This window comes from Rhinopithecus roxellana, chromosome 14 (assembly GCF_007565055.1).
Source record: "Rhinopithecus roxellana isolate Shanxi Qingling chromosome 14, ASM756505v1, whole genome shotgun sequence".
Taxonomy (NCBI): Eukaryota; Metazoa; Chordata; class Mammalia; order Primates; family Cercopithecidae; genus Rhinopithecus; species Rhinopithecus roxellana.
This window is the reverse complement of record NC_044562.1, coordinates 12725696-12797784: the sequence shown is the minus strand read 5'-3', so window position 1 is coordinate 12797784 and position 72089 is coordinate 12725696.

The following is a 72089-nucleotide window of genomic DNA, read 5'->3' as shown; positions in this document are numbered from 1 at the left end:
ATGTCGTTTAGAGATAGGCACAAGAATTAGCATTGTAATGAGAGTAAGTATAAGAAGCAGGAGTTTTTCCTAGAGGAGGCAAGGATTTCTACTTGGACAACCCCACGAGTGCTAGCAGTGGTCAGTAGAAATGTGAGGCTGGAGCACTTCATGTTTCGAGTCCCCAGCATGATGACCGTCCGCCTCCCAATGCAAGCTTGACCATCTGCACCACCAGAAGACAAAAGCCAGCCAGAACACTCTCTGTGGAGCCAAGCCAAGCACTTAGACAAAAACTTGAGATGGAAGGAGAATCCCATCCAGTTCTATTAGTCACTCACAGCAAAATTCATCCAGGTGGATATCAGCCCAGTGAGAACTGTACACTCACCAGTCTGTGAGGCTGGCTCAACCAACAAGCTTACAGAGTCTGTGCCGGCATTCTACCTTGTAAGTCTCCTGCGACAAACAACAATTTCATTGAGGACAACACAAAACAGAAACATAAATGAAAGCAAAGAGGGATGAAAAAGAATGGCTTAATTTCACCAAAGATGCCAATCAAATGGGCAGCCATATCAAAACCCAGGTACCAATCTGAGAATAAAACCTAGGAGGTCAAGGTAGAGAGAGCAGAGTCCAGACCAGGTACTCACTGACCATGTCAGCAGTGACTCAACAAGCCCACAAGCAGCAAGGGACAGGGGCCTCAAGTACCATGCCTGGGTGAAGGATGCTGCCCTCTGGGACATGATGGCAGCTTTGGCAGCACCTGAACTGCCTTTGAGGTCATTCCTCTCTTCCTGGAAAGATAACACATGTTTGCAGCTGAGTAGCTCTATTAGCCCGTTTCCTGTTTGTAGAACCCCAGAAGCCTGACAGCCTTTCTTCGTTTCATCCCATCTCTGTCCCTTCAGTCCAAGCTGGCAGCATTTCTGCTGAGATGGTTGACTGGATCCACAAGCGGCACACTGAGTCTCTCTGGCAAACGGTTGTCCAGCCACACTTTTGGCCCTGTTTCCAGAGCACACTATCTGGATACGGTGAGAATCTTCTGAAACATCAAGTGCTGATTTCTTTTTACTAAGCAGTCTCTTCTTCGATTCACCTGTCTCCTCTTGCATTTTACCAAAAGCAGCAAGAAGAAGCCAGACCACGTCTTCAACACTGTGCTTAGAAATATCCTCAGCTAAATATCCCATTTCATTCCTTATGAGTTCTACTTTTCAAATAAATAGAACACAGTTCAGTCAAGTTATCTGCGCTTTGTAACAAAGGTCTTCTTTCCTGCAGCTTCGTGTAACACGTTTCTCGTTTCCATCTGAGGCCTCACTGGAAGCACCTTTGACAATCATATTCCTACAACAGTCTCCCACAGGCAATCTAGGCTTTTTCTGTCAAATGTCTCAGAACTCTTCTAACCTCTACCCACTGCCAAATTGCAAAGCCACTTCCACATTTTTAGCTATTTGTTACAGAAGCATCCCACTTCCTGTTACCAAAATCTGTATTAGTTTGCTAGGGCTGCCATAACAAACTACCACAGACTGGGTGGTTTAAGCAACAGAAATATATTGTCTCACAGTTCTGGGGGCTGGAAGTCCAAGATCACTGTGTGGGCAGGTTTGCTTCCTTCTGCGTGCTGTGAGGCAGAACCTGTTCCATGCTTGTCTCCCAGCTTCTGGTGTTTTTCTGACCATCTTTGGTGCTCCTTGGCTTGTACATGCATCACCCCGATCTCTGCCTTCGTCTTCATGTGGTGCACTGTGTATGTGTGTCAACGTCCACATTTATCCTTTCATGAAAACACCAGTAACATTGGCTTAGGGCTCCACCCTACTCCAGTATGACCTCATCCTGACTAATTGCACTTGCAATGAGCCTGTTTCCAAGTAAGGTTGCATTATGACACACTGGCAGTTAGCAGTTCCACACATGAACTTGGAGGCACGCAATTCAGCCTATAACAAACTGTTTTCATATATGTTTTGTATTTTTAAAATCTCTCCTTATTTCCATAAAAATGAATAATTTCTTAAGTCTTCTTTGATAGAATCTGATTGCATGCAATAAACTTTCTACTTTAATTAATATCAGATTTATTTTTCAATTAAAGCTTAGCTTTAAATTAACATGTAAAGAAAAACTTAGGTACACGGTAATCTCTGTGATTCAACAAAAATGTAATTCTGTCATTCAAAAGTACTAGAAAGCAATATAGCTAGCTAGAAAGGCTACATTCATAGTTTTTTTATATAGTTATAACTAAAAGGTAGTTATATTTGAATCCAAGTGACAGTCAGAAGAGAAGTGGGTAGGGATCGGGATCACATGGACATGCAGCGCGCTTCAGAGAAAATCAGCAAGCAGATAGAAGAGCAGGGCACTAGGGAAAGATTCTTAATGAGTTGAGAATTGCCCAGGAGAAGCAAAGGCAAATGCAGGTCTTCTCATTTTAAATCCACTGTGCTTCTACCATGCAATGCCTTTTGTCTTTGCTGATTCAAAATGAAATTTACCCAAAGTACAGCCTCAGCCACACACAGTAGGGGAAGGTCTGTGAGTCTGACCCTGGTCTTCTCCCCTGCTCACCCAGGTGGTCTTTGAAAAGTAAAAACATCTCTGAAAAGAAAGGATGGCATTATATGATACAGAGACCTCCACAGGGTCCCTCTATCGTGTGAATTAAATCTATATCTGAATAAACTTTTCTTCATTCACAAAAACTGCTACTCCTAATTTTAATTGAAAGATGAGCACCCTGAAAATGTGAATGAAAATAATCTCAGCCTTTACCTCCTTTCAAAGAAAATGCATAGTGTTAATAAGATATTTGCATGATATTTTATGGTTTAGTGTATATATGCATCTAAATTATATTTACATTTCAAAGTGTTTTACTCCCTGTGAAGTTCAGATTCTTTCTCTCCGTTTGAAGAATGGCAGATTTGAGACACAGAAAAAAGAAATTCAACTTGCCAAACTTCCTAAACGGTCTAATTGGAACTAGAAAGCAATGTAGTTAGCCATAGGGGTACTAGTTAGCAGTAAATTAATTGAACACCAATTTATTCAGAAAGTCACCTGGGTTGGTTTCAGGACAACTCAGTCATTGTGATTCTATGCAGTTTCTTATACAATCTTCTAATTTCTTAGTTGCCTCTTTGCTTGTGTCTATCTGCAAAGAAATTCAATTGCTTCTTGTCACACAAAGCATGTTCCACAAGGCACATGTCACCTAAATTTTCAGAAGCAGCAGCTGTCTTCTTAGGGAATGCTATTGTTACTTCTGTAATTAAGGCAAGGTGGCCTCCACACTAAGACACTTTAATTTACTCTGCCTGGAAACCCACTTAAATCAGAAAGGAGAGTTTCCAGGGGATTCTCCACAAGCGGTGAAGAGTGAAAAGAATTAAGGGTATGTGTTGCACAACTTACACAGACCCACAGGCAGCCTGGGGAATTAGTGATGATTTCCAATGTAGACATTTGCAAAAATAAGAGTAAGCATGGGAAAACTGTGGTAGTCGACATTTATTGAGGGGTTAGTCTGTGCCAGACCCTGATCCAAAGGCATTCAAAGTAATTACACATTTGATCCCCAAGCCAGTCCAATGAAGAAGGCACTATTATTACCAGCATTCTACAGATGAGAACACAAGGGTGGTGAGTAACTTCCGCAAAGTCAGAGCCGGTGTGAAGCAAAGTCGGGAACCCAACCTAGGCAGCTCACCTAAAACCACAGGCTAAGAGCAGCATTTTTATGCAAATGCATTTATAGATGTTAAAGGGAAAATAAAAGTTTTGATTATTGAAAATGCAGCTAGAATGGTAGATTATGGGTGTTAATAATTACATTTATTGAAGACTCTGGAGAAACACTGGAATACGTTTAGGATAAGTGAGTAAAGACAAAATGGTATAGACATCTTACATTTGAAAAATGCATCTATAGAGAAATAGAGATAAATGCGGCAATACACCACTAAATATAAGCGGATTATCACTTAAAAATATGGTGGACATCATGTTCTTTAATCACAAAACTGTGGAGGAGATGTTCTGTTGGCTAGGAAAGGAACAGGAAGCTATGCACACTTTTTTTCTAAGTCTCACGAAAAGAGTTAAAGAAGCAAAATTTGTTTTTATTTGATTATTATATTTTTTAGAGACAGGGTCTGGCTGTGTTACCCAGGCTGGACTTGCACTCCTGGGCTCAAATGATCTTCTCACCTCAGTCTCCAGACTATGTGGCACACAGGCACATGCCACCACACCTGGCTGAAATTATTATCATTATCATCATTATTCTTATTTTACTCAGGTTAAGCAGTTAAACAAAAAGTTTTTCAGCAAAAATTCCTGTAAAGAATCACATCCAGCCGGGCGTGGTGGCTCATGCCTATAATCTCAGCACTTTGGGAGGCCAAGGTGGGCAGATTGCCTGAGGTCAGAAGTTCAAGACCTGCCTGACCAATATGACGAAATGCCATCTCTACTGAACAACATATATATATATACAAAAATTAGCCAGGTGTGGTGGCAGGTGCCTGATAATCCCAGCTACTCAGGAGGCTGAGACAGGAGAATCGCTTGAACCTGGGAGGCGGAGGTTGCGGTGAGCCGAGATCATGACATTGCACTCCAGCCTGGGCAATAAGAGTGAAACTCCATCTTAAAAAAATAAAAAATAAGAAACAATCACATCCAGTCTTCAGAAAGGCTGAATGTTTGGAAAGAACATTGCCTAGAAAGCAGTATGTGAAGTATGCTTAGGCCTCAATGTTAGAGCCAGGATTGCATTAAGTGGTGATTTAAAATATCTGGAAATTTGAATAAAGTCCCAGTTGCAACTTACTACATATTTATTTAATCCAATTATAAGTCTTGTTTAAAATACACATATAGTAAATACTTAATAAGAATGCAATGGTTTTAATAAAAATAAGTTTGAGAAGCAGAGGAAGAAAAGCCATTGTACTTTTTGAGGAAACATACATAAATATGGAAATAGGTATTTTTTGTTTTTTGTTTTTTTGTTTTTCTTCTTTATTTTGAATTATACTTTAAGTTCTGGGATACATATGCAGGTTTGTTACATAGGTATACACGTGCCATGGTGGTTTGCTGCACCCATCCACCCATCATCTACATTAGGAATTTCTCCTAATGCTCCCCCTCCCCTAGCCCCCACCCCCAACAGGTCCTGGTGTGTAATGTTCCCCTCCCTGTGTCCACGTGTTCTCATTGTTCAACTCCCACTTATGAGTGGGAACATGTAGTGTTTGGTTTTCTGTTCCTGTGTTACTTTGCTGAGAATGATGGTTTCCAGCTTCATCAATGTCCATGCAAAGGACATGAACTCATTCTTTTTATGTCTCCACAGTATTCCATGGTGTATATGTGTCATATTTTCTTTATCTTCTCTATCATTGATGGGCATTTGGATTGGTTCCAAGTCTTTGCTATTGTGAACAGTACTGTAATAAACATACATGTGCAGGTGTCTTTATAGTAGAATGATTTATAATCCTTCGGGCATATACCCAGTAATGGGATTGTTGGTTCAAATAGCAGAAATAGGTGTTTTAACTCTCATTTTCCTCATTTATCTATATTTAGATTACATCTGTTAAGCCAAATAGTGTTAAATAATCATCACTAACCTCCAACCTCCATGCTTATAAATTCACACCTACCTGTGCATGAAATGCTGCCTACCAAATCTGAAATAATACTTGAGGCTGCTGCAAAGTCTAACATAAAAATACTTAGCTAATTAAAGAAATAAAACTATATCATCATAATTAGGAAAAGGAAAATAAGGAAAGCTAACCTGCCTATGGCAGCTGTTTTTTACTAAAAAATAAAAATGAAAAACAAAACAAATAAGCAAACAAAAAGCATGGAAGTGGCAGAACATAAGCTTTCAGCAAAATTTTTGGAGGAAATCTGTGAACCAGCAAAAATTTGCATCCCATTGGCAAAGGGGACTCTGAGGACCCAAGTTTAGAATTCACAGGAATTGTGGGGAGAACTCTGGGCTCATACAGCCCATGAGACTGAAGACCTGATTCACATCTCCCTAAGTATTTGGGATCTAAAGCAGCCCCAAGTGACATCTGGGCAGCCTTGGGGCACTGGACTAGCAGATAAACTGGCCCCCGATGCAAAATGCAGTATTTTGAGTCTAATAGTGAGTCTAAGTGCACCCTCACCTTGACTGTGAGACCAGGGAACCTACAGCTCAAGGAAGAAAGATGACTGTCTCTGCATGGGCCATGTTGATGCTCGGATCAGGGGAGAGTGGTGACAGAACCCTGAGGTTCACATGAAAGTATGTGGAGTAACACACCGGTCAGGCAGGTAGAGACAACAACACATACAAAGCATTCTGTGGTGTCTTAGCCAGGGTATTGCAGGACAAGAAATAAACTGATCAACCCACCAACCAGAGGAAATCCTGGCCATGGGTGATTACTGCAGCTTCTTAAGTGACACACAATCCTGAAAAAGGAACAAAAACCTTTGATCATTGAGAAGGGCCTTTCTCCTGATTCAAAGGCTGGGGCAGACTCCTCAGAGCCTGGTCTCCTCCTAAGGAGTAACTGCCAGGCAAGCTGGGATCCACCGGCCACAGCCACATGGATATGAGCCAACATATGGCATCTGTGAGAAGGCAGAGCCAGATTGAAGAGGAGGATTCTGAGCTGCTGAAATGTTCCCAGGGAGTCAGGCCTCAGATGTGGAGAAGCAATGGTGATAAATAGAAAAATTACGTGGTCCAGAATTGAAAATTATACCAGGTCAAAAAGTCATAACTCTCCCTGTCTCCAGGGAAGAATATCCAACAGCACTCAAGCATGCAGGAACGTGCACGGTGTTGTGATCCATGTGGCAGGTTTCTGAGCACATAGCACCATGAAGAAGAAGAAGAGACCTCGAGGTAGAAAACCTCCTGAGATTTTGGCAGTAAGCTCCATGCCAACTCCTCCTGATTGCAGTTTGGAAGACCAGGTCCCACTGGAGCAAGGCAGTGGGGAAACAACTGCCCGCAAGACATCCCTAGAGAAACTGAACCCACACAAGAATTGCTGATTCCTGCTCATTTAGGAAGACAGATGGAAGGTGGTGGTCATCTGCTGCCCCCAGGAGACAAGCCTTGCAGAGGTCTGGAAGCTTCAGCTCACGTCCCCAGAGCCAGAGCTTATGGAGGAGGCTGAACTCCCAACAGGAAGAGATCATTGTTAGGTTTCCCATTCCGGTCAGAAGGGATCTTCAGAGCAAGCCAGAGGCTCTGAAGAGGCACTGCACCCATCCCCCTGGTGCAGGTGTGACCCTACAGGCAGCTACCACATGCGACCCATCAGAGCCCAAGTACTGTGGAGAAAAGGCAAGAAATACAATATTCCTCAAAGATTTGGGAAGATGAAGCTGCCCTCCATTTGTCTTGCCTTCAACTCTTGATGAACATCTTGGGGCACATTGCACCAAAAAGAATTCTAGAAACTGAGGTCAGAGAATGAAGAAAAGCCAGTTAGTACAGGTACTCCCTCCCAATCCTAGTTCCTGGAGGAAGGGTCAGAGATGGGCGGGTAAACCTGTAAACCCTGGCTCTGAGGTAGAAGGAGTTGCCAAAGTCTCAGCCTGGAACTTCCATGGCCCTCCTCACCAACTTCACACCCTCAGGCAACTCTTTCTGTATCCCAGTTGCCTGAAAATTTCTGCTGACCACGAGTAGCCCAGCCTGACTGAGAAGTCCTGTGTAGAATGGACAAGATATGTCCCCTACCTGGCCTGTAGCATGGAAACAGATCCCCAGATAAAGTCTCGGAAGAGCACACTGCCCATCACCTACGGAGTACACGGTGTCAGGAGGGGTCAGTCTGGAGGCCACAGTTGGGCATCGTTTCTTGTCTTTTCCTCATCCATCCCTTGGACAGATCACCTGCATTGAGACCATCACAAGATACCAGAAGATGAGAAAAAAAAGTTATTCACTGGAATTTCAGGAAATTGTATGAAAGGCAAAATGGCCTAGCTTGGTTGATCCTGAAAAAAAAAATTTTTTAAGTTGGAAATAGGCTCCTTTGTTGGGGGAGAGTAGAAGGAATAGTTTTGACCAGGTGCGGTGACTAACGCCTGTGATCCCAGCAGTTTGGGTGACTGAGGCAGGCAGATCACGAGGTCAGGAGTCCAAGACCAGCCTGGCCAACACAGTGAAACTCCGTCTCTACTAAAAATACAAAAATTAGCTGGGCATGGTGACGCGTGCCTATAATCCCAGCCACTTGGAAGGCTGAGGCAGGAGAATTGCTTGAACTGGGACCGGGGAGGCAGAGCTTGCAGTGAGCCAAAATCGAGCCACTGCACTCCAGCCTGGGCTACAGAGCGAGACTTTGTCTCAAAAAAAAAAAAAAAGAAGAAGAAGAAGAAGAAGAAGGAGGAGAAGAAGAGGAAATAGTTTCCACTTCCCAAGTGAATGTTCAGGGTATAGAAGGTCACCCGCTGGGATTTAAGTTAAAGGAGTCAGTGGACTGCAAGCAAGCATGCAGGGAGCACATTGGAGGCTGATGATAATCAGACGGTCAGCGGCAACCCTGCACCACGGCACCCTAATGTCCTTCATGAAGCCACTCAGCACTCATTGCTTGGCTGGAGCGGATTTTCTCACCCAAATGGCAGACCTCTGAGCCCAGATTATCATGGAGGTAGTGGTGAGGTGACAGTCACAGCCAAGGGAGTAGAGACGGGGGCATCTCTGGAGAAACAAAGCATTTTCACAAGCTTTGAACCCCTGGGGTTGAGAGGTGAGCCAGATTCATCTAAACCTCCAAGAGCCAAGGAGTCTTCTGAGTTTATGAGATTCAATTTAAAAAAATGAAGAATAGGCTCTTCTAGTAGCTAACCTGCTGCCTAGCCCAGAATAAGAATCCATTTGACTCTTCTTCCATTTGTTAAGTGAGGGCTGACTTTTGGTTTCAAGCTTTAGGTACCTACTCTGTGCTTGGGATTGTGCCAGGGACAATGTCCCTGTTTCTGAGACATACATTCCTTTGGAAAAGGCATTGCCTGTACTCAGTGTGACACCTGATCGTGCAAGGATTCCAGATTAACATCCCATGCAGTACTGGGCAGCAAGATGGGTGCTGCACCCACAGGCGTTGCTTTGTTAGAGGTCCATCCAGACAGTGTATCTTTGAGGTTTCGGAGCCTAGGATTCTGAAGCGTGTGTTGCGGTACGTGTTGAGGAACTACAAGGATCTTCTTTGTATTGGACATCTTAATAATCACATTTTAATATAATTATTTTCCTTTGTAATCCTCTATATTTACTTCTTGTTGGGGTATCATTTAGACACCATAAAACGTGCGTATGGGTTCAATGAGTTTTGACAATTGCATATACTCACACGACCACCGCCCTAAACAGGATACAGAGCATTTCCAAACCTCAGAAAGTTTCCTCAAGTTAACTCCAATCCAAAACTGAACCTCCAGTGTTCTGACTTCCATCACAGTCGGTCGCTCCTGCCTGTTCTTGACTTCACCCACATATCTTTCCTGGGTGGCTTCTCTTGCTTGACACAGTGATTCTGAGATTTGAAACACAAAGCATGCATGGAGTGTGTTCCTTGGGGTCTTGGAAGGAAGACTATCTGGAACGTGTTAGGGATGTTTAATAAAGGGCTACACGTTATGAGCAGGGAATAAGGAATCCACAAGCCGCTCGGGGTGAGTCACAACCTGAGGCCAGCATGTTCTTCACCTGAAGAGGGGCAGGAGCAGCCACTGGAAGAGGAAAGACAGCTGCATCAGGCCAGGAGGCCTTCGGTCAGGAACAGCCAGCCTGGGCAACCACAGAGGGAAGAAGTCAGGAATAAATACCCTGCTTCTCTCTCTCCTTTCGAGATGCCCCACTGGCCCAGTGCAACTGTGAGCCAGAAAGTAGGAGAAGCCATTAATTCCCTGCAAAGAGGCCAGCCGAGGTAGAGACCTGCAGGAAAACATCTGGAGATGGAAGGAGAAGGTGTTCAGCGCATGGCCGCGTGTTCAGGAAAACCCAGAGTATGGGTAAAGGCATGGGGGTTTGACTGCAGGGAGGGCCACAGTTAAGGAAGTTCTAGAAAATTAGCTTTCTTACCCTTCCCTCCTTCCTTCTTCTCACCCTGCCTTCCTGCCTTCCTCCTTTCCTTCCCTGCCTCCCTTCTTTCCTTCCTTCCTTTATTCAGCCTTCCTTCTTTCCTTCCTCTTTTTCTTTTTTCCTTCCTTTGAAAATGGCTGTACCTGCTATGGACAATGATTGTGTGTTTACTACTATGTTCTCGATACTCTGTTAGGAGCTTTACATACTTATAAATATTTAGCTTTAATATTGAATATTCTTCAAACACCTGTTTTGAAGGAATGGCTATACCCATTCTACAGACTAAAAACCAGAGGTTCAGAAAGTTTGCCTGTGGGGTTATAAGACAAATATGCCACCATTCCCCCCAGATGAATAACCAACGGATACAAACAGCTATTGTACCCAGGGACCCGTGAGAAATGATACTCTAGGAATACACCAGCCTGGAGAGACCAGGGAGCTCATAGGAGAACGGGGCCTCTGACCGATGCTTGAAGGAGAGGGGATTCCCTGTGCAGGGTGCAGAGGGCATTCCAGGTGTGTGGACAGCAGCAGTAGAGGCACAGAGGGAAGGGGTGAGCTGCCAGCTTGGAAAACGGAGACCATCCACTTGGAGGTGATGAAGCTTACTGAAAAGAAAAGGTAGTAAGGGATTAAGGTAGAAAGGCAGTGAACACTGAAATTCTGAGTTTCATACCATAGACAGTAAGGAAACAGTAAAAATTTTTATCAAGGAATTTGCAGAATCATAATGGATCTTCCAGAAAATGTCTTGTGTCAGTGGGCAAAATGGATGATCTGTAATAGAGACAATCAAGAAGTTATTGCAGTGATCCAGCAGAGAGGTTCCGACTGCAGTGGTGGCCGCCGCAATGAAAACAGACAGTCCTGAGACAGACTGGGAGAAAAAAGCTCAATAGGACCCAGCACCAGGGTGAAGGGAGGCTAGAAGAACAATGAGTCCTGAGAAAACAACTAGAGAATCCAAGCTGGAGGCGAGATGAGTGCAGGGAGGAGAGGAGAGCTCAGCAGAGGGAAGAAGTTAAGGGCAGAACCAGAGCCATGGAAAAGAGAGACGATAAATTGGTTTGGACAAATTGCACTGAGGCTTCAGCAAGGTGTCCGGGGAGAGCCCTTTGGTAAGCTATGTGGGAGGTGTTGGGGAGTCCAATGGAGAGCTCGGCTTCAAACAGGGGCCTGGTCAATGCTGGGAGCAGAGGAGAAAGCTGAGGGAGAAAGAGTAGGCAAGAGAAGGCAGCCAAGGATGGGATATCCAGGTTGCTCTATGCTCAGCTGTTCAGCCACCACTGTGCAAAGACCCAGGACTTAGCAATGGTCAAATTACTGTCTGACTGAGTTTGTTTTCTTTGAGGAAAGGGGAGGAGGGAGAGGACATTTCAGACGTATAATAATACTCCTTAAACCACATGTGGCATATTCACTTTCTTCAAGTCAGAAGTTGCCAAGGGCACTTTATTTCCAGACCATTCTTTTTAAAAATCAAATCGTCAGGAATTGTGCTTCTGGGAAATGTTGTACCAAAAGCCTATTAAATATGCAGCCATGCCGTTTGTTCTGCATTTTTCTTAAGGGTAACAATTAACCTTTAAAAAGTCTGACCTTTCCAAAGAGGTAGACCTGTTGCGGGGAGCTCTGAGGTGTTGGGTAAATGTTTCAGAGAATTTTTTGCTTCATGAGCGTCATAGACTTAGGGCTACCGTGGTTTTCTTATCCTGTAATGCTGTGGCTCTGAAACTGTTCGCTTGCATGATATGCTTAATTTGTGAAATGAAGCTGTCAGTTGGAGTCACAGGGCTCAGCCCCCGGCACCGCGAGACAGGGGAAGGAAGCACAGCTGGCGGGACAGGCACTCACATCTCACACACTCGGCAGGGAACACATGCCCCACAGCAGAGGCTGACTTGAGATTATCCCTCAGCTTATTCCTAACCACTACCCAGAGATGCAGCCCCAGCCCAGATCCACTGGAAACCAGTCTGGTCACCTATTTTCCTACCACCAGGGGAATCGGCCAGTCCTTGCAATTCACCACCAAAATGATCTTTCTACTTGGAAATCTTACCACGCCATGCCGCTGATTAAACCTCCAGCGTCCCCATGTTTATCCAGGACACAATGAGAAGCCTATGATCTGGCCTCTACTCACTTCTTCAGCTTTATCTGCCATTCTTTATCCCACCTCCCTGCCTTGTACACACAAACACACGTTGTCCTTAAGATAAACCAAAGTCCCCATGGCTCCCTACAAGTCTCCACTCAATGGGCTCTCTGCACACCCTGCCAAGTCCTCATTGGCAAATGCCTGCTTTTCCTTCCAACGCAGCTCAAACGTTGCCTCCTTTGGAGAGCCAGCTGTGACCCATTTCCATCAGGTGGCTCTTTATGTACCCATAGCATTCTATAGATGCCTGTTTCCTAACAGGGACTCTACTCTGTCCTATTCATCATATAAAGTGGTCCAAGCTCCCAAGAAACCACACACAGAGGAGAATCTTAAGCAATTTTGTGCAATCGATACAAGAATAAATGAATGATGAAAACTTTTCCTCCAACAGACATACTTGAAAAGTACACAGGCACACTTTCCCCAGACATTCCTGGAAAATAAAAACACCTCCAGTATCAACCTGATTCCAACTAATGCACAATGGTATGCCCACAAAGGGAGAGCCAGGGAAAAGGATGGTTGACAGGAGTGTGTTGGAGATGGAGTGAGCCACTTGCCATTGGGCTGAATTGTCATAATACGCATGAAAAGGCAGCTCTCAGCAAGCCTTGACCAGCACATCTAGGACACATGCTAGATGGGGGCCACAGAGATGTGGGTGAGACAGAGGCCCCACTCTAAGGGAGCTCAGAGTCTAGTAGAGAAAGAGAGAAAGGCAGACAATAAGGACCTCGAAGGGAGAAAATGGCCAACACTCCCAGGAGGTGGAGGCAACCTCTCAGAACTTAGCCAAGAGCAGTGGCTAGCGGGGAAGGACCCTGAAGGGAGAGGGAACAGCAGGCAAAGGTACCTTTGAAAGGAGCTTTCAGAAAGTTGCAAGCACCTCTGCATGACTAGAGATCAGGGTTTCATCACGGGAGCCAAGAGATGAGGCCAAAGAGATAAGCAGTGGATGGATTTTAGGAGACTTCCCACGGTGTGCTAAGGAGATAAATCTTACCATCTAGGCAGGTGGGAGCCATTCCTAGAGGAACAGTAAAATCACTGAGCAGCACTACATGTGGAGTGTGAGGAAAGAAAGGGATGGGAGTCCTTGTTGGCACAAGCCTCAATTATGTACTCAGATTAAAGCTGAGAAATAATTCCACCTACAGGCCCAGCAGGGTTCCCATGCACAGTCGGGGGGTGCATGCAGTCAGACATCCCAGGGAAGCACAGATGGGTTCTCACACAGCCTGTCAGGTGAGGAGCAAACACACGGCTCCGGAGAGGGGTCTGTGGTCAGAGGTGCGCTGCGCGGCAGCAGGGAGACACAGCCCGTGGTCAGTGAAGCTCTGTCAAGGTGCACGTTGGACAAAAATTCCCTCCGCTCACTGACCTAGAAAGTATGCAAGAAAACAAATGAAAAGGATTCATTACCTCAAAAGGCCAGCAAAGATCATCTTCTCTTATCAGATAATGAGAGTGCTCTTCAGGAGCTGAGCATAAAAGAGAATGTGTTACAAACACTGATCCCAGATGTGATGTGAAATGCAGCATCATCACAAAGTGTAGTTCTTTACCAAAAAAAAAAAAAGAAGACACTCCGTAAATTTCAGACACAATTAGAAACGCAAAGATAACAAAGTTATAGGAGGAGAAGGAGGGGAAAAAATATTGGTTCTAGAGAGACAGTTAACAGTGAGGAAATACTAATATTGATTTCTACTTTTACAGCAGCAAGAATAATCAGGTTGAAGCAGTGACTCAATTAACACACGAACGCTTAACCAGAGCACCAAAAGCAAAGTTCGCTGCGCTGAACACATCAAAATTCTGCTCGAATCAATTTAAAATCATTTCCCCTCTTCTAGTGTGATGACGAATTTATTAACAGGCTCAATTGAGAGGATTACTCAGTCCCCACACTTCCCTGTGAGTGCTCAGGCTGTAAGTCTTAAAATCCCAGGGTCACTAATGGAAGAATCCATGGAGGGGGCACAGCATGGGAGGCAGAGATGGGAAAATGCTCACCTGGGTGCTCGGCTCCCCCAGCGCATCCTTAGAACTGCCTGGATGATGGCAGTGTCAGGGGCAGGACGACGTTGGGTTTGCCAGGCCTCAGCCTAGATCAGCATCTTCTGTTGCCAGCAAGAATGCACCAGAAAGCAAGAACCAGCTCGACATTTGCATTAGTCAGTGTGTCCCACATTCAAACAGGAAATAAATATATAATAGAAAGGGAGTGGATACAAGGATGTAAAAGGAACAGCAAGACTACCCCAGTTCAGAACAGCCACTGAGCTTACCAGGAGAGGAAATGGAGAAGGGTAGGTCAAAGGAGGCAAACTTGCCATTATGCAGGATGAAAAGCTCTGGAGAGCCAATGAACAGCATGAGAACTAGAGTTAATGTTATTGGATGATATACTGAAAATTTGTTCGGAGAGTAGATTTTAGGGTCTCTTACAACAACATAAAAAGGTAACAGTGGCAGGTGATGGATATATCAATTTGCATGGCTGTAGTAATCTTTTCAGTATTTACATATAGATCAAAGCATCATATTACACACCAGAAATCTATATGCTAAAAAAAACAACCACTGAGTCCCTTGAATTCAACCTCCTAAATAATTCCTCAATCAGCTCTGCCCCTGCCTCCCTGCACTTTCCTAGTCCAGGCCTTCATGCTGCCTCCCAGGTCACTCTCAGAGCCTCCTGATTCGTCAGCCTGGCATGGGTCCTGTACCTCCATTGGAGGAGTGCCACCAGCATGGTACGTCCAAAGCAAGATTCCATCAGAGCTCTTGCTCAACAGTCCCTGGTGGCTCCCACTGCCTCCTGAGTAACCCCAGATGGCATGCATGTCCTCAGCCTCTCTGCAGCCAGCTCCTTCTGCCTCCACCTTCCCCATCTGCTTCCCACCATGTCGTTTGGTAATCCTGGTCCTCTTTAGTTCTTAGAGCACACATGGGGGCATCTCGCTCTGCAATGCCCATCTAGACTCATGCTCTTCCCCCTGGCTGCAGCACCCTCCACCTGCTTCCTGAAAGACCTGGAAAAGTCCTGTTGGTCTGCATTAGTCAGAGAAGCCTGGCTGCTGTAACAGACAATCCTGTGCCACCGTGCATCAACACCGTGACGGTGTGTGTGCTCACCTGCCCATCCCATGACTTCTGTTTCACTCAGCCATTCAGGCCCAGGCTCCACCCCACCAGTGACTCAGCACCCCAGGGCCTCAGCATCCAGCTAGCAGCCAGGGAAGAGGTACCAGGAAGCCTGACAAGGAGGGTTTATGGGCCAGGCCTTGAAAAGTTAAAGGTGGATGGAGGACATCATTTCTGCCTGCATTCCATCCATGGAGTGTATCTCTATGCCTAGTGGAAAAGGTAGCCATTTGAGAGCAATTAGCCTGTCTCTCCAACAACATCTTCTCAGGCCAGACAGGACACCATCTCCTTCTGCAGCCTTACTGCTCCCTGCTCATCCTGCCCTTACAACGGGGATCTCTTTCCTCCATGACCCCCACCAGACACTAAAGGTATTGTAGCACAGACTGGGTCTCCACCTCTGTACCCCACCCCCTTATATGACAGGCTCTGGTGCATCTGGAAGTCAATCAGAATTCACCAGAGCCTGGCAGCAAAATGGAGACACGTTTCACGGAGCAATGTGTGATGCCTGGAGAAGGTCTCCTCTTCCAGGCACTTGCTGACCTGGCCCCATTCTCTCACTGGAACCGAACAGGGCCATGGTAAACAGATATATTCCAAAAGGAGCCATAGCATGCCTTTGGAGAATGTTTGTCTTTAAAATGGTAGAACACAGTGAAATGAAACAGGCCTGGGTCTAAGAATTAATATACGAGGACTGTAGGAAGGAAAGAAGTGAACTTTTTAAAATTTTTCCCCTGCCTTGATAAATCGGTACCTAAAGGCATGAATAAACACAGGGAATAAATGATCAAGGTGAAGGAGAAACAGAGCCCTTGTGTTTAAGCAAGAGTGACAATTTCTCCAGTTCATTTGTGTGACAGGCACTGTGCCGAGATCCTTGTATCTGCTATTTCTTCCAGTGCTCCGTAGTAATCCTTCAAGGTACGTGCTATTAATATGGACACCTTAAAAAGGGAGGGAACTAAGATTCAGAGATGATGGACATCTTGCTCAAGGTCACACCCTCAGAGCATAATGCAATTAAGATTTGAACCCAAGCATCCCATACCCAGTGGCGTACAGGATGACAGCATCTGTGAGTTAGAAGGAGGGTAATCATCTACGATGGGGGGTGCATGTCGGGAAAGGACATCTGGAGGTCAATCAGAATGCACCAGAGCCTGTCAGAAAATGGAGACACGTTTCATGGAGGAATGCGTGATGCCAGGAGAAGGTCTCCTCTCCAGGCACTTGCTGACCTGGCCCCATTCTCTCACTGGAACCAAACAAGATCATGGTAAACAGATCTATGCTAATATCATCTCTTCTTCCTATAGACAGCAAATTTTCTGAGCCATTCTACCCAAATCCTGGAGGCTGGGATCCATGAGGACTGCTCCATTCATCATAGGAGAATGCAGGAGAAACATTGGTATTCCAAGCTGTATGTTTCATTTGTAAATTAGAAACACTTACCTTTAATTCATATTCTCACCATTTTTGCTATTACTTTTGAGCACTCGAATTTTGTGCCCCGCTTTTATGAGGCCCCTAATCTTCAGCTCCGAGGGCCTAAAATTGTCATTCAGTCTAAATTAATAGCAGTCTTATTGGCTCATTATTTTTGACATCTGGTTGGAAGTGCAAAGCAATAGCTATTAGGTAATAATCGCAGTAGGCTCTGATTAGAAACTAATAACATTAGCAATAAACGTTAAATGTGGTTGCCATGAAGCTTTGAAGCTTGATCGAAGGAAGAGGACACAGGGCTGCTCTGCAATGGAGAGAAACTGGGGGAGGGGGCTGAAACTCACCTCCCAGTTCCTCCAGATCAGACCACCAGCCCTAGTAACTTACATCACCAAAAACAACATCTGATTCTATAACAGGAAAGAAAAATGTAGTAGACAAAAATCACAAGGCTTGAATGGAAATACAGCAAAGTGAATATTCTGAATTTCCCAGATTCACAAATAATTCACAGAGATTTCTATTTTTGTCTCAACGTTTTCCTGTCTTCTTCAACAAATGTGCATAAAACCATTTCTTGCACTGGTAATTATTGATATTTATTGAGCACTAATTGTGGTCCATGCCCTCTTATTCTAAGCACTTCATATACATTATTCATGCAGTTCTCACCCTGCCCCCACCCCCAATAAAAAGCCTATGGAGTTGCTGCTGTCATTATTCCCATTTACAGATTGGGAGCCTGAGGCACACAGAGGTAAAGTCACGTATCCCAGGCCACACATCTTGCACAGTAGCGGAGCTGAGGCTTGGATCCCAGCAGTAATGCTCACACTCATATGACACTGTCATTCTTGCTTTCATTTTCTAACAAGTTTTTCTGGAGCATGTACAATTTGCCAAGCATTCCTTTCTGAGCTCTAGCAGAAGGAGACTGGAACACAAAGAAACACGGGCAGATATAGCCCTGGGCACTAACCGACTTGCCTAGATTGTTGCAATAGCTTCCTAACTTCTGAGCACCTCTTCTTTCTGGTATTTCCCAATGAAGCAGCCAGAGGGATCCTGTTAAAATGTGACTCAGGTCATGTCACTCCTCAGTTCAGAACTTTCCTCTAACTCCCTGTCTTGTTCATAACAAAGGACAAATTAAACAGGATGATTTATGTCCACCTGGAGCTCCCCTCTTCTATCCCGCCTGTCACTTCTCTGGCCTGTCTCTCACACCTGTCCCATTTGGTCCATGCCAGTCCCATGAGCCTACCCTCCACTAGCAAACAGACCCGCACCTCCTACCTCAGGGCCTTTGCAATTGCAAAGTGCTCTTCCTAGAGTACTCATCCCATTCTATCTCTTTTACATTTTTTTAATTGGCAAATGTTTATGGAGTCCAACTTGATGTTCTGAAATATGTATACATTGTGGAATGATGAAATCAAGCTAGTTAACATATCTATCACTTCACATGCTTTTCAATTTTGATATGAGAACATTTAAAATCTATTCTTTGGGCAGTTTATTATTAATTATAGTCACTGGGCTGTACAATAGATTTCCAGAATTTATTTTTCCTGTTTAACTGAAACTTTGCCCCCTTTAACCAACATCTCCCCATTTCCTGAACCCCAGCCTTCAATCCCTGGTAACCACCACTCTACTCTCTGCCTCTGTAAGTTTGATTTTTTTAGAGTACACATGCAAGTAAGATCACGCAGTATTTCCTTCTGTGCCTGGCTTATTTCACTTAGCATAATGCCCTCCAGGCTCTTCGCATTATCTCTGTTGCTTGTCCCTTATCTCCTTCAGATTGTGTTCAAATGTCATTTTGCAGCAGGCTGTGTCTGAACCTTTTTAAATGGTAAACACCTCCCCCAGTGATACCTCCCATCCCATCCGTTTCCTGTTCTATTTCTCCATGGCACTTCTACCACCTGGCAAACTGTACGTGTTGGTTAGCTGGCTAGTTAGTAAGTTTGTGGATAGTTACATTCTCTGTCTGCTCTCCAGTAAAATATACGTTTCAGGAAAACCACAGAATGTGTCTCTTCTGTCCACTGCTTTATCCCCTGTGCTTAGAATGGTGTCTGCACACAGTAAATGCACAATTCATATCTGTTCAATGAATAAGGAAATCCTATCCTCAAGAATCTTATCTGTTTATAAAAACGAACTACACTCTCCCTGGGTGGTGCTTCAACCAACTTCACAAATGCCACACATAAGCCACCCCCACGTGGTATGCAGGAGTCAGTGTGTTGATGGGGTAAAGGCTGGAAGATGGGTGAGCTCACAGCTGTGTGAGGTCTTCCAAGGCACAGGATGGAGGGAACCTTCTGGAGAAAATACAGAGCTAAGCATAGAAGTAGCAGCTTAGGATGGTTTAAAGCCTGATATTGCTGCTTACCAGCTCCTGCGCTTATACCCTTGAGTGAGTTATTCAACCTCTCCAAGCCTGAGTTCCCTCATCTGTGAGAACGGAAATAAAAGTCCTCCATGCCTTCAGTGGCATTGATCATCAGTGGACTGATGAACCCTCCTTTGGCCAAAAGACCTTGGAGTTTTAAGTTCCCGACCATGGCAGGACGGAAACCAGATGCATCCCGCTTGCTGCAAGTCCCTTTACCTTACTAACTATTGGCAGATTTTAATCAAAGGTTGACTGAAGAAGGACAAAAAGCCAAGCCAGAAGACTTCACTTACTTCATCCGACCACCAAGCGCCCTCCTCCTGTTTGTATGGCTCTGACCTGACAGCCACGCTGGGCTGCAGAGCTGGGCTGCAGAGGCTTCCTTCTTGATGGATAGATGTCTGCGAACAGGTTTGGACTGTTGTCTTAAGACTGCCCAGAGGGTGGACTTGTACTCTATTTCACCTTTTTACGTTTACAATCCAGATAGAAGACATTTAAATGTTAACTCTCCACCCCAGAGTCAACACAGGTTATATGTTGTCATACGTTTCATGCATGTGAACCCAGGAATAAAATTCTCCTTTAAATTTACTGATTCTGACTCTCATTCAACATCTGTAAACTGATGATAATATCCACCAGGTCACAAGGTTGTGGAGATGCAACATAAAAACATATGCACACCATCTAACGCCACACCTCACATACAGGGATGAAGAGAGCGAATTCCACTTTCCCTTCGCCTGGAAATGTTGGGACAAGCTGGAAAAGGCAAAGAGGAGCAGAGAAGCGGGAAGACTTTTTTGGAATAATCTCCACATGCACGGAAATATCCTCAAATGACAGCCAAGATTTTAGGTAGACCCAGCTGGCCCTGAAAGACAGCAGAAATCCAAAGATAGGAATTGAATTTGTTTCCTGAAAGCAAAAATCTCCTCAAGAGCTTTGCTGAGCTCCTCCATCTGCAGTGAGGACCCACAAATCCAAACAAGCCTCACGCCAGCAGCGGGCTATGGGCCAGAGTGTCCAGCTTTGTCTGCAGCAACATGTCAGCCCTGGTGTGATACCAATGTTTTGCCCGAGTTTCCTAGCTGAGTGTCGCCAATCACACCAAGCATTCCTCCAGGGCAGGGACAGGGTCCTGTCCCAGTTTTGTGCAGCACTAACAGCTCCTCTACATACGACTCTGGCATGGACATCACCTTGTAGATCCTCTAAACAGCCCTATGAGGTCAGCACATGGGACAGGGGCCACTGCTAAGCTCCCAGTTTACAGAAGACGAAACTAAGGCTTGGAGTGATTCCATGTCTCATCCACACTCTCAGACTAGCAGGTGGCTGATTCAAGACACGTATCCGACTGCTCTGACTTGGGTCCAGTGGCTGTTCCACTACATCACACAGCATCGGTACCTCTCAGCACTCAGGTGTTCCTAGATATGGATCAAACTAAACTGATGTGCTGAAAAATTGCCTGGCAATGACTACTTCCATTCATTGGTATGTACTCAATGCTAGGAACAGTACAAGTTATGCTGCACACACTCTTTGCTTTAAACCTCAACATAATCCTATGGGGTATTACTATCTACCCCTGCAGTTCCCTTTAGTGATAAGGTAACTGAGACCAAGAGAAGTTAAGTAACTCTACCAGTGTCATGCAGCTAGAAAGAGACAGAAGTGGGACACAAAGTGACCCCTATGCCAGGCTCTTACCCTGCACAGGGACACCTCTTGATGCTATGCAGGGAAGGAGTGCCTGGGGAGGTGAGGAACCCCAGTCCTTTGTAAGTCTCTGGAAGGAGGCCTCTCTGGGAGAGGAGGAAAGGCAGCTAAATGCCCCAACACTGGATCTCTTTCCCTGGTGCGAGGAAGTGTTATAAAACCTTTGAAGTGGATTCAAATGTCAATCACCAGCTAAAAGATACTGGTCAATTACCCAAACTTCATGAACTTCGGTTTCCCAGTCTATGAAATGGCGCATACCATATAGGATTATCTTTAGAATTAAGTGACATAAACAATGCAAACCATTAAGCACTGATGTGGGGAACATGATCCATCCCTTTTCTCCTTTCCCACGTGATGGAAGAGACAACACTGGACATTGTTCAAGAAGAATGTAGAGTAAGAGGAGGTTATATCAAACAAGACTGGCTGGAGGTCCACAGAGACACAGGCCAGGAGGTGCTGAGGGGCGGCAGTGCAGGCGGGGCAGCGGGGTCAGAGGCCTGCAGCAGGACAGATGCCAAAGTTTCTAGAGAATCCAATTTGTGCCTTTGATTATGGTTTTGTCCCTTCTTGGGCAAGCTCAGCCCCAGACAGAGAAGCAGAACCCAGGGCACTTATCTCACCCTCAACCTTCCATCACTCACTTGCCACACACAGGGCACAGCCAGGCCTCTCTGTCCCATTGCAACCTGGAAGCTGTGGACTCAGACCCACACTGGTCTCTACTAGACTATAGGCTGACCCCCGTCCCCCAAGCCTCCTCCCTCCAGTCTCTTACCAAGGCTGTGGTTACTCCTTTTCCTCACCTAAAAGTCATCATTTTTCCTGTTCAAGGCAGTACTGTACAATAGTTGGGGATGGGGAAAACTGAGGCACGCAGGGTGGCAGAGTAGCCATGACTATCCTTTGCAAGGCAGCATCATCTTCCATGGGTTCGAACAACAGGGAGCCTGCAGGGAGCTTTGCTCTGTGCCACCTCCCTGTGACATTCCATAGACAGCTGCCTGCCGGTGGGGAGGCGGGAAGCACATCTTCTCTCCAGAATTGGCCCCGGCCGGGCTTTTTAGTCCCTAAGGTTGGGCTAATACACAGCTAACGATGAATGTTTCTGGCCCAGCTTCCCTCCCTGAAAAGCTGCCACATTCAGCATGGCTTATGAAGTCCCAGCTATGTCAACAGCCCCCAGATGCCTTGAAGGCTGAGGAGGTGCCTCCAATGGCCATTGCCTGTAGCTGTGAGGTGAACATCAGCAGCCCTGCCAGTCGTGGGTTTTCTGGACTAGGGTTCCGCTGGACCTACAGAACATTGGGACACTTCCTTTTCGGCAGAGTTCTGATGCCTTTAGAATTTCAGATTTGTTAAAGCACCAGCTCTTCACAAAACCTTGAAAATAAATGGAGACTGACCAAAAGCATACCCTCCAGGACAATGATGTCTGTAGATGGTCCCACCATGAGCTTGCTCCCTCCCTTCCTCCACCCTCCCAGGCACCCAAACCTGCCTCAGGACCACAAGCACAGGAAGTCATGTTAGGGTGCATCGGCCACAAGACAGAGGATGGATGGAAGTGGCAGTAAAATAAACAGGTCTTTATAGTCAGAAAGCCATGGCGTGAATCCTGGCTGCACCATTTATAACCTGAGTGACTAGGGATAAACTGCTTCATCTCTCTGAGTCTTGGTATTTCCGCTATAAGATAGGGAATGGTATCAGTCCTGAAACGTGGTTTTGAGAATTACAGCACAGAATTCAAGGCAGAAGACCTGGCACAGAGCCTAACACATAATAAGCACATAATTTACCTGCCTTCCACAGTCAGGAAAGGAGACATTGAGAAACACATTGAAGGTGATGAAGTAGTAGGTTTCTAGCTTTAAATCAACGCATGTCAAGAATCCAGCTGTCAAAGTGCCCAGGTTCTGAGGCCATGGTGGTCAGTTGGTTTCCAGGCAATGGGGTCTTAGCTATAAGCAGTTTGGTAATTTATGTTGGTGGGGTCCTGGGAAGCCCTCAGCCTCTTCCTTCAGTATGTTTCTGTCCCTCAGCTATCAGGGCGTTAAAATTCCTCCATAAGAGTTTCCCTGTAGAGCCATAGAACTGCTCCCTGTTAGAAGCTGCCAAAGAACAATGACTCTAGGGCACTGATGTCATAGTATCACCCCCATCTCCCATCCCATCAAGCCTACAGGATCGAGTAAGACTCCTTGGCTGAGCTCTCAATGCTCTTTAATAAAATCTAGCCCCATTGATAGCTTCCCAGGCTCATCCCCAGCAGTGTTTCATGGCATTGTCACCACATCACTTGCTTAGTTATCCGTCCTCAAACTTGCCATGCCCTTCCACAGCTTCTCACTTTAGCCTTTGCTGTTCCTCTTCCTGAAACACCCTCTCCTGCATGTTTGTCTCATGGACTCTAGTGTAAGTCTCAACCCAAACCCTCAAAACCCCTTGCAGGTGAGTACCATGCTTCTGGCCAGGGCTGAGGAAAGAGGGAAGGGAGAAGGTGGCTGTCATTTCCTGAACACCTGCTACCCTGTCCCAAGCACTGTGCTGGAGGATTCACAGAGGCATACTTACCTGTTTTAATCTGCAGGACAACCCTAGGACTATGTATTTTCTCAATTTAGGGAGAGGAGAGAACTGAGATGTAGGAAGTTAAAGAAACTTCTTTCCCAAAGTTACAGGGTTAGAAATATAACAGGGAGATCTAACCCCAAAGCCGGGGCACCTGTCTATTACCTCACACTGCCTCCCCTCACTGTGTTAAGCATGACAAGTGCCTGGGATGGGGGTTCACAGAGGCTCTGGTGGCCTCATGGCCACCTCTGACATGGGGTTTTGGCTTCTGAACTCACTTCCTCGTGTCTGCCCAGCGGCCACACAGATGAGTAACCCACCTCCTCCTTACACTTCCCTCTCTTGGCCACCAGTGCCAAGCAGTCACAAGAGTGCTGGACTTCACTCAAGTCATCAAGCCTGAGTCCACAGGAAGGGCCATCTAGGACCCTCCCGTTGCCAAGGATGTTTGCCTGTGGTCCTCAGATTAGAGCAGAAAGGAGAGAAAGTAGCTCCTGGTGAAAACAGAAGTCACCAAGGGCCTACTACATGGAAATACTTGACAAGTAAGTGGCCAAACAGGATGGACCCATGGCAGAGTCACCAAATGTCCTCTCTGCCCAGTTGTTCTAAGCCTCCTTCCTGGGTCTTCTTTCTCAGTTTGCCCCTGAGTTCCATGCTACCCGCTCTGGACTTGGCACTCCAAGTCTACTCCATGCATCTCACTCTCTCCTCACAGGGCCTCAGGCTCCCGCAATAGCTCCCACATTTACATCTTCAGCCCTGACCGCCTTCCTTCCTTCCAACCCTGTGATTCCCCTGCTACTAGACATCTTCTCCCAAGTGTGGCAGAGGCACGAGTCCAAAATGACCTTGATCATCCTTCATCCTTCTTCCTTTATCTTGCATGACAACACCCATCCAGTTGTCCAGGTCATAAACCCAGGTGTATTCTTCTTGACTCCTTCATTGCATCCCTTGCCCATATCCAATCAGTTACTGAGTTCTGCAGATTCATGTCTCTTTTATCAGTCATTTCCACTATTTTAAGACCACTGTTGTAACTCAGGACTTACCCCTTTTTTTTTATTTTTAGATGGAGTCTCACTCTGTTGTCCAGGCTGGAGTGCAGTGGCGCAATCTTGGCTCACTGCAACCTCCATCTCCTGGGTTCAAGCAATTCTTCTGCCTCAGCCTCCTGAGTAGCTGGGACTACAGGTGCATGCCACCATGCCTGGCTAATTTTTGTACTTTTAGTAGAGACATGGTGTCACCATATTGGCCAGGCAGGTCTTGAACTCCTGACCTCATGATCCACCCACCTTGGCTTCCCAAAGTGCTGGGATTACAGGCATGAGCCACTGTGCCCGGCCAGGACTTATCTCTTAATGGGTCTCTCTGCTTTCTGTTCCTTTGCAAGTGACAGCAATGGCCAAATTTGCCAGACAAAATCTTATCTTTTTCTCCCCCTTTGCAAACCCATCAGCATCCCTGTACAACTTTGAGAGAGAAACTCTTACTTCTTAAATCCACACATGACATCCTGGGGGATCGGAGCACCCCTGCTGTCTAGTCTTGTTTCCTGCTGCTCTCCCAGTCACACAATATGATCCGCAGTCCCCAAGCCCCAATCTGTTTCGCATTCTGTGTCACACACACCACTCTCTGCCTCAAGTGCCTTTCTCACCCTGCCTAGCCCCACGCTGGACCAACTCCTACTCACTCTTCAAAACCCAGTCCAGGTGTGGCCTCCTCTAGAAAGCCTTGAACGGTGCCAGTCTGCTTTAGAGGTGGGTTCACTGCTGTCATAGAATAACACATTACCCCTTCTGATCATCCACTTTCACACTTGAACACAGGCTCTGTTTGGTTCGCCTTTGTATTCCTCTAGCTGGCCCAGGTCCTGGCATAGGGCCAATCAATACATGTTCACTGAATGCAAGAAAGAATGGATGGAGGAACAAATGAATGAATCCAGGGAACATCTGATAACTCCACTAAGATCAACGTTCCTCAAAGAAATACTCAGATGGGAAAATCACAATTTTCTCTTCATACTCATGCTGGCAAAACACCCAGGCACTTTCCATCTTCTCCATTAAATGGGTAAAATTGGGCTTCTGGCCACGTTGGCCCTGGCAGATGGAGGAGAGAAGACAAGGAGTCTTTTTGAATGGTGCATTTTCCTCTCTTGGTTTTCTTAGCTGCCAACTCTAATTCACAAGTTCAGATGTGCCTGAGGACAACCAAATCCAAAGCATCCCATGCAGGAACCAGGCCCTCTCATCCAGAGTTGTCAGAAAGGCCGCGGGGGAATCACTGCATCTCAGACTTGATGTAAGAACCCCTGACAACTTTGCTAAAAGCTTTCTTGGCCTCACTTCCAGATTTTCTGATTTGATGGATCTAGAGAGGGGCCCAGAAAACATGATTTTACTGAGCAAGCTTCACAGGTTGTTCTGGTACAAGTTGTTGGTGAATTACACTTTAAAAACACGGCTTTAGGCTGGGCGCGGGGGCTCACACCTGTAATCCCAGCCCTTTGGGAGGCCGTGGGGGGGTGAATCATGAGGTCAGGAGTTCCAGACCAGCCTGACTAACATGGTGAAACCCTGTCTCTACTAAAAATACAAAAATTAGCCAGGTGTGGTGGTGCGCACCCTGGGAGGTGGAGGTTGCAGTGAGCCAAGATTATGCCACTGCACTCCAGCCAGGGCAAACAGAATGATACTCTGTCTCAAAAAATAAAATAAAATAAAATAAAATAAAATAAAATAAAATACAATACAATAAAATAAAATAAAGAAAACACTGCTTTAGGTGTTTAGAAAAAAGTCTCACCCATTCCTAAGCCAAATATAATTTGCTTTGATTTTTCATAGACCTAATCTGGGATAAAGTGCTCTGAACATCAAATATATTTGATATTCTGTTCAGGGCCAATGGAAGCAATCACTTCTCCTCAGCTTGGAGATCCTGTTAGGAGAGCAGATGACTTAAGTATTTTAGAAGATTGAGATGCGTTTGGAATGTCATTCATGACTCCTCCCTGCAGGGAGTACTAAAAACAATGCTGAGAGAGCTCTGTGTGTCCCTGTGCGTGTGCGCACACACATAGGCACACACACACACACCTCTGCACGTGGACGTTCATCTCATCTTCTACAAACACAATTTTGTCACCTATTTCACCTTTTGGGGTAAAACTTAATCCACTTTAGAATAAAATCAAATTTTGGAGTCTAATGCAGAGGGAGGGGGTTACATAGAAGGAAAATACGATATTTGTGTTTCCACTGTACATTACAAATATGAAGGTATAAGAAACTCTCTGTAGCCTTGCTGTTCATATACAGAAAAAGCTAAGTTTCATCTGCATATTGCTGTACACACACACATTTAATGTTGTTCTAAGTGAAGAAACATCACAATTTTAAATTATTAGCGTGAATGTTAACATTTCTCTCTCCGTTGAACAATGCCAGTTATACGTGCAAATACAAGAGCATTGAACTCACATGTGAAGTCACTTCAAATACAGTTGTATTTCATAGCTTATACATGCATACATATTTCATTCTGGCCAGAAGAGTGGAAACCCTGCACAAAACAAACTCAACTGTTTCTATTTCACTCTTAATATGTGCCTTTTCTGCCAGCACTGGATGGAAGCTGGTGGTTTCCATACTACCTTGTACTGGCTTAGAGTCTCTCTGAACTCTCACCAGAATTCTGCACTCATGGGCATCATGAATCCTCTGTGTGAACGGGGCATCGGCAGATGTGTGCATGCTCCATTGTCCCATTAGATTTCACTTATAAAACACAAGTTCAAAAAAAATTATCAAAAACTTCAAGATGGCAACACCAGACCATTAAAGCAAGAACAAGCCCCTTCTGAGTGCAATGCCTTGTGCAGTTGTCCAGGCTGCATGCCAAAAAAGGTGGCCCTGTATGTCCTGTGAAGTCTAGGAGGTATCTTAGACGAGTGTGAGAGATCCAGGGGTGAGAGGCACATCCACAAAGGTGAAGGAGAGAAAAACTGCATTGAGAGTGAGCTGCACTTCCAAAGACAGTAGGGCAGGGATGAATGAAGTCAATTGCCCAGGAAGGCTTCCTGAAAGGCTGGAGGGTCCACGAAAGGGGCAGAGGGTTGGAGTAAGTGACGAGTGTCAACTGGAGGGAGACCAAACTCACAGCACAAGAACTGCAGCTTGAAGTGCCCAGCAGGGAACCTTAGGGAGAGTCACCAGAGAGCCCCAGAGGAGGATAAGGTGGCTGCTGTACAACAGCCATCCAGATGGCCCCAGTGCCACATCAAATCTGCACCAGCCAAGGGAGGCCTTCTCTGCCCTATCTCTGCTCTCCTCTGTCTCCACCTCCAACTCTGCAGGCATCAGGAGCCACAGCTGGAGGACTGTCAAGAATAAGGCCGGGGAAGCAGAAAGAAGCCCATCGTGTATCCAACTAACTTCATTCAGCCTTTCTGTTCTAAACCAGGTCCCAGCAGAAGGAGGGCAGAAGAATTAACTTTGAAAGAAGTTCATGGTTTTATTTTACTAGCTGGGACATTTCAATTATAGAAATGGAACTGTTCCCATAATAAAAAGACATTAGAGGATGTTCCACTCCCTCAAAGTGACAGGCTCTCACATGCTCATGTTTGGCTTAAATAAACAGTTAGAGTTGATGTGTTTTCAGCTCATTCAAATAAATGTTTTCCTGTGCATACACACACACATTACATACATCACACACACACACACAACTCTGCCATGTGCATCCTCTAAGTTCACCTAATCATCTATCCACAGATACACTTGTGTCACCTTTTCTACCATTTGAGATGAAAAGCTAACTCATTGCAGAATGAAATCAAATCTCAAAGTTTAATAAGGAGGAAAAGGGGTTGTGTAAAGGAAAAAAAATCATGTTCTCACCTTCACTGTATATTATGAATATAAAAACTTAACAGAAGGAACTCTCTGGAGCACAGCTTTCTTCCACACTTCTGAGTTTGTTTGTTTGTTTGACTGGATGGCTGGCTTGTCTGTTTTTGTTTGCTTGCTTGTCATTTGTTTGGGGTTTTTTTGTCATTGTGTCCAGATGTGGACTTGAATCCCCAGCAATTTCCCCAGCACAGAGTCCAGGGGATGTTTGCTTAGGCAGTCCAAGACTACTGAGTACAGTTCTTTTACTTGAAAACATTAAAATTCCTTTAGAATCTCCAGTTCAAAAAAGTATGTGCATTAAAAAAACAAATTACTAATATAATATATCCTCACCCAGGTGCCCAACTGAAGATTTCTGACCACTTCAACCTGGTGGATTCTGGTGCTTAATCCTGAATCAAAAGAAATAAAATGAGCTGTGAAGAAAAAACTAACATAAAGTGTATGTATTTCCTATTTATTTTAAAGTGAGAGGAGTTTTATTCCTCTCACTTTATCATGGGAAAAATTATTCTTTTCTAGATTTTAAAACTTCTTATCTTCTTGCAACATGAAAACAGGTTTTTAGGGGTTTTTTTAGGACGTATAGTTCTACAACACAAATCACTCAGCATAAATATAGGTGTTAAATCATCATATATTCAGAGCTTTTGGGGAAAATTAATTGTATTTTCAACAATAATAACATTCAAAACCTTTATATTTCCACCTTAGGCTCCAACACAAGTCTTCCTTCAGGCCTCTTGAATGATCATTTTCCTAACAAAGCAACAACACCGGCAATTGCAATGAATAATTATATCAAATATCATTTTTGAGGTCTTTCTGTGTTCAAGGCTCTATGTGAAAAGCTTCGTTTGTATTGACCATTCAGTTCTTACCAAAACCCCATGAATTTTACAGATGTAGAATCTGAGGCTAGATTGTTCCCCCAGTCTGTTGCAGTTCATTGAGCTAGGATGCAACGGGATCGGCAGACAGTCCCAGTCAGGCTGGTGCTACAGTGGTGTTTGGAGCACCTCCTCTGGGTGACTGAAGACCATGCCTCTACTTGGAGGGGTTCATAATATCATCAGCACCAGCTGTTTACAGACTTCACAGAGAGGTGCAAGTTAATGATATGGGTCTTAGACCCAACATTTTACAAAATCACACAGTGGAGCTTAAGAGAGGCATTTAAAGAGTTTCCCCATCTGGGTAATAGAGATAATGGGAGAAGCCCTACCAACTCCAGAATGTTGATATGGAGTCAAAAGAGCAAAAAAGTGTGATCCTTAAATCAAATATCTAGTTCTTAATAACTCACTATCTTCAATGCCTCAAACCCTTTGTAAAAACATTTTTTCAACTGTTGAGATAGCTACTAATTTAATGAAAGGAGTATTAGTCCATTCTCATGTTGCTGTAAGGACAGAGACTGGGTAATTTATAAATGAAAGAGATTAAATTGGTTCACAGTTCTGCAGGGTTGGGGAGGGCTCAGGAAACCTACAATCACGGTGGAAGGAGAAGCAAACACATCCGTCTCCACAAGGTGGTAAGAGAGAGAATGAGAGTCAAGCGTAGGGGGAAGCCCCTTGTAAAACCATCAGATCTCGTGAGAACTTACTATCACAAGAATAGCATGGGGGAAACCACCCACCTAATTCAATTACCTCCCACCTGGTCCCTCTCACCACATGTAGGGATTAGGAGAACTACAATTCAAAATGAGATTTGGGTGGGGACACAGTCAAACCATATAGGAAGGAGGTAAAAGAAGAAGAAAAAGAGAGAGAAAGGGAAGGAGGGAAGATAAAAGGAGAAACTAAGATTAAAACAAAACCCCCAGTGAAGCAATGGCAGAACTGAGATTAGAACCCAATCTCTTTTACTCAAAAACCCAATATGAGAAGAAATTGTGATATTTGCCTTTCAATTTAGTTTATGGTAGTTTTTGAAACACGCTTGCCTTTTTTGAACATGTCAGAGGAAATCTCATCCTTGGAAATGCCTTACACACGTCCTGGCCATGCTGGAGGAAAAATGGGGATTATAATCACCATCTCATGAAAGATACACTTAATATAACAGAAAGATCATGCTTAGTTAAACAAAGTTGCTCCATGAAGACTTACCTGATAAAGATGCATACGAACTGAAAAGAAGTGGTGTTCTCCAGTTATGAGCAAAGCCTCATGTCTACCTAATTTCCCACCACTTCTCACATTTGAGGCTTTTCCAGGGAGAATAATGCTATCCCCTCACAGCCAAAGGCTCCTGGAAGGCCACACGTCACTCTCATAAGCCTACTCAGTATTATTATTATTGGTGCTGTTCTTTTCCTCATTATTTTCATTATTTATTACTGGCTTTGCTCTTACAAGTGAGTAAATAATTCTCTGGAAGTAATCTGTCTCCCCAGGTGAGTGAATAAAGACTTCCTCTTTTCAGAGTAAATGCTTTTCTTTTTTTCTTTGTTGGCCAAAATGCATACCACTCCCTCACAGTGGCCATTTCATAATATGGTTAAACCTAATTGTATCACCTGCTGAAGGAGGAGCGTCACCAAAATGGTGGCCCCCATGTCTCCTATCAGGCCCTGTGAAAGCCCCCAACACAGGAAGGAAAGGATAGTTGTGAACTAGGGGAAATGCCTAGCGGATCAACAAAAACCCGCCTAGGAGAAAACAGTCATTCATTCCCTCAAGAATTGCCCACCCCCACCACCTCACAGGTCTGAAATTGCAGAATGCCAATGTCTCCAGGGACCAGGCAGATTGCAAAACTCAGGCGACTCACACATGTGAAGCAGGGGAATGTTGCAAGTCGTGGAGACATTGGTGTTCCTCTCTAACTGCAATGTTAGTGTTGCCAGCCTTTCAAATGTTTTCAAGAGATGCAGGAAATTGAGACTTTTGAGTGAAATAGTACACTCTTCAAATTTGGTAACTTTTTTTTTTTTTTTTTTGAGACAGAGTCTCGCTCTGTCGCCCAGGCTGGAGTGCAGTGGCGCTATCTCAGCTCACTGCAAGCTCCTCCTCCTGGGTTCACGCCATTCTTGTGCTTCAGCCTCCAAAGTAGCTGGGACTACAGGCGCCCACCACCACGCCCGGCTAATTTTTTGTCCTTTTAGTAGAGACGGGGTTACACCATGCTGGTCAGGATGGTCTCGATCTCCTGACCTCGTGGTCCACCTGCATCAGCCTCCCAAAGTGCTGGGATTATAGGCGTGAGCCACCGCACCCTGCCTTCAAATTTGGTAACTGTTTTGCTCTAATTTAATACACTGTGTGGGCCAAACAAAAGCCAATTTTTGGCCAATCATGTGATAGCACTTCAAGCCAACTTCTGCATAACTGAAGGAACAACCTGTCCAGTAGGTGACCAGTGATCAGAGGCATGGATAGGAGTCCAGTACAGGATGGTATCTGAATGCTTTTGAGATCTGAAACCCTGAATTTAATAAAATTATCCTGGTGGGCTTCAATGCATGCAGCCACCGGAAAAGGCTGTCTGCCAGTGGGGCGGGAGGGGTTGAATGCTAACTTCTCTGAGCCTCAGTTTCTCCAGCTATAGAATAGTGGGAAAGACAATAGTATTTATACGTTTACTGTAGGGATTAAAATGCAGTAATACAAAAAATGAGTCAGACTAGAAACCTCATGGTAGGTGTTCCATAATCTTAGTTCCCAGCTCCAGCCAAACAGCTGTGTGACCTTGGGCATGTCCCTTTATTTATCTGGACTACAAATGCACCAGTGCTGGGTTTGGGCCACGTTATCTCTGTAGCTTCTCATGTGTAGCTGTTCTGGGATCCCCCGAGAACTGCCTTCCGCTTCCTAACGGTGCTGCCCTGTTGTTCTCTCAATAATTGCTAGGATGGCTCCACCAACACAGTTCCCTCAGAATCGAAATCCAGCAAAGGAGTCATTAGCAGTTTAACTGCATTTTAAATATATGTATATATAAGATCTCCAGATCTCCCACAATGCTATCTAAAGACAAACGATTGTCGTTTAAGTTTTGACATAATTATAACATTTAAGGTTAAAATGTGCACTGCTCGATAATCCTTCCTGAGTAATTGCAGTGTTTCTAGCCGAACCGGAGGCTGATAATTGACTTGCCTGGAGGTTGCTAGGGAAGCACTAACTTCACAGGATGAGTGAGGGGAGTTAAATCATAGGATCTGGAAGAGACTGTCGTGTCTTTCAAAGAATAACCCAGTTAACTATAGCAGGGCGGGGCAGAGCAGGGAGAAATGGAGCAAATCCAGCTCCCCACCAGAGCGAGACCGAGACATGCTATGCAGGGACCAGAGCAGCTGCCGCTGTGCCCGGGGAAAGACGCCATTCATCACACCCCTCTGACCCCCTCCATACGTGATGCTATTGCTACACTCTATCATCATCATCACGTCTCCCCAGGTACCAGTCAGTTTTTGCTGCAAAACAACACAAAATCTCTGCCACATGACAGTATTATTTCTCACTCTGGTCTGTGGGTCTACTGGGTTGGCCACCCCTGGGGTTCACTCCAGGTCTGCTCCCCATGTCTCTCATCCTCAGGCTTCCTGGGCACAGTCCTTTCGTGGTGACAGCAGACTGCATGAGGACAAGCAGATACACACAAGGCCTCCTCGGACCTCAGCACAGACTGGAGCACTGAAACTTCCACCCAGTTCTACAGGCTGGAACAGCCACATGGCTAAGCCCAGCCTCAGAGGGAATGGAGGGGGAGAAACTTCTCCCATGGTGGGGCAGGGGAGTGAATATTTGCTGAACAATCATCTAATCTGTTGCACCCCTAATGACCTTGAGCCTCTGAGGACAGGAATCATTCTTATTCCCTCCCCAGCACACTGCCCAGCATAACTCTAGAAAAGGTGACTCTGACTCCTTGCTGAAATCCAATCCAATGATACCCAGTGGTAGGTCACTTAGGCCACAGGCTGTGATCATATGAAAGTCCAGGTAGGCAAGCCAGCATTAGGGAAGTCTGCTAGAAGTGAATAGAGCTCCAGCTATGTTCCACTTTTCTAAGAAGTGGGCTGTAAAAGGAAGTAGTGTCATGTCTAAAAGTTCTGGAGCCACAGGCCAGTGATTAAACTGTACACAGAAGAACAATGACAGTAGCCAGGGCCGAGGTGGCCACAGGGCTCAAGAACAGGCAGATGCTTAGTCCTGAGAGCCATGACAGCACGCAGGAGCAGAACCACAGTGGGGCCAGGATTCCTGAGCAGGACGGGGCTCTCTCTTAAGCTCAGGTGGTCCTAGTGCTCTGGGGCTTGGCAGCGTGGTGAGCTGCAAAGACGTGGGCTTTAGCATTGCAGAGTCTTTCATCTGTCTAATGAGGTAAGCTTTCTAACCTCCAAAACTTGATTTCTTCATCTGCAAAATGGGACTAACACCCTTTACTTCAAACTATTTTACTGAGGTTTAAATCAGATGATGTGTTTAAGGTGCTTAGTTCATGATACATGCTCCAAAATATGTTAACTCTTCCTGGGCCTGCCTCCTGCACCGGTGCATAGATTACATGTGGGTCTGGTGTCAGTGGCATGGAGAGAAGAGTTAAATGGGCCTCTAACCACCTGTATCTATAAGACACAAGTCCTTTAGGCTGAGCATTTGTGTTGCTGCAAAACAAGTTCATAAGGTCTTGTCTTCCTCTTCCCAAGAGACACAAATTGCAAACTAGTCATTTCTCTTTCTCTTACCAATATATGGTGATTTAAGATATTGTCAGAAACAGGTGCAGTCCTGTCTTAGTTCAATCAGGCTGCTATAGCAAATTACCATATAAACTGGGTGACTAAAACAACAAATATTTATCTCTCACAGTTCAGGAGGCTGGAAGTCTGAGATCGTGGTGCCAGCATGATTCTCGGTAAAGTCCCTCTCCTGAGTTGCAGATGGCTGACGCTTGCTGTGGCCTCCCATGGCGGAAAGTCAGCTAGCTAGCTCTCTGGCCTCTTATAAGGACACTAATTCCGTCCATGAGGGCTTCACCCGCATGACTGAATCATCTTCCCGAGGCCCTCTCTCCTGATATCATCACCTTGGAACTAGGATTTCAACATAGGAATTTGAGAGGAAAAATCATCACACCATAGTGGGTCTCTTCACCTCCAAATAATAATACTTTGTGTATGACAAAGAGTTTTTCTCCTCTGGTCTCTCATGAAACTGTCAAAACCATCCAAGGAAAGACAGGTGTTATAGACTGAATGTATGTGTCCCCCCATAATCCATATGTTGAAACCCTAACCCCCACAGTGAAGCTATTTGGAGAAGGAGCCTTTGGGAGATAATTAGATTGAGAAGAGATCATGAGAGTTGGGCTTCCATCATGGGATCAGTTTCTTTATAAGAAGAGGAAGAAAAACTAGAGCTTGCTAGCTCTCTCCACCATTTGAGGACAGAGTGGGAAGGCAGCCGTCTGCACGCCAGGAAGAAGGCCTTCACCAGGGCAGAATTGGCCAGCATCTTGATCATAGACTTCCAGCCTTCAGCATCATGAGGAACAAATGTCTGTTTAAGCCACCCAGCTTATGGTATTCTCTTATGACAGCCCAAATTGATGAAAACAACATGTAATATAGTCCCCCTCTCCAAGATGAAAAAAATGAGAGGCTGAGACTGGTTAATAAGTGACTTTCTTGAAATCACACAGGACAGTCCTTCCCTCAGTAGTTCACTTCCTCTAAGTCAGAAGTTATTTAACACACAAATCCTTCTGAAAGAGGAATTGCACTCCAAGGCTTTCTGTCACCTTCTTGAGGTCATGCTCACCTGGTCAGGGGATTTTGACAAGTCATGACAACCAACTGCTTCCTCAAAAAAAAACTCAGAAGTCATCCACTGCTTGGCAGCTTGACAGTATTTTAAAAGAAATATCCATTGTTCAGTATCTTGAGGAATGATATTCATGGACCCAAATTTAAGTGAAAGATCATGCAAAAGGTAGAACTGGCTATCTCCTAGGAAACTGGAAACGGGGAAGGAAAGAAGATAAAAACCACCACCAATGTGGTGCTTCAGGAACGAAAGGGTGAGGGCAGTAATATCCTTTCTGGGTTTTTGTTTGCTTGTTTTTTAGCACATACATTCCTATCATTCTGCTAAAATTATTCATATATCTTATAGTTTTACCTTGGAAGGAAAGAGTTAACAGCTTATTGTCACCTTTCCTCTGGCCTCAGGGAAACCCAAGATTTGATCTTCAGGTAAATCCTTCTTGCAACACTAACTTAAGGAATTCATAGAGACATAATGGATCCAAGATAATTGCTATATACCGATCGAGCAGCAGGGCCTTATTACTGAGGTTGCTTAGTTCATAACCTACAATTGATGAGTAAGTGGTAGCTGATAAGACATGGCTGAACTGAGAATAGACTCTGATCAGCAACTCCTGAGAAAGGAGTAGCAAGGTGTAAAAGCCACAAGTCCCTGGAATTGATCGCTGCCTGTGCCCACTAAGCTTTGTTTGTGAGCATAAATATTACAAGTATACAGTGATTTCAAGACATGCTTGGGTACTGCCAAGACCTCTGTTATGTTGTTGATGCATGTGCTGTGCTGGTGCCTTTCATGTTCTTTCTTAAAGTTAAATTAGTGCTGGGTGAAGCCCATAGTCTCATGAGTTCAGCAGTCAGTGTGAACCCTAGACCATTGCTGTCAGTCAAGCAGACTGGGCAGTGGGATCCCAGACCAGTTCCCAAAAAGGGAACTCCACTGGTTCAGTATTGCACCATTAGCTGTAGGTACTCGTGATTGCCATTACCCTCCTCCTCCTCTCTAATACAATTCCTAGGGGTTGGGCACTCCAGGGTAAAGATGGATCCAGCCTCAGCTGAATCACATGCCAACCAAGGCTGTCACATTCCTCTTGCTGATGAAGGTTGATGGGTAGGCATTTAATCATCTGGCTAGATAGACAAGAGGGGAGGGCCTCAAAGGTTCCCAAGAAAGTAATCCTTTCTTTTTAAGAAGGAAGACTTGGAAGAGGTGGCATACTTTTGCATCTGGACATTGCTAGGTCTGATTGTGATCACTGAAAAGCAGTTGCCACTTATGAGCAAGAGGGAGCCATCCAGAGGGCTAAGGTGGCACACTGAGGAGAGTAGCTATTAGCAAGGTAGACTTCTCTTGATGTGATCCCTGTGCTTCTCCTTATGACAGACCTACAACTGTGCTACTACTAAGCTTCTTCTTATATACAATAATACACTTTCTTATCATTCCAGCAAATTTGGGTCACTGTCCTCTCTTACAGCCAAGAGTGCCCTAACTCACAAGGTCAGTAAATGGCGGAGAACTTCAGCAAACCATTATCTCCCCAGCTCCACCACTTAATGACCCTGCATGCTCAGTGTATTAGTCCATTTTCATGCTTCTGATAAAGGCATGCCTGAGACTGGGTAATTTACAAAGGAAAAGAGGTTTAATGAACTCACAGTTCCAGGTGACTGGGAAGGCCTCACAATCATGGCAGAAGGCAAAAGGCACATCTTACATAGTGGTAGACAAGAGAGAATGAGAGCCAAGAGAAAGAAGAAAGCTCCTATAAAATCATCAGATTTCATGAGACTTATTCACTACCACAAGAACAATATGGGGAAAACTGCCCACATGATTCAATTATCTCCTACCAGGTCCCTCCCACAACACATGGGAATTATCGGGCCTACAGTCCAAAATGAGATTTGGGTGGGGACACAGCCAAACCATATCAGTGTGCCAGACAGGGACACTGACCACACAGGGTCAGTAATGTTAGTTATCATAACGGGATAATCTGGTGTGGAGATGGAATGGCATCAGGAAACCAGGGACAGAAAGCTCCCAGTACGGAAGCAGAGACCAGAGGGGACCCACCATCAGAGCAGATGGGAGGGCTCTATTCTACTAAGCCAGGCATCTCTGTTGCCACTGGTTTTGCACTGATCCAGCAAGCTTAGGGTCATCGGACAGCACCAGGTTTGAAAACTCCCAGGTAAATATATGCAGTTTATCTGGGGAGAAATGCTGGCATAATATGAGAGCCTATTTGTGTTTGGGTATGGAACAGAGGAGTTCAAAATGTATGGGTTATGAAAATCCTCACATACTGGGGACTCTGGATCAACTCAAGTCACACCCAGGAGGTAACTGCTAACTCTTCTACACTAAGGGCTAGGACTAGGATATGAAAAGTATTTTTTCATATCCTAAAATTCAGGTCCTGACCATATAATTGACTTACCTATTACCTATAACAATGCGGCATTTGATCTAATTGAAAAGTAGCGACTGGAAGTGAAGGTGGTTTTCCATAAGAAAAATAGCTGGTATTCTCAGGAATAACAGTGAGGTCACGGGGCATTGAGTTGAATCAGTTGTTTCTGACACTTACATATTTGATTTTCGTGCCTCTTTTATTCTAAGATGCATAATCCGTGTCACCCAACATGGAGCTGGACTACCAACTACTCTTCTTTTGAAAGCTATGCTATTTGAGACATTCTTACCAGGCGCACGGTGTGGGTACGGGTTACAGAGAATGTGGATGATCTATTTCTCAGGAAACCTCTGAAAAGGAGGACAGTCACCCATCTGTGTGAGATTTTGCAGGGCAACAGGCCTGTAGGCAGGCTCGAGGATGGATGAGCCGATCTGCCAAGGTTGCCGTAGTCAGCAGCTACAGACTGAGGAAAAGCAGGCCAAGTTGGAGAGAGGGGTTTAAAAAGCTGTTTTGCAAATGCTTCTCTCAGATGGGAAACTGCTCTACAACCACAAGTTTCTGGAGGTTTTTTTTTTTTTAATTTAGTCTTTCTTCTATAGCTTGGTTTTATATGCACACAAATAGACATACAGACAAGGTCAAAGAACTTCCTCAGACAGTCTTCTACCTGTCTCTATTATGCTTTAGTCAGCCAAGGTATCTTTCCAGGGAACTAACCAAATTAAATAACCTGAGTATCCATGAATTACATCTATAACTTGCACCACTTAGAACTGTCTGCAGGTCTCCTTAAAATGGCTACAGAAGAGATTTTTCTCTTCAGGATGGATAAGCTGGCATCTCCACTTGACCAAGTGGTGCTATCTTCAAGGCACTTACCTTTTTTGAAAGGCCTCCTGCCTCTTTGGGACACAGTGGAGAGTTGAGCATTCCATAGCCTTAAAGAGGCAAATGAAAGGAAATCTGTGTGCAAAGGTTGCAAATCTCAAGCCTCTCCATAGCTTAAACCACAGGATCTTGGCTTGGCCCTAAAACTTTGACTTGTAGTCCACACATGCAGAACAAAGAAAAAGAGATTTAGAGCTCACTGCCTACCTACAAGGAACCAGGCACATTTGGTATAAATCTTGCAGGTAAATTTCAGGAGAGAGCTCACTTTCAAGAAAAGTTAAATACCTTGCACAAGATAAACAACATATTGAATTCTTAGGTACCACCTAGAGCACTGTGCATGGATTATCTCATTTAACTCTTATACAAACCTAGGCAATACCTACTCTACTTATCCTCATTTCACAAGTAAGGATTTTAAGGCTTAGAGATACATAGCTTGCCCAGATAGGTGGCAGTGTTGGATGCAAGCATAGAAGTCTGATGGCGGGGCTACTGGCTCCCATTGGGTCCCTACACAGCCAGTAAAGGGAAAAGACCTAATTCTCAGCCAAGTATGTCTGACTCCTGCGGTGATATTCCCTTCACTGCATCATCTTGCATCTCAGAAAGAAGATAATGCAATTGTCTGGGAAATTGAGATATACTGAAGGTTTGTCATGCAAATTTCAGGCATTGGATCTTAAGGGCTGGAATGGACATTACACAACACATGAAGACTCTCCCACCCTCACTTTCCATTCTAGTACTTCTCTTCCCCTGCCCATGGCAGCCCCATTTCCCCTCAGAAAGAGAGCGCTAGGGTTAGAAGGGACCAGAGGCCGGCGCAGTGGCTCACGCCTGTCATCACTGCACTTTGGGAGGCCAAGGGGGGTAGATCACAAGGTCAGGAAATTGAGACCTTCCTGGTCAACGTGGTGAAACCCTGTCTCTACTAAAATACAAAAAAAAAATTTAGCCGGATGTGGTGATGGACGTCTGTAGTCCCAGTTACTCGGGAGGCTGAGGCAGGAGAATCACTTGAATCCGGGAGGCAGAGGTTGCAGTGAGCTGAGATCGTGCCACTACACTCCTTTCTGGCCACAGAGTGAGACTCTGTCTAAAAAAGAAGAAGAAGGGACCAGAAAGAGGAGGATGACTCCTCTAGACTCTCTCCATAGGCCAGGAGTCGAATCACTGTTGCAAGCCCTGGTCTTAGTCTAGAGGAGGACACAGCTCTTTCTCTCTGGCTGGGGATCAAAATGACCTCTACTGCTTGTTTAAATAGAGAACCACCCTCCACCAGACCTCATTCCAGATTCCCCAATCAAAATCTCCAAGGTAAGCTGCAGGCATCTGTACTTAAAAAACTTTCCTCAGGGCTTTGAGTGATATTTTTCTGTATACTTCTGCATTATTTGAATCTCTTACATTGAAAATGAAACTATTTTTTTTTTTCTAAAATAATGTAAATGAATCAGTGTGGTGTGTGTGTGCATACGTGGCTGTCTCCCAAGCCTACCAAGTCTTCTGAGGTGTGACCGGATTTCAGACCTGCTGGTGCTGTTCCATTTATTCCAGGCTGTTGCTGCCCAAACTGTGACCTACCACTTCTATTAAGCCTTTTAATGAAAATCTAAGAAGTAGTATCTACCCTGACAAGGGAGACCAAAGAAAGAGAAAAGACCTACAGAAAAAGTGAATTAAGGTGCAGTTTAAAATACAGGAAAGGGCATAGACTTTGAAGTCAAAAAGCCCTGGGTTTGAATCTGCACCCTGCCGTTGTTGCTGGCACAACATTTTGGACAAATCGCTTAATTGCCCTGAGCCTTGCTTTTCTAGCTAAACTCTGGAGCTAATAATTTCTGTCTTGCAGGACAATGGCGAGTATTCAACGCAATAATGCATGTAGCATGCCTAATGCATACTCAATGCTAACAAAATGGTAGCTATTATATCATTAGTCTCATCAAAGTTATTATCAAATTAATATTATCAAAAATTTCAAAAGTAATTTTTATTAGCATTAATGTTCTTTCATTTCCAAAGAGTGAGTCAGAAAGAAAGAAAAGACATTTCAGAAGACTTTGAATGACTAGGAAGGAACAACTTACAAAGTATTCAAGTACAGCGAGCACGGCAGGCCGCTGCAGAGACTTCTCCACACTTCTCAAGAACTATTTGATCCACTTTTTTTATGATGCAAGTTCACAAGGCAAGATCCCACATTCCTTCCACAGCTGGTCTAAGGCCAAGCACAAGGATGGCACTCAATAACACAATCTTATCTCCCCTCTCTTTGGAGAACTGCCTCAAGAGAAAAAAATCAACCACTCTTCAGGTAATTTTTGTGGAAGAAAGGCAGCATCAAAAATTGGAAGGTGCTTGTTTAACTTTCCAAAGAAAGAGGCATCATGATCTTTTCACGTTCTGTGGCCTGTGTAGCGTTAGATCGTATCAATGGAGAGTGCAATGGCATCAGAAGGAGGAAAGGGGAATCCAGCAGAAGGGTCCATCTCCTGCAAGTGGATTAGCAGTGGGGACTGGGCTGCTAAAATCATCTTGTCATACCATGACAAAAGGAAGACATCCAAGGAGCTCCTGCTAGAGACAGATTCAGAGGAAATCACTCTGATGGATGACAGTGGGCTGTGGAAGAACCTGCGGAAAGCCAGTGCTAAATAGCAGGAGGAGGAAATAATACAGAGAATATCACAAGACAAGTTGCTGGATGAAAAAATAATATCCTTTAAAAAAAGCAGAGCTGCTATAAAAATGACATCAAGCCAATGGTGACAAAATGGAAAGCCGCAGCCGTGGACCAGTCCTAACAGCTAAACCGCCCCTGACCTTTGCCTGCAGCTCAACCTCCAAGACAGGATCGAACCCTTGCCACCCCGCTGCACTGCCAAATTTTGCTGAAAGGCACTGAGACTCAGCAGAGTTCAGCACCTTGCTCAGAATCCCCCAGTAGGTAGGTGAGAGCCCAGTTCTCCCTCCTGTCCTCTTTCCTATTTGTTCAAACCAGCTCACACCCCAAAAGGGGGTCCATCTGAACACAAAACCTTTGAACTTTCAGTGCAGGTAACCGGGAACAGGTGACCTTTTTTGCTTAAGGGTCTAAAGAAATAATGTTGGGCTGGTAGATAACTAACAGCCCCCAGGGAAACAGGTTGACCATCACGGATGAGCGCAGGGAGTGGTGAGAAGGATCTCACCTATCAAGACAGGCAATTGGGTGGGGCACTCTGCTATGGCATTTTTAATGGCCTCTCATGCCATCTCTTATTGATCTGGTGCCCAGGTCCAAAGTGGCCTTGATCAGAGAAAGGCAGTGAGAATTGAAAGGGCATTTCACAAAAACGCAGGACACAACTGGAGAGAAAAGAGAAACCAAAGGTCCAGCACTTCCATATCTTTCAAAGAAAAGTATTTTTCTCCTGAGCCCTTTAATTGTCTTTCCAGGTGGGTGCAACCTCAACACTTTGAACCATGTGTGGATGTGCAGGTCGTTCGTCTATCGCCTTGGGGAATCACTCTTTCCACTCACTTTCCCATTTGTTTCTCAGAAGAAAGGGGAAAGGGAGAAAATTCTTGCTGTCTTTTAATTGTTTTACTAACAGGACACTTTTTGAAATATCCTCTGGTGTTTTGAATATCCTGGCTTTTTGGTGTGGTTTTTTTTTTTTTTTTTTTTTTTTTCCAATTTTTTGTGTTTTTTATTTCAACCCCAGGAAAAGAAAAGGTGAGTGCCACCTGAGGAAGAAGGTTATGACACAGGGGAAGCCCTGTGAGGCAGGAAGGAGGAGAGGAACACAGTGCTCTTGGCTCCAGGAGGGAACCTGAGAGAAGCAACAGAGAGGGAAAAAGAGGAACTCTCCCCTCTCTCTCTCTTACTCTCTTCCTTTCTCTCCTTCACTTATGAGACCAAATCTGAAGCAGAATCACAGACAAATTTGGGGAGAATACTATAAAATTGAAGCTTGGTGTGCGCTTTACCAGATACGGTTGGAAAACTTTCAAAAGCCTGTTAGACAATGACCACATACAACATGGCACCTAGGTTGGACACGGCCCCAGGTTGGAAATGTCAGAGGAACAAAGCAAGTCAGAAGAGGGAAAAGGTCACCCTCCATATTCCCCAGAGCCAAGGCTAATGTTGCAGAAGATCCTCAGTGTCCTGAGGGGCCTGGAGAAGGTCATCAAGGGTAGATGGGACACAGACAGACCAGGACTCATAGGCTGAAGAGGGAGCCCACAGAGACACACATACCCCACCCAGGAGTTGTAGTGTGGGAGGAGAGAGGGTCCACACTCCAGGAGCTCACTGTGCTGGCCAACCCCATGCCCCATGAGGGCCATTATTCTGCCTCCTGACAGTCAGAAAGGAGACTCTGCCAGAACCAGAGACCAGATCAGAGAGGACACCAGCAACAGAAGCCGGCACAAAACCCACAAGGAACTCCACCGGCTGTGGATCCAGCACAGGTGAAACAAGCCCCCGAGATAAAGCAGTCATGGCCATTTCCCAACCCAGTGGGCAGCAGCACTACAATTCCAGTCTTGGACCACACCAGCCATGCTGCACTGGAGAGCTATGAAGGACCCCATGACAATAAGCACGTCTGAGCCTTTGTTTGTAGTTGACACTTCATAAGTAACACCGGACATGAGCAAAGCCTACCAGAAGCTTTGCCCTCAATAATGTGCGAGGCTGCCAGGAGGTCCCCCTCACCCACCTCTGGTTCTCCTTTATTCACAGTTCCATGTAGCCCTTCACTACAGAGGATGCTGGAGTCATCAGCCTCTTCCTCAGAAAAGAGTTCATGATAACACACAGGCAGAAGCCTAGAAGACAGCAATTCCATGTCCATAATCGGATCCTGCTTTATCTTGGGTTGTGTTTTATATTACTTGAAAACGATGAGATTCAGTTAATTAACCACTTGCAATCCTCTATCAGGACAGCATCGGGTCATGCAGAGAGGTTTAAGAATTTATTTTTAAAAATCTAAATGCATTTGGTATAACTGAGTCCTAAATATTCTCAGACAGTGTGCTCTGGTTGAGAAAGCTAAGTTTCTTGGCTTTGTGGGAAGGGTTCTCAGTTGTCTCTGAATCCCCAGATATATTTATTAGGCATAGAAATGACAGGCAGGACAGCATGTTCCACAACACCATTCTCCACTCAGCCTTAGACTCTTGGTTCTGCCTCCTAAGCCCCCTCCAAGCCCCCAGGGGAAGACAGTGCATGAAAGGGCAAAGCCATCTGTTGGCAGTGCTCCTCCTCCTGGCAATCCCCAGACACATGGCTTGTTGGTCACAGGAGCACGGCTGTCCAGAGAGCCTTTTGTGAGTCCATAGGGATGGTCTTCTCGGTGCTGTGAGACGGAGGTTTTGCGCTGTTTTGTAGAACTGGCAGAGTTCATTCAAAAGGGTGCTCGTAAATTACCTCACTCTTTTCTGTAAGAACAGCCTGACCCTGGAAGAACGAAATAAGAACGTTCTCTACATTAGCTTAAAAACATCCTTATCAATAACTTTTGGGGTAAGTGGTAAAAACGAGTCTGAACAAATCATTGGCTTAGCCATTGTGTTAGGCAATTTCATAAAAATAACTTTAATGTCATTCCTTGCACAAGTTGGGAGAAGAACATAGAAGAACATAGAAGCCCTTTCTTGATGTTCAACCCAGAGAAGGAGAGACAGCAGCAGCCCAGGGCCTCCCAGGTTCACTGTGGTGCTGTTCAGCGCTGTCCTGTGGAGCATCTGCAATGCCCTGCTGGGGTTCACGCGGCACCTGCGGAGCTCAGAGATTCCTGCCTCAAGATCTTCTTTGTAAACATAATAGATGGCTTTGCAAACATAACTCTGAAGTGCTGTGTTTATAGATCATTCTTTTAAAAATCTTCAAGGATATGTCAACAGCTATTTGAACAGGGAAATTTTAGGAAGTCAGCTTTCTTTGTTCACAGGATAACTTCACACCAGTAATTTCCACCTGCATCTATATAGCCAGGGGCCCTTCTCCATTCAGGGAAAAGCTTTAGAGAAATGTTGAAGAAAGAAATATTGCAAAACCTCCTGCACTGTTTTCAGGAGCAGATCATTTTAGGAAAGGTCTCTTTGTGGTTGCATTCCAGTGAAATACAAAATACAGAGTCTTAAGAAGGGAACTTGATACAGAGCAGTGACTTCTTTGCCCCCAGATCCAGGCACTGAGTGGCTGTGGGTGCCGAGCATCTCCAGCTCAGGGGTGCCAAGGACAGCTACATCTCTGTATCCTCAGCACTTAGCAACATGTTTGACTTATAATGGGTACTAGAAAAAAGCTAAATGAATGAGTGAATGGATATGCAATCTGAACTCTGGTTTCCTTGTCTATAAAATGAACAACAACTATAAAAGTCCAGGTCCTGCCAACCTCCGGCCGTGAGCATCAGAAAGTAGGATAAGCATACATACCCGTTATTGTGTCTTTCAAGCAGCCTCTTCAGATGCATGCTTTCGTATCCCCATCCACTCCTGAACTCGGTGTTCTGCGATGTGAGTCACTCATGGAGAGTCGGTCTTTGCAAAAGGACTTGACATTCTTGGAGAGCAGGAACTGGCCGTGTTTATCTCTTTGTCCTCATGCCTGGTACCGATGACCAGAGCTGTTTCGAAAGGGTCCTGGGGGGCACTCCTCCAAGAATGTCTCTCTGAGCCCAAATCCTGGTGGCCACATGCTGTTGGGGCCTTCAGAATCCAGTGCATCAGTGGAAACTGACTTGTGCCCCGAACACCAGTGGTGAGAAATGAAGCTGAACATCTTCATTAGGAAATGTCAGGCACATGAAGGAGGAAATGCAGAGCAGGGAAGAGTGGGCACAAGGAGCATGTACAATGAGGCCCAGAGCTACGGGGTGCCAGCCGCAGGGCTGGGAAAGATTCCGCTGACTACTGTGCAGTTCAGAGGGTGGAGAGCCTGGGGTTGTTAGCATCCCAACTTCCCATCGTTAACTCCTGTTCCCTTTGACTGCAAAGGAGATCTCTGCTCCCTGGCTGTTACTGGAGGAGTTTGTCAAGATAAGAAATGCACTTGGAAACATTTTACATCTTCCACACAATTGGCTTGTTCACAATGTAAGTTTGCCACAAGCAAAGGCATTCAAGCTCTCCCCAGACACTGCATGCACGCAGTTGGTACCCAGATCTTGAAAATACTTACAAAGCTCTCTGCATTACCTTGATTTCCACAAAAGGAAGATAGGGGCAGGGTACCCACAGACCTTCATCAAAGCAAGAGATATTTAAATGTATTGCTCATCTTCAGCAGGAAATGGTATTTCCATGTTATCTTCCTCCAAGAAAAAAAGAAACCTTTTTTTTTTAAGGCATCCATGATCTGCCCAGCCAACTTAAAGCATTTTCTACATTAGGATTGGCAAACACATTGCACTTAAAACACCAGTGCTCCCTTCTGCATCCATGATACTCATTGCTTACCAACTACTGCACATGGAGATGCAATAATTCAGCTTCAGAATCCTTCTCAGCACTGTGCTTCATGCAGTCACTGTAATCAAATGATATTAGTCACGGAGCCCCTGCTATGCTAGATGCTTCCTGAGCTAGCCCTCTGGCCTAATCTCCTGCCACTCTCTATATACATTTGCCACTTTTTCCTGCCCCTTCTTCTGATAATAGGCCCTAATTTACTTTGAGGGACCACCTACCCTCCACACTTCCAGTTGAAGTGGCTCAGGTGTAATCATTCTACTCCTGGCTCTGAGGGTGGATACCTGAGCAAGGCCCAGCCGGTCAGAAGTTCGAATCCCACTGGCTTGAGACATCAGACCAGGAACACTCACGTGGTCTAAGCTGGTCCAAACAACTCAATCTCAGAACTCAAACCAGAACAACTGAGAACAAATACACTTACTTTACTTCTAGACCTGGACTTGCAAATTTGTAAGCCTTGAGCCCAGAAAAGAGAACTTCCCTGAGGGTCACAGAGACAGTGACAGAGAACATCTGCGTCCTGTTGAGTCACGGCACCATTTGATTCTGTCTTCTGATGTTTTTGAAGCCAGGTCTTCCTGTGCCCTGTTTCAAAGATATGAGGCAATAAAACTCATTTTTAAAAAGCAACTAAAGTCAACTTGATTGAGTTTCTGTCACTTGTAACTGAAACAGCCCCAATGGTGCCCTCACTCACTTCAACTTGATGATTTCCTTGGCTGGTAATGGACTCCAACAGCAGTGAGATCATACAAAGTCACTAGGACCTACCCTAATGGAATGAGTTGAAGCACATTTGTTAGAGGCCAAAGCCACACACATACACCCACATCCAGAAAGCTAGTCCCCACCCTACACAGGTCGCCCTCAGAGGAAGCAGTCATAGAAGTCTCTGCAGGTGGAGGTCTTTCGTCACAGGCACCTCAGAGCCATCCAGTCGTACAATTCCTGAGCACAACTGTGTCTTATGGGTCAGCAGGCCTGGCACTATTGCTGGGATTCACCAACTCCGCTTCCACAGACATAGACTGGAAAAGCAAGCCCAGGACATGACCACTGCCCACAATGTAGATCTGCACCACTCACCCTGGCCTGCTGCTGGAATCACACTAGATTCTCCTCCGGTAGTTCCTGGGTGAGCTCTTCTTGCACCTCTCATTTTCTGCCCCACTTCAACCTTTAGTGCCATCTTGCTGCTCCATTGTGACTCCCCAATATCCATAATCTGACTCTCGCCAACTCTGCAACTGTAGGGTGTGGCCCAGCTGTGGGATCCCCTTTTTTGGTGAAAAGCTCCCACTTTTAGTTTCTTGAAGAGGATCTTGACACAGGTCCAATTTGTTCTGGAGTCTTTGGTTTCTATACACGAAGGCAGATCAAAAGCTCCTTGCAGACATAGTTGAGTTTGCTTATGAGGGCTGAATCAGAATCCCTGTCCCCTATTATTATAGAAGTCGTAAGAATATCAACATTCTCCCTAGTGGTGCAAAATTGAGGGTTAAAATATTAATCAGGAGTCATCATAGATGCATGATTCAGAATTCAGACATTCTGCACACCGATGCCAAGAAAGTACATATATTTCAAATGCTAAATCCCTATTCTTTTCCAGGGAGCTCACATTTCAGTGATCACACCGAACAGGGACATTCGGGCTTGTTTCTCAGCGTGGGCCAAGAGAAACAAAAGAGTGCCATTTAGCTCCCACTGTTAATAACAGATGCCCCCTTCCGGATGCTTTGTCAAAACCTCTTAAGGAACACATGTGTCTCACTCACTCCTTGGCTACATCACTCTTCTGGCTTCAGCTGGAACACATTTCATGCCCAGGAGAAAGCACATCAGTTAGACTTCAGTGTTTCTATAAACAAAACAACCCCAGCAAATCCCATAGAGAATTGTCTCCTTTCACATGAGAGCCCAACCTTTAGCAGCTTTCAAATAATCTTTGAAAATATATTCATTTTTAGAAACTAGTTTCCACCAGGATATAAGACATTTAGAAGAAACCAACTGTATCACTTTTCTGTCCTTGGAAACTACCCTCGCAAGCTTGCAAGCAAGAACAATTGTGAAACTATTCCTAGTGGTGGTAAGACTTTTGCCCAGTACAAGCTATTTTCTTTATCGCTTTTCTAAACTCCTAGATAGTTTACAGAAATCACCCCCCTTCCCTCTATTGAAACTGACTTAGCAAAAAATTATAACTGAGAAAATTACGATCTTGCTTCTAACCTCCAAGCTGTCATGGTTCATTCCTGGGCATAGGCTGAACTAACTTTGCAGGGAACTTACTTTATAGTTTAATTTTGAAACAAGGACGATAAGAGCTCTTCTGCAAAACAAAACTCTTTCCTGCCTGGGGACCATACTGCTTTTGCAGGGCTAACAAATTAGCCACAAGATTAGAAATTATGGTTTAGGAGTCATGTAGTTGGAGGCTACAAGATTCTGAACCTCCCCAATTTGCTCCTGGAGATAACATCACTGTTGTAAAACCTAAGACCGGTGCAGACCCTGTACTCAATGGATCAGCTGGCACCACCCAAATCGATAAACTGGCTCATCTGGTCTTGTGGCCCCCACCCAGGAACTGACTCAACACAAGAAGACAGCTTCGACTCCCTATGATTTCATCTCCAACTCAACCAATCAGCATTCCCCACTTCCTGACTCCCTGTCCACCAAATTATCCTTAAAAACCCCAATCCCCAAGTTTGTAGGGAGACTGATTTGAGTAATAATAAAACTCCAGTCTCCTGTACAGCTAGTCTGTGTGAATTAAACTCTTTCTCAGTTGCAATCCTCCTGTCTTGATAAAGAGGATCTGTCTAGGCAGCCGACAAGGAGAACCTATTGGGCAGTTACACTATCACCACCTCTGCTTCTGCTCACAAGTGAGTGCCTTAGGTACTAGGTCTTGCAAGGTGAAAGTCGGCCCTTGTCACTATCGCTGCTATCCTAGGCTCTCCCCTATGACACACAGGCGGAGGCCAAAACCCACATTTCCCAGACTGTTTTGCTAGCATGATGCTTGTTTTGAATCTTCCAATGAGAAACACTCATGAAAGATCTGGGGTGGAAAAAGAAGCAGAAGCCATCATGGTTCCAGCAGCTGGCAGATGAGCCTGAGGCACTGCACAGCTTCTGGAACCTTCCCTATGAATCACACCCTTGGGCGATGAGCCGTTGAGCTCATCAACAGCTCTCGCCTGTCCCTCTCCCTGGAGTCTGCTGTGTTCTGCCCACAGTTATGAGTCTGAAGGCAATGCAGGGCAATCGGGATGGCCCTTGAGGAAATCTGCATCTCCTTATCAGTGAAAGGCCTAGGAAGGACATCACAGTGTCCCCACACAAGGGAAGGCTGACCTCTTCAGAGAGGCAAGGAGAGGCCTCTTCTGCTGACAAAGAAGGCCTGGCACAAAGTGGAGGCTTAAAGTATCAGCTTCATCAGAACCCAGGCAAACATCCCCATTCTGATTCCCGGGTCCTGCCCTTTCTCAACCAGGGTTCCAACACTTACATTAAAAATGTGGTCTAGCTGTGAAGTCAACTTGGCTTAGATGACTATAACCTGTAGGATCAAACTGAGCTTGGAAGGAGAAATGGCCAGAGTTGTAGAGCTGCACTGATTCATGAGCAGTAACCAATGGCTTGGCTACATGGGTGAAAGTTTCAAAGGAGTTGGATCAAAGAAATGATGGCAAAGAGTTTTGAGGAAGAGGGAGGGAGGTGAACTTGTCAGAAGGAGCACGGAGTGTGGAGATATCTGTGTCCCATGTGACTCTTTACCAAAGGGCATCTACTGCAGAGGTTGGTCTAGTAATTAAGTGGAGAAGATAATTCCTTCCAGGCAAGTCAGCGTCTTTGCCCAACTCCCCAGTGCCTGCAAAATGAGCTGCTGAGCAGTGTGGCCAGGACATGGATTGACATTACGCATCAGCTCAACAATACAATCTCTGCTGGCTGTTACCATTGCCAAATGCACCACCTGCTGAAATCAGGGATGGAAACCAAGTCCATAATATGACATGGGTCCGTAAAGAACCGGACAGAGACCCGGTGCCAGTTCCCTTCCAGTGAAGGGTCAGCAGTTTGTCCTCACTAAAATAGAGTGAGTCAATTCATTCCTCTCAGCTCTATTTTAGTGATTTGGATTTGTCTTCTCTGTCCCTGATGCCCTGCTGGACTGTCATCACTGAACCCGCTGAATGTCTTCATTATTGCCATCATACTGCTTCCACATAACATTGCTTCTCACAAAGAAATTCATTTCATGCAAATCAAAACCACAATGAGATACCATCTCACACCAGTTAGAACGGCAATCATTAAAAAGTCAGGAAACAACAGGTGTTGGAGAGGATGTGGAGAAATAGGAACACTTTTACACTGTTGGTGGGATTGTAAACTAGTTCAACCATTATGGAAAACAGTATGGCAATTCCTCAAGGATCTAGAACTAGATGTACCATATGACCCAGCCATCCCATTACTGGGTATATACCCAAAGGATTATAAATTCTTCTACTACAAAAACACATGCACACGTATGTTTATTGCGGCACTATTCACAATAGCAAAGACCTGGAATCAACCCAAATGTCCATCTGTGACAGACTGGATTAAGAAAATGTGACACATACACACCATGGAATACTATGCAGCCATAAAAAAGGATGAGTTTGCGTCCTTTGTAGGGACATGGATGCAGCTGGAAACCATCATTCTTAGCAAACTATCACAAGAACAGAAAACCAAAAACCGCATGTTCTCACTCATAGGTGGGAACTGAACAATGAGATCACTTGGACTCGGGAAGGGGAACATCACACACTGGGGCCTATCATGGGGAAGGGGGAGGAGGGAGGGATTGCATTGGGAGTTATACTTGATATAAATGATGAATTGATGGGTGCTGACGAGTTGATGGGTGCAGCACACCAACATGGCAGAAGTATACAAATGTAACAAACCTGCACGTTATGCACATGTACCCTAGAACTTAAAGTATAATAAAAATATAAATAAATAAATAAAAAGAAAGAAAAAAAAAGAAATTCATTTCAGCAGAATGAATAAGGCAATGGGCTTGTGCCCTTGGTGTTCACTGTTCTTACCATTTTTCCCATCATGCAGAAATCACTGAATATCCTAGAATATTGCAGTGGCCTGTTAACAACTTAGTTATGGCACTAGCTCAGAGACACCACCATGCAGAATTGGGAAGCAATCCTATAAAATGCAGCATATGCTGTGAACCAGCAACCAATTCAGGACTGGGTTTTTCTGACAGTCAAAATATAAAGGTGGGAGATCAAAGCAATGAAAGAGTAGCCACTCTCACTGTTATTCCTATAACCAACTTGCAACATTTTTCTTCATGTCTCCATAATTTTGGGGTCTGCTGCTTTAGAGGTGTTTGTTCCCAAGGCAATAACACCTTCACGAGGGACACAATGACTGTTCCACTGAACATGAGTTGAGATGGCTATCAGGCCTTCCACTAAACCAAAACCAAAATATAGTTACTGTACCAACTTTGATGATATTTCTTAATTATAAAGGAGAACTAGAGCCATCGTTAAACAATAAGGACTGGTGAGGAATGCATCAAGAAGCCATTGTATTCCCTGGAGAAACATGTAGTGATTTTGTGCCAACTTCAAGTCATTAGGTACTGGCAACCCAGGACAGTCAGTACCGCCAAGGATACAGACTCTTCAAGAGTAAATATTCTAGTCGTCCCACCTGGTAAAGAACTTTGATCAGCTAAAGTGCTTGTTGAGGACAAAGGAAATTTGGAATGGATAGTGGAAAAACAAAAATTAAAACTGGCAGGTGTGGCCTCATAACCAATTGCATAAGTGGGGGGCAGAGCTATGTGTATCCCTTGAGTGTTATTTATTTTTGGCCCCTTGAATAACATGGGTTTGAACAATGCAGGTCCACTTATGCACAGATTTTTTTCAATAAATGTATTGGAGAATGTTTTTGAGATTCGTGATAATTTGAAAAGACTTAAAGATGAACTATGTACCCTAGAAATATTAAAAAATTAAGAAAATTTAGGTATGTCATGAATGCATAAAATATGTGTGTTAATTAACTGTTTATGTTATCAGTAAGGCTTCCAATGAACAGTAGGCTCTTAGTAGCTAAATTTTGGGGAAGTCAAAAGTTATACTCAGATTTTCAGTTGTTCGGAGGATCAGTTCCCCTAACCCATGTATTGTTCAAGGGTCTGTATATATTTGGTATATGTTAACCAATTTATTTTCCCACCCTCTATTTCTTTATGTTATATAATGTGTGTTAATGATGTTTATTTAACCTTATAATTTAGTCTTTAGATTATAACGATATTCAAGGAGAATTGTGACTGACACAGAAGGGCCATGAACATCCCTTAGGGCCAGGTGCTGTGGCTGCTATGACTTTGCTTCTCTGGTTCCATGGAAAGCATCTTTGTTGTAGGAGAGATAGTTGTATTATTAGATAGAAGCATGCTCATGTTGTTGTTGTTTGGAAGTTTAAATATGATTAGAAGTGTGTTTATGAATTCTGAAGAGACCAGGATGTGGTCTGTGCTAAATGGCAGCACTCAGCACCATCTCTGTCCTCTGTCCTCATAAACTGTACCATGTAGTACAAAGGTTAGATGTCTGAGAACCACATTTCTCAAATCCTCTTCAAATATAGTTCCCATTAAGACTCTTCCAAGGAGAGACTCTGTCATGAGACTGGAAGGGCAAAATCATAATGGAGGACAGACAAGAAGGCTTTTGTTATTGACAGACATGAGGCTTTGTCATCAGTTTCTACATGACCCTAAGCACAGAGCATACCTTTCTTATCTCTGGCATTTAGTGAAAACTTAGAAAATGTTTTTCTGTATAGATGGATGACTATATAAAATACCACTTATATATTCTTTTTTAGCTAGATGGATATATAAAAGGATGGATGGATGGATGGATGGATGGATGGATGGATGGATGGATGGTTGGATCAATGACTGGAAGGAAGTTGAGGCAAAAAATATACATTCTATATTCTAGGAATTTGATATCCAATAAGCATAGAAAGATCAGGTGATGGTTTTGAGTTTTGTTTTAAGGAAAAATGAGAGAACACTGAATGTTAAAAGAACATTTAAAGATAAAAGAGAGATGCTCAGAAAGGAAAAATTCAAATTTGCTAGAAAGGATGGTGATCACTATTAATGTAAGCTCTCAGACCAGATAGAGAAACATGGACTCCACAGTGAAAGGTATCTAAAGAAGAGCCCTGTGCTCTCCCAGAAGAATGGAGAAGGATGCAATTGGCAGAATCTGCCTACTAACCTTCATATCTCATCATTATTTTAGACACATTTTATGTGTTGACGTGAAAACCCAGATAAACAGTTTTGGGCTCTACAGAAGAATGAACATTTTCACGAGTATGACCGGCTAACCGTAAGATTGTCCACTGCTGTCGCTAGAAGCATTTGTGTGACAGCTGGATGGCTAGATCTGGAGAATACTATAGAAAGGATTTCTGACGAGCTGGAAGCTTGAACAAGAGGAATTCTAAGATCTTTTCCAAGTAAAACTTCCAGGGTTGCTTTCTGCCCTGGTGGGGTCCATTTAATCTTTACAACTGCCAGGACACAGAGGTTTACCTGCAGAAAGACTCTAGGTACAATGACAGCTAGTAGAAGAGCTATTTTTGGATGAGGAAGCCCATCTCAACACTCCTCAATTCACAACACATAAGTAGTTGCCTACTCTGCATATGCAGGAGGAAGGATGATATGGAAAGTGTCTGCTAAATAAAGCAGTCTAATTAATAAGGAAACTGTCAAGAGCCTGCAATGCTAATTTCATCTAGTTGCATTCTCACACACGACCAAATAGGAAACCATCTCACCAAAGTAAAGTAGTTTCTAAATTACCTTTTAAGAGGAAGGCAAGTGCACAAACTGCAATAAAACGAGGGCAATGCTGAAGGTTGAAACAATATCTGAAATTCAAAGCCTGCCTTTGATCTTTCTTTTTCAAAGATATTCTCAACCCTGCGATACCCCCTGAGGCCTGGAGAACAGCAATGGAAGTGACTAGTCCCTGCCTCATGCTGGAAGCCCTACTACAAATTGCATTCAGGTTTGAATTCAAAGGTGTCCCGCTGAATGAGCTCTCCAAGCAGAGCCACAGTTTAAATGTCTAACATCATTCTTACTTTCTTTTAGGTAACTGGGTCTCTGGATCTCCAGCCACACATTCTAAGACCCAAGAGGTAGAAAAGGTAACCTCAGCATGGGCTCTGGTTTCAGAGCAGCTCAGGGTTTCAGTCCCGGCGATGCTGCTTTCCAGCTACGTGGACTTAGATCGCCCAGCTTCTCTGAGCTTCCATTCTTCATCCGTAAAGTGAAGATAGCTGTATCTTTTGCAGAGTTTAAGCAAAGATTAACTCAGACAATATGTGTAAAGCTCTGAATACAGAGTCTATTACGTAACAGGGTGTCACAGAAAGTATTACTTCACCCACTCACTAAACTTAAAATCATTGGTAATTTGAAAATCCAAAGATTGCTTATTTTTTCCTGTTAGCATTTCTTCATTCTTAAGTGGAATTTTGCATATATAAAGTGTTACTGTTAATAACTACAGGTTCATGTATTCATTCAATAAACATTTAGTAAGCACCAAAGTTGTGCCAAGCCAAGTGACCACAGCTGCAGCTGAAGAGTTATATGAACCCTATGTCCTGCCCTCAGGAGTCCAAGTCATTTTTTCACCTAGGCTAAGCAGAAAAGTGAAATCCCTGTGCTGTTGTTGCAAGAGTCACTTGGGGCCCCGCCATCTCCAAATCTGTGACTGTTGGTGTTAAGAGGGGGTTGGCATCTGGTCCCTGAGACAGGACTACAGTTAAGGATTCAAATGTAGTTGTTGGACATAGTCGAGCAGCTTGACAGATGTCTAAATAGAAAGGGCCTCTGGAACTCTTCTGTTACCTAGGCTTCCAACATGCCATGTCCAAGCAATGCCACTATGAGGTGTTAGCACAGACCTAAAAATGCTTCTTTTAATCCACTATTTAGTGACCATCCACTCATTCATTTATTCCTTTTCAGCAAGCATTTCTGGAGCACCTGATACCATGTGCCAGATACTATGGTAGGTGCTATGGAAACAGAAAAAATAAATCAATTGTTCCTGTACATGAGATGTTCACAATCTAATGAAACAGACAAGTTAGATGCAGAGACAGATGGTGCAACACCATTGGTGCCGTGATGGGGGCTGGAGGGCACAAGGGCTGTGGTAGCACAGAGGATAGCTCTCCGCACATGATGAAGACTGTCAGAAGAAGCAGTGTGGGGATTGAGTGAGCTGAGTTGGGGAACTGTTAGTCAGCTCAGGTTGCTGTAATAAATTACCATAGCCAGAGTGGTATAAACAACAGTTATGGAGGTTGGAAGTTTGAGATCATGGTGCCAGCGTAGTTGGGTTCTACTGAGGTCTCTCTTCTGGACTGCAGATGGCTGACTTCTTGCTATGCCCTCACATGGCAGAAAGAGAGCCAGCTAGCTCTCTGACCTCTCTCTGGTCTCCTCCTTCCTCCTCCTCCTCCCCTTCTTCTTCTTCTTCTTCTTCTTCTTCTTCTTCTTCTTCTTCTTCTTCTTCTTCTTCTTCTTCTTCTTCCTCTTATTCTTCTTCTCCTCCTCCTCCTCCCTTCTTCTTCTTCTTCTTCTTCTTCTTCTTCTTCTTCTTCTTCTTCTTCTTCTTCCTCTTATTCTTCTTCTCCTGCTCCTTCTTCTTCTTCCTCATCTTCTTTTCTGAGATGGAGTCTTACTTTGTCTTCCAGGCTGGAGGTCAGTGGTATGATATCAGCTCACTGCATCCTCCGCCTCCCAGATTCAAGCAATTCTCATGCCTCAGCCTCCCAAGTAGCTGGGATTATAGGAGCGTGCTACCACGCCTGGCTAAATTTTGTATTTTTAGTAGAGATGGGGTTTCACCATGTTGGCCAGGCTGGTCTCAAACTCCTGACCTTGTGATCTGCCTGCCTCAGCCTCCCAAAGTGCTGGGATTACAGGTGTGAGCCACTATGCCCAGCCTGGCTTCTTCTTATAAAGGCATTAATTTCATCTATAAGGACTCCAATCTCATGATATAATTACCTCCCAAAGGTCCTACCTCCAAATACTATCACATTGGGATTAGAGTTTCAGCATATGAATTTGGGAGAAAAAATATTCAGACCATTTCACTGTTCAAGCAATGAGGCAGAATAAAAAGGAAGCAAATTCCTCTTTCCTCCACCTTTTGTTCTATTCAGGCCCCCAAGGAATTGTATGATGTTCACCCACGTTGGAGAGGGCAATCTGCTTTACTGAGCCACCCATTCAAATGCTAATCTCATCCAGAAACACTTTCACATACAAACCCAGAATAATCTTTAACCAAATATCTGGACATCCTCCTGCCCAGTCAAGTTGACACATAAAATTAACCATCACAGATGCAGACCAAAGTAAAAGGTTCTAGTCTATACGCCAAGATGCATAAAACCAGGCAAGATATTGGAATGGTTCTCTATGGCTGCCCCAGTGTATGAATGTAGAAGTTTTGGCAAACAGTGATGCAGAGAAGTAGATAGAAGTCAGATCACTCATTTCCTTCAGACAGCTCATATGCTTGCTGCAATATAAACTATTTTTTAAAAACATTCCTTCATCAGATGGCCCCTGAATGAAAGACCTGGACGACTTTCAGGGGGTGAGCCCTACCTCCTTGGTTGAACTCTCACCCGAACACTTGGACCTCACCTTTATAGGGTAGGAAATATTGCCCACCTTTATGCACTCAGGTTAAAAGCCAGAAATAATTAATGCCTCTGTCACCTGTGGCCATATCAAGGACAGTCCACCTGCACCACCTTCTTCCAGGACCACAAAGGTCACCTGGCTTTCACTCCCTCCAACCCACAGCTAGCATCTGGTCACTAGCTCACTCTCCTGGTAGTGCCACCTTGGGCTCAAAGGCATCCCACCACTTTGCTTGTTGGTTTGGTTATCACTTGAATTGTTATCACAAGCTGTTTGATTTAGCACAAGCCCAGCACAGGTTGGGAAAGGAGCAGAATGTAGGGGAAAGTGGAGGGAGTTTGGGACTAGAGTCTGGTTCTTCCACACACTATCCAGGTGACACTAGTGCAAGGCTAGGCCCCTTTACAAATCCAAACCTCATTCTTCTCATTGGCAAAATGGAGATGTTAATACTTCCTGGAGGGCTTGTCAGGAGTTGCCACTACCCTGCAAGTTCCTCGGGTCAGGGACTTTGTCCTGCTCTTTGTCATGGTTCTAATCCCTGATGATTATCTGACATGAGGAGAAAATACCATGAAATATTCATGAGTGTATGCAAAGTGCCTGACTCACAGTTAGCGCTGAGTAAATGTGTGTGCCTGTGTCCTGAAAGAGTGGCTATTTCCCCCGGCACTAACACTACCACACTACCGTGAGAAGTGCAGGTGGGAGAAAAGCAAAGAGGAGTCCACTCAGACCCTCCCTCCAGGGCTATGTTTTTCTCATTCAAGCCAGGAGATGGTCGAATATCTCCATGTCCCAGAAGGCCCATCCAACCTCTCTAACAGAAAACCTTTGGCTAGTTCAAGGTGTGGCATGAAAATTAAGCCCACACATCAGAAACATTGCACCCACCACAACCAGCATGGGGTTTACCACGTGCTTGCATCTGACAGCATTGTTTAGACAGACCTTTAAGTTTTACTTTAACAAATTAAATGTGTTGAATGAGTGACAAAGTGATTGAATTAGTCCAAGAAGTATCAGTCAGTTGATCCCCTTTTTGTGAAAAAAACAAGCATGCATTCCACTTGTACCGAATTTTGGCATACGTGATCTTACGGGCTAGACTGGGAGTACCTTTCAATGCCATCTTTGACTGATGAGGAACCTGAGGCTCAGGAAGGTTATATTGCTAGTAAGCTGCAAAGCCTGGTGCAGAATCTACAAGTTGGCTTGCACTGAGATGCCTCTAGATACCTGCACTGAGAGCAAAACGTCTAGGTTTTGTTTAATTTGAGCCCATCAAGAAAGAAAATGGCACTATTCTGGGGTCAATAGTTCTCCATATTGTGTGAATATTGCTTTTCCTTTTCTACTTTAAAAGCAACACCAGAGAGGTTTTCGCCGGTTAAACATACTATAGCTCTCTGTTCAATAGGGAATCTTTTGTAGAGAGGATCAAATATTTAAGACAGGGCATTTTTCCCCCTTAGAGCAGAGCTAAGCAGAGGATAAAGACGTGCTATCTTCCTCATCCGTATGCAAGGAGGAGAGTTTGGATCCGCATTCTTGTAAACCCGAAGGAGTCAGATAACGAGCATTTCTCAATCCAGTGGCTCAAATTTCAACCAAATATAACTTTTCTATCTTGTAAGACAGATGTGACAATCCAGAAATATTATGATGAGAATGTAGGGAAAGGAGAAAGCATAGTTTGCGGTTACATGGCAATGAAGGGGTATCAAACTGTGCACCATAATGTCATGAGTTAGGAGTCCAATGGGACAAGAATTTTTTTTTCGGGGCCGGGCGCGGTGGCTCACGCCTGTAATCCCAGTACTTTGGGAGGCCGAGGCGGGCGGATCACGAGGTCAGGAGATCGAGACCATCCTGGCTAACACAGTGAAACCCCGTTTCTACTAAAAATACAAGGAAATTAGCCGGGCGTGGTGGCGGGCGCCTGTAGTCCCAGCTACTCAGGAGGCTGAGGCAGGAGAATGGCGTGAACCTGGGGGATGGAGCTTGCAGTGAGCCGAGATCGCGCCCCTGCACTCCAGCCTGGGGCACGGAGCAAGACTCCGTCTCAAAAAAAAAAAAAAAAAAAAAAAAAAAAAGAAAGAATTTTTTTTCCTGGGAGGACAGATATGTGACAGTAATACTCCTGTGACTGAAGAAAGCCAGCATGTGCCCTAATGTTACAGAAGGAAACACAGACATAAAAGTTTAATGTAAACATTCTTGTGCCCAGACTGAAGTGAAGACAGAAAGGTTACCATTGACAATATGGATATAAAAATATCAATCTGCAGTATAATTATAAATAAAACGGTTGTTAACTTTTACAACGCCTATATATATTTATGTAATGTCAAAGCTTACACATCACCAATCTTTGTATCAACTTTTATATTGGCATTCTGAGAAAAACACCATATTTCCTGGAGTTTTTTGTAAAATAACAGAGAGGCTATGGCCATAAACATTCTTCAAAATCATTGATCTCATCTCTGCGTATGTAAATGGTGTGTGTGCTGTGTACATAGACATGCTAGTGAAAACATAAATAACTCACCAGAGACTCCAGAAATGGCCAGAGCAGTATTGTCAATTTGACCTTTAGCAGAAACAGCATGAAAATATTACCACTGCATCCAAACGCTGCACCCACCCTGAATCTGGGAATGCAGTAAAGAATACAATGCTCTGACTACTTTCTATACGACAGTCTGGCCCAGACAGTGCCTGGTCCAGCCTCAGGGAGACTGAGTTTGAGTCTACAGTTGCCAGTAGCCGGCTCAGTAATTTTTAAGCAAATCGAGCATCATTTTATGTCTCCAGGTCTTTGCCCATAACAGAGACTTTCAAGTGTATGTATGAAGCCAGACCCAAAATCATGTGAAAGACTTTTTGAGATACCAACCAGAAACCATTAAACGCATTACATTGAAGGCTATTCCACTCATAAAGGTAACATGAAAAAGTGGTTCGCTTACTCCAAGGATAAAATTGTCACTATCATTTGCAGACCTCATTGGTTGCTGCTGTCCCACAGGGCAACACCTGCTGGAGGAACAGCCCTGGCTGTACAGGCAATGGGGCTGGGTTCAAACTCTGACCCCATCACTTATCAGCTCTGTGACTATAGGCAAATAACTTAACCTCTTTGAGATGCCATTGCATCAGCTATAACATGAGAACAGCAGTATCCACCTAATGGTTGTATTGTGAGAATTAAAAAACCACAGCTAGCATGGTGAAGGCTGTGTAGTAGACAATAGATGAAGGATTTTCCTTCTTTATTCCTACCTGGGTTCATTTACAAGTTGCACAGGAAAACGGCCTCATAATATCTGCCCAACACATCAGCCAGGCTTGCCACGAGGATCTGATGAGACAGTAGATGTGAAGACTCTTTGAATATCTCATTTATCCCATGTGTGTTCACTGAGTGTGTATGTATGAGAGATGCTGTTGTAGGTGCCAATAAATGTGTTATTTAGACCTAATAATCACTGCCATGCAAACATTGATGGGAGGGAGGGGACTTTGCCCTCAACTCACAACCTTATCCGTAAAGAAGGCAGTTTCTGGCCCCTCTTCCCATGTGAGGAAGCACTGTCTCTCCTCACCTCAATTTGCTCTTCTCCATTGGAAGAGTAATCATAAAGGCATGGGCCTTTTCCCGAACTTACTCCTTGTTGGGCATTTGTCTAAAGGCTTCACACACAGTTACTGATTTAGTTCTTACAGCAGCTTCAGCAGATGTCATTATTGTCATTCCCATTTCACAGATGAGGAAATCAAGGTTGAACTCCATCATGTCACCTGACAGTAAAAGATGTGTGACCAGTAAGTGGCCAAGCCAGAGATACATGGGAGGAGAGAGGCAGCTGTGTTTGCTCTGCAGACCCCAAGGACACTAATCCAACCAGCCTATGGGCAAGAAAAGCAGACAAAAGGAAGGGGTAGTCCACCTCCTCTCCCAGTTGCAGGCCCAGGGGAAGAGCAGGGTGACGGTCAGGTGCACATCTAGAAGACAAGCCCAGGTGCATGCATACCTGGCAGCAGGAAGCACAAGAAGGGCCACTCTGAGGTTAAATGTGGAGGGTGAGACAGGAACCTGCCTTGAGGGTTCTGCAATTCTGCCTCTGGGTGCCTGGCGTGTTTCACAGAGAGTCTGGACTCCACAACCAGATGAGCACTCGCTGTTAGACAACACCGCCTAATGGTTAAACTCACAGTCTCTGCCTGCATCCAAATCCCAGCTCGGTCCCGCCCCATTTACTGAAAGGCCAGATTCAGATGGGGTGTGGGAGCTACACTTTGCTCAACCCTAGACTACATTCTCCAATCTAGGGTTGCCCTGAGCTTCACTTTACAGTGTCTGGAACTTGCCCAGGTTAATAAAGCTGATGTAGTTTTCCTTTTAACTGTGTAACACCCTAAACCTCTAACAGTAAACTGGGGGCCTAAAAGAAATGTCACTGGGTTTTATTATAATTGTTCACAGGCCCAGGGATTCTCAAAGGGCGATCCTCGAACCAGTGGGATTAGTATGGCTTAGAAAATTATCTGGCCCAATTCCAGACCTACTGAGTCAGAAACCCTGGGCCTGGGGCCCAGCAATCTGTGTATAAACAACCCCTCCAGATGATACTGATACACGCTTCAGTTTGAGACCTAATCACAGGCACCGTCGGTCAATCAATCAATTCTACCAGCCCTACTAGGTACGAAAAACAAAGGCTTAACACACTTTTCAGGGTGGAGCCTGCTGTAAGATGACCCCCTACCCTCACCTCAACACACAAATACACCCATTTCCTTACACGGGAGCCATATGGATTTTGCTAACACAAACATAGCAACTAGTCAGCTCAAAAAGTTTCCATGAGAACAAGTCCCAGTGGTGTTTTCCCATTACTTGGGATTGCTCCATTTCTAACAAAAACATCATTTTTAGAAGAGAAAATACAAGCAGAAAGCATTGCAGCTAAAATAAAGGATTGTCACATTTTGTGCTTCTTCGCCTCTTCCCACCTGCCGGTCTTATGCTAAGCATGTGTGCACACACGTGAGCACACACATGTACACCTGTTACACTCTGCTGGGACAAGACCCCAAATTTATCCGTTCGGGTAAACCCTGCAGCGACGAGATTCCAATGAAAAAGGAACTTCATGCTGAAGTCAGGCCCTGGGGCAGTGCCCCCTTGCACACAGGCTTTCTGACCGTCAGCCTTCAGGGTTTCCCTCTTCTCGGGGCAGTATCCTCAGCTGTCTTCTTTTGATTGGGACCAAGAAACTTGGCCTATTTTCTCCTTTTGGTCTGTGTCACTGCCTCCATTCACTCGGCCCCTGGGGTTGTCGTCCCCCAGGCATGCAGAGATCAGCCTGTAGGTCTCCTCCTGGCTCTCTGGCTATTCCGAAAAACAAAGCAGAGCGCTAAATATGAAGAGAAGACGTCACAAAAGTCACCAACAGAAAGCTGGGGACTTGAGACTTCTGCCTTTTGCTTCTAGTTCTGAGAGAGGATCCCACTAATCCTCTCCTTCTGTGACCCCCTCCTTCATGGGGGTCTGTGTTCACCTCTCCTTAGTAACCACAGTCTCAGCTTAAGGTAAGGACAGTGTTACAGTAGGCTGGAATTTAATAGATGTTAGCTGACATAGTCCTTGTGACAACACTGTGAGAAAGATATTGTTACTCTTGTTTAACAGGTGAGAAAACTGAGGCAAAAACTGAGGGAAAAGGACTTCCCTCATTCTCTATGCTGCCCTCTTGCCTTTTCCTAACTGAAGACACATGTCAGAGCCGGGGGAGCTCTTGTTTCAAATCTACCTCTAGGTCAGCCCCAGCCTGGGTGACACCGGTACCCCGAAACTCCCTCCAAGAAGGCTCACGGTAGAGCACCGCTCAGTGGGGTCATGGCAATGGCCCCTGTCAGGAGGCAGCCAAGGCTGCTGAGCCTGGCCCTCCTGGCTCGGTTCCGCACCCCTTTGTTAACTAACTCTGAAGAACTATGTTCAGTCACTGAATCTCCTTGTTCCGCCAGCTGCTCATCTGAAATATAGAGACAAAAATGCCTTTCTATCCACCTCACAGTGCAGGGATAAGCCTCAAATAGAAAAGGTGGATGGGAAAGATGGAAAGGATAATGAAAAGAGCGTTACATTAAAAGCTTCAAAAGAGATGTTGACCTACGGTAGATACCAGATCCAAAACCAAGGTGTGGTAGAATCTTCAGCGTGAAAACGTCAAACTTGATGATGAAATGAGTTAAATGACCAGTTGTCGATGAAGATATGAAAGAACCAATGAGTGCTCATTAAGGGATTTCTTTGTGAATGAATAGTCCTTTAGATATGGTCACTGGGAGCTGGGAGTCCCATTCCACCCACACAGAGGAGGGATGGACAGAAGTTGCCCTCTATTTCCAACAGGGGAGAGGCTTTGACATATGCTCCTTATGGTGGAGAACACCACAAATTCGACCTGACGTGGCCCCGGAAAGCCAAAACTGACTGTGGCGCAGACTTCAGCCCTGTGTCTGGGAATGAAGCCTGTGAGCCAGAGTTGAATCATGATAGAAATGTTGACCCAGGGTTGTCCCAGAACGGATCCGCCAAGGAGGGGCCTAGCATGGAGACACAGAAGCCTGGACAGGCAGAAGCAGAGGCTGAGAAGAGACTGACTGGGAGTATCCTCTTGAAAGAGAAGCATTTCCCATGAAAGCGGAGCCCAGGGAAACCACCAGTGAATTCATGAAAGTGTCCATAAGAGACAGTCTGCCTGGCTGAGAGAGGGCAGAGCTATCTCCCTGTGGCATTAGTGGACTATGGGTTTCCTCGTCCCCCATCCCTCACCTCCACCCCTGCTTCTATGTTGGTGGGATCAGACACAGAAGCCAGGGAGTGGATGAGGATGTGAGCTAGAGACAGAGAGACACTGGCCATACCCACTCCCAGAAAGCAAACGTTTCACCTGCCGCCAGCCCCAGCTAAGTGGGGGAAAGACCTCACCCTTGAATGAGGAGAGGAGCACTCATCCCTGGACAGGATACTCTATCTAATCGAGGTATGTTTTGTGACTTAAAGTGAGTAAGAGCCTGGTATCACCTAAGGGACCACAGAAGCCATGAGACCCACCCAATTTCCATCTCCACTTAGCAGACTGAAAGGAATTGTGAGAGAGAAAAATAAGGTTGCTTTCACTATTACACCCCATTATTTCTGCTCACTTAAAATGCCAGCTACAAGGTGCTGTTTTTTTACCCTAACAGATGCCACCACCATTTACACAGGAATCCAAGCCAGAAACCTAGGTGGCCCCTCACTCCTGTCCACTCACCTCCCCGGTCAGCCCTTCACGATGAATACCTCCCTGAGCCATCACTTCTCAATCTCACAGACCTCCATCATCTTCCATCTGCCTGCAAGATGAACTCGCCTCCTAATTCAGCCTCCCTGACTCTCAGCTTTCCCTATTCAATCCACTCTCCTTATTGTAGTCAAAGCGATGTTTCCGAAATGCAAAGCCGACACCTTTATTATGGTGAAAACCCTTCCGTGGACCCCAACTGCCTTCAGAATAGAGTCCTACCTTTTAACTAGGCTTTTCAGAACCTGGGCTTGCCTCCCTCCCACCCTCCGCTTCCCTCGCTCCTCTTGCTCCCACCCACTCTGAGCTAGGTACCCCTTCAGTGTTGCACCAAAGGCGCCACTTTCTCTTGGTGTTTGCTCCTACTGCACTCAGAGGCCAAACTCCGGAGCTGCTAACTGATGTACTGAAGTGTGCTGTGACACAATCCAGGTGCTCCTGGCTTTCTAACCTCTCAAGCCGTAACCTCCAATTTGCCATTAGAGCACCAACCATTATTGGGGCAGCACACCAGTATAAGCCAGAAGAGTCTGGTTGAAGCCACACCCTTTAAGGGGAGTGGGGCAGGGCTTTTGCATGACTATTCAGATCTCAGTCCAAATATCACCTCTTCCAGGAAGCCTGCCTTGACTTCCCAACACAGGACTAAGTTGCCCTCCACAGAGCTCCATAACACAGTCTCACTGCCTTGCTTATCCCACTGTTTACCTGGTTGCAAGTTCTTTGAGGGCAGGGCTGTGTCCTGTTCACAGCAAGAGCTCAACCTTCCAATGCTTTACCTATATAACAGGATAGTGAAAGTTTATCCCTCAGGGCGTTATTATTATAAAATGAGAAAATTAATGGAAAGCACATAGCATGGTATCTGGTGTATAGGTAAACACTTAATAAATGTTATTTTTATTATTGCTCAACACGTTGAATAAACTAGTCAATGGAAAGATTGATATCATTATTACAATGTGGCATATATGTGCCCCCAGGAACAGCCTGTGGGCAAAGAGGCTACTGACTAAATGACTTGTCAAGGTCTTTTCTATCCCAATAACTTTCTAATTTTGAGGCCCATGAATTACCCAAACACCATCAAAACTGGAAAACTTACCTCCATCAAGTGGTTGTCAGAAACAGAGATTGATAAGAGGTGGGAAGTGCTGGTGGTAAAACTACATTTCTAATTAGCTAGAAAAAGTCATCTTGCGTGCGCGTGTAAAACGATCTTCAGATAAACGCTTCTGTTATCTCTCCCTCACAGGGCCTGGGTGGCCAGTCAAGTGCTGATTTGCTTCTGCATTTCAGCAGAATCTGTTTTGTAAATTTGTTAAATTCTTCAGAATGAAACTACTTCCTGGTGGAAACTCATTTTCTGTCCCCTTTCCTGCCTCGTTTCTGGTTTTCCTCCTCTGGTATGACTTGCTGACTCCGTGGGCAGTGACTGTCACTCTCCAGCATGTTCTCTCCCTCCCCGGGAACTGGGCTTCCCAATGCCCTCGCTGACGGTGTGGGTGGAAGACAGATGACTTAAGTGGTTCTGATAACAGTGGCAGGAAAAACGGTCAGGTTTTTTGGAGGACAAGAGGGGAGTTACAAGATGAGCGCCAGCTCAGGATACTGGGTCTCACTGGTGCAGAAAGTGAGCCTGAGTCAGGGGGATTGGAGCGGGAAGAGCACCATCTTCTTTTTCTTTTATTTTTTGAGATGGAGTCTCACTGTCACCCAGGATGGAGTGCAGTGACACCATCTCGGCTTAGTGCAACCTCCAGCTCCCAGGTTCAAGCAGTTCACCTGCCTCAGCCTCCCTAGTAGCTGGGATTACAGGTATGTGCCACCATGCCCAGCTATTTTTTTTTTCATATGTTTTTAATAGAGACGGGGTTTCACCATGTTTGCCAGGCTGGTCTCGAACTCCTGACCTCAGGTGATCCACCCACCTCGGCCTCCCAAAGTGCTGGGATTACAGGCATGAGCCGTGTGGCTGGAAGAGTATCCTTTTCCGATCTAACTCCCAGCATCCCAGGACAGGTGGCAGATGGTGTATACTGAAGCATAAATTGAAGCTCCAACTCCAGGGGAGAGTGAATGCGGAAAACACCAAATAATACCTAGCATTTAATCAGCCAGGACTGGGTGTAGCACTGGGTCCCTTCACAAGTGTTATTTCTTTTAATGCTCATGACAACCCTCCAAGATCAGGGTTATCATTAGCCTTATTTTACTGATGAGGAAACTGCAGCTGAAAAGAATATCATTCCCACCTTCTCCCATCAGAGCACGAGGCATATGGGCCCCAAAGGAGAGACAGCTCAAAGCAAAAGTACATCCCCCAAAAGCTTCAAAATCACCATGACTAATACAGTTACGATTAGTTCTCTAAGAAAATGTTGACTGCTTAGGGCATGCCTTGCTTTTGAAAGTAATATTTATGACAATGTTCATGTCTTCAAAATCCCATCAGAGACCAAATTTACCCATGCAATGGCACTGGACCCATAAGACAATCCAGGCGTTCTTTGTTTTCTAACCGCTAAAGCCCTAACCTCCAATCTTCCATTATTGAACAAACCAATACTCTTGTACTGAAAGAAGCCAGAACAGCCTGGCTAATGCCATCCCCTGTAAGAAGGTTGGGCAGACTGCTCCCATGGCTCAACCCTCTCTCAAGACCTGAATCCAGAGAAGCTCCAACCGAAAGACTTCTTTCTATGGTTTGAATTGAGTGCTCTGTGTCATGAGCCTTTCTGGGGCTCCCTGCCTCTTCACAGTGAAAAAAAAGAAGAGTTTTAAGTATTTTTTAGCAGAAAGACACCCCTTTCTGATTGGGATTTGAGCTGCAAAGACACGGCAACCAAACAGAAACAGGATTATACCTGAGGAGGATCTTGGAGTTATCACCAAAATCCACTTCTCCTCTCCCTTTAGGCAAGAGGAAGGATTTACAGTTAGGCAGGGCCATGCAAACTTGCGAGATGTGAGTTGAAGTAACCCGCGTTGCTTCTAGCCTAAAGCATTTAATCCCTGATGCAAGACCCTCCAGCCTTCTCCTCCTACCCCCAGCATTCTAGCAAGAAGCCCGTGTATCTCAGATGGTGCAGCTATACGATGGTGGAATATCTCCATCAGCCTGGATCCTCAGGAGGCTGTGTGGAGCGGGGCCTTCTATCAGACATATTGCACATGCAGAGTGAGAGGTAAATAAAGTTTTATTACGTTGAGCCTTGGAGATTTGGGAGTTGCTTGTTACTGTATCACAACCTAGCCCAGCCTAACTGACATTCATGGTGCGAGACCCACTCCCCAGGAGCAGCAGAGCTCAAAGATGCTCCTCTGTTGCCCTTTTATGTTCACTGCTCTTTCTGTAATAAGTCAGGACAGTAGGTGACTCATGTTTATTATGCTTTGGTAAGTACAGTAGATGGCAAGTTGTACTCAAACATAAGCAGTGAGAGCAGAGAGTAATCTGTCTACTTTTTCTGTACTCTTCTCCACACAGAGTTAACATTCATTGGGCATTTACTCTGCACTGGATATGTTAAGACTGTTATTTCTCATTCCATGATATCCCTGCAGTGAAAGTAAATATTGTGCATATATCAAAACATCATGTTGTGGCCAGGTGCGGTGGCTCACGCCTGTAATCCCAGCACTTTGGGCGGCCGAAGGAGGGTGGATCACCTGAGGTCAGGGGTTCGAGACCAGCCTGGCTGACACAGTGAAACCCCATCTCTACTAAAAATACAAAACATCAGCCTGGTGTGGTGGCAGGTGCCTGTAATCCCAGCTACTCAGGAGGCTGAGGCAGGAAAATCTCTTGAACCGGGAGGCATGGAGGTTGCAGTGAGCCGAGATCACATCATTGCACTCCAACCTGGGCAACAAGAGCAAAGAAAAGAAAGAGAAAAAGAAAGAAGAAGAAGAAAGAAAGAAAGAAAGAAAGAAAGAAGAAAGAAAGAAAGAAAGAAAGAAAGAAAGAAAGACGAAAGAAGAGAAGAAAGAGAAAGAGAAGAGGAGGGAGGGAGGAGGAGGGAGGGAGGGAGGGAGGGAGGGAGGAGGGCTGTCTTTACGAGAGCCATCTCTGATCCAGCTCTCTCTCTTTCTTTCTTCTTTCCTTACCTTCGAGTCTGCAGCTCTCTCCTCCCTCCCTCCCTAACCTCTCCACCCGCCTTCCACCCATCCCCCACAGCAATCCACGCCACAAAAAGAGCACATGTTTTATACACCATAATATATACAATGTTTATTGTTCATTTTTAAATTAATTAATTAATTAAAAAATAAAATCCCAAATAAGTATTTGTCTCCATTTCACATATTAGGAAACTATGGTTCATGGAGATTGGCTTATTTAAGGTCACCTAACAGAAATAGGGTTGTAAATTCAGGTGTCTCTGATCCCAAAGGCTGTGGTTTCCCACTATCTGACATAAGCCTGCCCACTCAGTGTACTCTGAATAAATGATTAGATAGATGATCAGATAGATAGATGACAGATAGATAAACAAACGGAATGTTTAACTGACATGGTGTCTTTTCCATTCATAGTAGAGCCCCAACCCCCAAACAAGTTGGTAATTATGCAGGAAAATGACACGCTCGTAAAAAAACAAAAGGTCAAAATGAAAGCACATTGACATCTATCTCATTGTTGTAATTTTGAGAACAGGCTCTGCATTTAAATCTCAGGTTTCTGACCACTCATGATCTATGTGACTCTAGGTAAGTCGCTTCGCCTCTCTGTGCCTCCCTTTCTTTAACTGTAAGAAGGTGATTAAAATAGTGCCTGCCTCCTTGGGCTTTCATGAGGACTAAGTGAGCTAGTATAGGTATGGGGCAGGGAAGAAGGGCTGACACACAGCTGCCCTCCAAGACTGTTACCTCTGCGTGGGCTGTGAGCAAGTGGGAAGAGGACCTCTGGGGCAAAGAGCAGCATCCTCAGCCCACTATTCCTAGGGATGGTGCCATTCACCTCCTCCTCTTCAGAACCCACGAGAGCCCCTGTTCCTTGGAGAAAGGGTGGTTGATGAGGATAGCATCTCATGCATGAAAGGTGGCCCTGCATGCCTCACTAACTGAAGTTTACTTACAACATGAGATGATTCTGTACCCAAACCACAAGGCAAAATCCCAGCTCCTGGGTCATTCTGCAGGCAATGAGGGCAGGATACAAGGCAGTGCCCGGGAGCACACACCACCAGGATGTGCTGCACACCCCACTCGGCACTGTGATCCCTCTGACCAGCGGTGTGAAGGCTGAGTGCAAATCCCCCTGGCAATTGCTTTGTTCAACTTCACGGCAGATTTTCCTCAGGATCCTCAATCAAAGACACTTCTTAACCTTGTTTTATTAACTTCACAGCTGAGAAAAAATATATATAATGGTACAATGATTATCATAATAATACTTTGAGATCATTATTTATATCATTTACATTATCTGCTTAACCCAAGAGAACGTGCTGCAGAAGATAAAGGCCTTGCATGAGCGCTGGCACACCCCACAGCCCTGCTGAGAAGAGCCAGGCTAGTAGTGGTAGGTGGTGTCTAAATGTTACAGATGAGCAAAGAGTCACAAATACAGTCAGACCCTCAAACTGAATGTTTAACAAACATGTCTCTTCCATCGATAGTAGAACCCCAACCCCCAGACAAGCTGGTAATTGTGCAAGAAAACACCTGAACCTGTGCAGGAAAAGGTTAACCAATCAAATGCCCAAAGCCAACCAGTGATATTAGTTGAGCAGAACAAGAATCTGAGTGCAGTGGCACAAGGGGCCCCAGTACACTTTCCAGAAACCACAGGAAGGCTTCGGTTCCTGGCTCCACAGCAACTGGAGGCTCTAGGCCCCAGGAGTGCAGGAAATTGTTCTCCTTTGCAGTAGAGGGTTTTCCTCATGGTAAGGATGTGATGTATTTGTGGAATGAATGAATGAATGAATGAATGAATGAATGAATGAATGAATGATGCCCTCAGATTGGTGAGTGATCCGACAGAGAGAAGGCTGAGATGATCTAGCTACTGTGCCATTCCTTCCTCCACCTTGTAGCCCACAGAGGAGGTCCATTTCATGACCCTTTAAAATGATAAAAAGACCGTTCCCTGGTCCTAATGTGGTTCTTTCAAATTTTATGTGCCATTAATTGCTTTTAAAAAATTATGGAAGGTTTTTTCCTCAGCCTTTCCTTTCCACAGCCTCTTTTTAAAAAAGTGTTCAGAGATTGGCCCCCAATTCACTGTCTCAGATTCCCATGCTCTGCTCCCTAGATTCAGTTTCTGGTGAAAAAGAGTATGTCAAATTAGCTGAGGAGAGTGAATCTCTGTGGATTTGAAGATGTACCATGATGCAGCCTGCTGCAGACACAAATTCTATGTAGTCTACTGTTTTATCTTTTAATAATTCATTCAGATTTCACGTTTCAGTTCCTAAAGTACTTGTGCTTGTTTAATATAAAAATAATAATATGTAACACTTAGTAATTAAATTACTGGGTTTCTCCCTATCCCTCACTCCCACCCAAAAATAAATAAAGTCAGTTGAACCTCCAAGAAGACGTATTGTGTCTTCTGTGAGCCAAGTTCAACCTCCCAGGCACGTCCTGATGGCCCTCTGTTCTCCGAATTTCCCTACCCAGCCTCATCTCTCATCTCTCCCAGCTTACATACCACAGTTTGACTGAACCAAGCATCTTACACTTCCCTGAACACACAATTTCAGAGGCTGGCAACCAGAAACACTTCAACAGAGCAGGATAGCACTGCACTGGGCCCTGGGCCTGAAATCAGTGGGTATGTGAAATTCACGTTGGTCTGCAAGCTTCTCTCCATGAGATTAGTGCCATTGGCTGCTTAATGTGCTACTTATATATGAATGGCAGAGACCTAGCAGCTTTCTGTCTTCTCTGAAGAGGAACAGGGGAGCTCGGGGAGCCTCTGATCTGCTTTCATGGGTCCTCTGCCAGCCAATGCCTCTGGTCCTAATGTAAATCTTTGCTGGCATCTTCTTCAGGCCTGCAATTCATCCTGATCCTTAAACTTACATCTGTCAGTGCAATGCAAAACTAAACATTTTGCTTTATCATTCATGTTTTCCATCATAAAAGCAATACATGACATTTAGAAAATACAAAAAAGTAGGACAATCACCCATCATCCCACCAACACAGAGGCAACCAGTATTTGCATTTTGGAGTTGTTCTTCCTGTCTTTTTTCTTTATATAACTTTTACTTAGCTTTAATCATTAAGCATTAGTATTTTGTATTCCCTGCCTTTTCACTCCAGTTTAGCACATTAGCATTTGCACATGCTAAAAAGTCCAAATTAATCCTGAACACAAACAAAAACTGTCTTCTTATTTCTAGGTCCAAAATGAGAGTGAGACAAAGGAGGTAAGTACAGGATGCTAAAACTATTTTTCATGGCAGCCAGGCAAATCTAGAAAAGAATTATTTGATATTGTGTCCAATTCTCTGCCTCCAGGAAGGGTTTCCTGGCATGGGTCATTTCTGCCTGGAGATGGGTCCAACCCCTGAAGGTCACCCCTGACCATTTCTGATGTGTAGAACAAGTATCCTGTCTAAGCCCAGGTTCCAATCCTTTAAGCAGCTGTGCTGATTTCTTCTGAGTCTTTGAACTCACTTGGATTGTTTCAGTTGCAGCGACCCACAAAGTCCATAATATTCCCCAAATACACTTCCAGTCTCCCCAGGATATTGTATCATTATCCAATATTAACAATGACTGCTTAGCTCAAATTCCTTGGGATTCTGTGATGGTTATTTTTAG